This window comes from Pezoporus occidentalis, unplaced genomic scaffold, assembly GCF_034315485.1.
Source record: "Pezoporus occidentalis ecotype Australia unplaced genomic scaffold, CSIRO_AGI_Poc_V1 ctg65, whole genome shotgun sequence".
Taxonomy (NCBI): Eukaryota; Metazoa; Chordata; class Aves; order Psittaciformes; family Psittacidae; genus Pezoporus; species Pezoporus occidentalis.
Genome location: NW_026915998.1, coordinates 1,010,746 through 1,073,770, shown reverse-complemented (window position 1 = coordinate 1,073,770; position 63,025 = coordinate 1,010,746). Strand labels below are relative to the sequence as shown.

Sequence of the window (63,025 nt, the reverse complement as noted above, 5' to 3'; positions counted from 1 at the left end):
TCACAGTGAAGTTCTGAAGAGAGGTCAGAAACCATCAGAAACAAGAACTACATGAATAAGATCAGCAAGAGGAGGAGGACTCTTCTGACCACCTACTAACCTGATCTAACACACAAGGCAGGACTAGACCTCTTCACTGAATGAAATCACTCCGCTTTTCCACTCTGCCCACTCTCTCGAACTCCGATCAAAACAAATTAAAATTCATATTAAAAAAAGAGAATCTGTGTCACTGTTTTGTCCCAAACCATTCGAAGCCGAATGATGCTGACATACAAAGGGATGGGGGAGCCTGTGGAGCCGGTCCCTCTGGGCTTCAGGCTACCTGAACAGCTGGGGGGATTGTCCCAGTGATGAGCAGACAGGCTACCCATGAAGAAATAGATATTTCAGGGGGAAATAGAAGAGCTTGAGCTCTCATTGTGTCATGTTTAAAATGTTTTCCCTTCCAATGGCAGGGGAGTGGAGGGCACTACATATGTCCAAGGCAGATGGGTAGATAGGGAGTTTGGGAACCAACTCAAAGATGGGATGGTGGTGTTGTGATGGGTGAGCAAGAAGGAGACACTGAGGTGCGTTCTTTCTCTGCAGTGTGTGGCCCATGGTTAGGCTTTGCTTTTCCTGTAGAGGTCTTTGGCAATTCTTTATGTACAACACGAATCAAGCTTTCTGCTGCTCTATGGGGCAATCAGAAGAGGCCATGGCCAAGAAGCTGGTTTATCTAAGCCACCACATACCCTTCTCCAGCTGAATCATGCCTTAAAGAGACCCTGGTGGTGCGAAGGACATGGAGGCCCTTAGCCCAAATGTCTTTGGACGTGGTAAATTGAATGTGTGCCAAGGTAAGGTTGTGGGCAGTTCAACCCACCCTGCTGGGCTGTTCAGCTGTTACAATGAACTCCACTGTCACTTTGGTCCACTCAAACAGGTTCCAGGCATGACTTGGGATTTACCATGGTCCGGAGACCTTTGCTGAAAGCAGTTTTGGTTGTGGCTATCCCAGTTTTGGAGATCTAATAGCAGGTAGCTGGCCATGGCATGTCACAGTATGATGGACACGTGTGATGTCTGGGTGACTCTGTGTTCTGCTGGCAAGGAAGTGCAAGGTGTAGGAGCTTCTTTTGGACACTTCCTTGGATGCACAAAAAGTCATATTTAGCAACTAATAGAAAGATTTTTTTCAGTGGGTAGAAAGATCTGAAATGAAGTAAACCTCTTCAAATGCAAAAGTAGAAGAAAAATCACCTGCAACAAAGGCTGAAGTTTTTTGAAACAGCCTATGTTCCCCTGGGACTTTTTCCTGCGTTTTTGACTATTTTTTACTTAAAGTTATTGATAATTTAGCCAAATCCCCCATATTCAATGTGGACTTTCACCCCCTCAATTACCATGGGAAATAGCAAGAAAAGCAAATAACTCCAGTGACATCACTGGTTATTTTCCATGCCTGAAGAAGGAATGAAATGCCCTCCCTCCTTTTCCCGGATTCCCAGAGCACCATCTGGATGCTGCACCAGGGATTTGCTGTCGGGACAATATCTCCAAACATATTGCAACCTTGAATAAAAAAGTTACTCATTTGAATTTGCTGCATTCAGCTGAATCCTCCTCTCTCGGAGATTCAGATGGCAGAAGAGGCTTGGGAGTGCCGGGGCTCACAGCTGCTGTGGCAGATGGAGAGTTACCATAGGTCTTAGCAGTGTAGGCTGCAGACTTATGCTTTCCCAAGGAAGAAGCATAGCTTGCGACCCCAGCAAGAGCAGGCAAAGAAGGAGCCCACCACTTGTTCAAACCATAAAAGCTGGAACCTGAAGTTTTCACCCCTTTCGCCACTCGAGTCCTTCCTCAATCAAAACTGCACAGGGTTGGTCCCAGCCTGAAAAGATCTTCCTGACTCAGAAGACAAAAATAAACAGCAATGTGAAAAGCTTCCCTGCATTATCACTTCTCTATTTGAACCTGGAACAAGGGCTCTGAAGAGGAACAGAGTGTAATTGCAGTGTCCACAGAAAAAGAAATACTAATGAAAACAGGCAGAGCCAGGAGAATTGGCAGAGAAGAGGCAGAGCTGAGCAAGTATTTATTGCTCCAGCACTTAGTGCTCAGGCTGACAGGTGTCTTAGGAGCGCAATAGCCGGGTTTTATTATTAGGTGCTTGTTCTACAGCAGTGCTCAGAGCAGGCAGGGGATGGGGTTGGAATGGCAAGGGGGCACTGCTGATGTGTGGCTCCCGAGGTGCCAGAAGATGGGGAACAGGTAAATGTGTCCCCTGTGCCAGGCTGTAACGTGGGGACAGCTCAGCCCCATGAAGGGAAGGATCGACTGGGGCACAGTGGTCATCTGCCTTCAGAGTGGTTGTTCCAGAAACCTCTTATGCAAAACCACCTCCTCATGAGGTGCCCCAAAACCAGCCCTAAGGTAGCCTTCATGCATTTGGGTGGTAGGATCAGAAACCCCAGCATCGAGGCATGGTTCCCTCTGAGGGAGTAACTCTCTTATGTGGTTCCTTCACCCTCTAAGATGAGTAGGTCCAGTGCTCCCATTGGCAGGGCTCTTCCCAGGACCATCCATGCTGTCTGCTTTGTAAGCAAACAGTGCTTTCTTCTGCAAAGCGCAGCTCCTCCTGACTGAACTCATCCATCAGCAGCTTGTCAGCAGGAACATGGTTTGAGACTTTGCTGTTGCCCTACTCCATGGAGAACACCCTCGCTTGGCAGATTTGTGGCTTGCTGGGATTCATTCTCCCTTACACTTCACACGTTGGCAGGCTGCAGGGCCCTCACAGGGGATCCCAGGCTTCGCTGCCACAAGCATGCATTCACTGCAATCGGAGGTCAGAGAAAGTGGCTGTGATTTTCCTCCTGCCCCCTCCACCTTTCCTTTTCACAATGGGTGATGTGATAACAACAGCCAGAGCAGCAAGGGGGGCTGCTTGCCAGCATGGATGTGCTCAGCACCTTCTGCACATCCTCATGTTCTTCATGGGGATGAAGGTGTCCTCTTCCACCCCTAAGGAGGTCACAAGCAATCGGGACCAGGCAATGACACCCTGGAGCAGCGAGTGTCAACCGCATCAAAGCTCCTTCACCCCACAGCATCAGGGAAAGCCTCCCTGAGCCCTTGGTCAGGGGAAGCAGGAGAAGCCTGCTCCAGCCCTGCTCCGACTCCAGAACAAGGGAGACATCTCCAGTGTTGGAACCACAAGGCTCCTTGGGTCTCATTCCTGGCCAGCCCTGCAGTGTTAGAAGCAGAGCAAGTGTCTACCCCATGTATTGCTGTGGTTCCTGCTCCAGGGGGTGGGTACCACAGCTAGGATTCAGGTCACCCTACGACTGATATAAGACATAAGTGAGGCAATGCTGGTAGGAAAAAACAGTATTTTTAATTACCCAGATTTTTAATTTTTAATTACAGCTGAGGAAAAGAATCCAAGTTTTCACACCTGCAAACTCCCCTTCATGGTGCCATCAACCTCAGGTCTGGAAAGAACTGGTCTGGGCCAGCTTTGTTAATGAGGCAATCGGAAAGCAAAGGCTCCTGGCAAGATGCTTGTAAGGGGAAATGTGCTTCTTGGGCTTTTGTGAAGAATGAAAGAGAGCAGGAGACAAAATGGTACTTCTGAGTTTATCCAGAGACAGAAAGAAAAGCATGCAGAGATCTGGGTTAAAAATATAAACATGCATATAATGTAGACAGAAACCTTCTCTAAAGTCAGTGAACGTGTTTTTTCAGCACATGCAGGTGTTACTCTTGCTCAAGAAACCCAGGAGCAGCAAATCTCCAGTCTGACCTCAACTCAGCTATACATTAGCCTAGGAAATGACCATAACTCATGAGCCCATCTCTTGCCATTCAAGGGAAGCTGTTTAGGCTCCTCTTACAATTTCTTTCTGCTATTGTGAATCTTTAAATATCTGTGTCAGGCTGTAATCCTCACTTTGGCTGTAAAGCTAGCCTTTACCTTCATACTGCCTTATTACACCCAGCTTAAGTTATGAGGGGTAACAAGACAGGGCTGATAAGGAGGATTTATTACACTTGACTGACCATCTGTAGCAATTCATTGCTGAGTGGCTCCCCCTCATTCTGCTGGAGAGCAGCTGCTGCCTGAATACACTCATTTTCAAGTGTGAACCCTCAATTGAATAGGATCAGAGGACCTCATTCACATCCTCATTGGGAAGAGAAGATTGGATCCACTGCCCATGATTATAAAGAGAAGTATCCCAAAGCAACTGGGTAGGGAAGTTTATATTGGTGTGGTGGTTGTCTGGGTAAGGAGCTGAGATGCAGAGAGATCCTTTATGTGGGGTAAAGATGCCTCAGGTGCTGAGGAAAAGGAGCCCTGAGTGCATCATGTAGAGGGCATGGGGAGCTCAAGGTGGTGAGAAACTGCATTTCACCCAAAACAGCAACACCTCTTCCTCTTTGGGTTTCCATGCAGACAGTTTGATGTAAACCAGCTTCCTGGGAGCATTCTGGGAGTCAGCATCCCTACCGGGACCATCAGTGGCTGTCTGCTGGGATGTGCTGGCAACTATGCCACCTCCCAGGGTGGAAATCAAGCCCAGCTTGTGATAGGGCAGAGCTGGCCTGCCCCTGTAGCCCTGCGGGGGTAACGGGGGGAGGTCATCCTTTTGCTCTGTTGTTTTAAAGGGGAGTTGGATGAAATTTCCCTTCCTTTGGTAAGTTTAGAGTGTAATTGTTGTGCTGCTTCTTGGGGTTCTCTGCAGCCCTGCTGTCTGGGGATCTCATTTATGTGATTTTGCTGGGTCCTGGCTAATGGTGATGTCAGGTACAAACAATTCATTCTGCTGGACCGAGAGTGGGCTTTGTTGTCATGGGAACCTTTGATTTGGAGACTTGCAGGAAGGAGACAGGTAAGTGCTTGAAATTGCCATGTTTCAGCATGGTTTCAAGTGCCTTGGAAGGCTGAGGCCCATTTTCCATAAATGAAATTTCAAGTCTTGTTGAAGTACTTTGTAAACAAAATTCATTTATTGTCTGAAGAAAATGGAGGCGAATTTAGTTGAAGAAAACACTTTTAGAGGAACTGAGGTTTCATGAGGCACTCTACAAAAATAATGGAAGTTAAACACAATGAGAAGGTGTTAATGCTGCCTTTTCCCCAAAACTTAGCTCTGGAGAGAAGAGATCTTTTCCCTGCAAGAGGAGATAGAACAATGGCCCTCAGGGGTAAGCGCAGTAAGGAGACCTAGGTGCTGGGGTGGTATGAAGAAGGACAAAAGCAGGTCTGATGGGAGCAACCCTGAACAGGCTTCAAATGCATCCCAAGTGTGTTGTGTTTTATCCAGTCTGAATGAATAAGCATCTTGGTTTCCAAAATTTGGGTCAATGAGTGCTGCATTAGTCAAAATACTCTGGAAGCCAAGATTCTCACTCAGACCTAGATATCTACATGCTTAGTCAGAAATGTGATTATGAATGCTTGTGGTTTCCCTCCAAATCAAACCAGGATGATGTTAGCCCCTCTGGGTATGAGTTAGTATGAACTGGGGTTGTAGGGAGACATTTCCTGCTGGAAACCCTGGGCTTCTGAAGGGAGGTTCCCAGGTTGGAGACACTGTTAAAAACTGCAGAAGCTGTATAGTGCCGAGTCCCTTTCAAAGTGAAAATCAACCCAAACCCAAAGGCATGCCAAAAAGGCACCATTTGGCATCTGAATCCTGCCAACACCTTGGTTAGGGGTCTTTGATTGTGTAGCCTTGTAAATGGTCTCCAAGGGGATGTCCAAGGTTGGGTCAGTGTAGCTCTTTGGTTAGATCATAGTGTTAAAGGAGAACCTGGTGCGTTGCTGTTACCAGGATCTTTAGTGTTTATTCAAAGCCTCTTCAGCATCCTTTATACCCTCTGAAGTGCTGTGTCTCTTCCTTTGCCTGGATTAGGGTGGCCATTTGGGGCAACTTTCTGCCAAAGTTAAAAGAATCCCTTGACACTTCAGCTCCTGCATAGAAAACATAGTTTTCTTCAAGACATGTGGGAAATGAAGGTGTTTCAGCTCAGGTGCAGCTGGTGATTTGGGGTGGAAGGAGGATGAGATGAAACTCATCTGGAATGGGAATTCTTGTGCCAGTTCAAGGTCCTGATCCAGCACCTGTGACTTGCACCAGCTCTCCAGGGTGCCAGCAGATCACCACGGCACGATGGAGTGTGGTGGTGAGGAGGGAGCTCTTAGGGGGATGTAATCCCAGGGAAGAGAAGCAAATTGGGTCTGTGCTTCTCGGGCTCACAAGGAACCCATCCCTAGTGTACATGGGAAGTGCTTGAAATAGAAGCATTTAGGAGATAGTGAAAAAGGAGTGTTTCTGAAGGACTTCAAACCTTTTCCGTGTGATTTCCTCAACCTTTCAGAGTGTCTGTTGTTTTTTGTGGTGGCAGAAGCTATTCAGGGAATTTGACCTGAATTTTTGCATCACTTTGTATGCCTCGAAATTGCATTTATTTAAAGCAAAGTTGTTTACTTAAAAAATATTGCCCAGCTACATGCAGGAGACGAGGCAGGTATTCCTAAAATTAACCCAATGTTAGTGCAGGTGTTTGCTGGGCTCACAATCTGCAGGCACAGAAGAGCTGCTGTACCGGGAGAACCCAAAGCCTTGTCTAAACACTGTCCGATTTCTGATAGCAGTCGAGCAGCAGACTCTTCCTATAATCTTAGGCTCTCTTTCACCCTCATGCATCTTGCAGAGCTTCACCAGGGTGCTCTCCCAGCCTCCAGCAATCTGTGGCTCAGGGACTTGCCTGGAAAAGCCACATGCGTATGCTCAACTGTTATCCTTATGTTAAGGAGGCTGAGGAGTGACCTCATTGCTCTCTGTAGCTTCCTGAGTAAAAGAAGTAGAGAGGGAGGTGCTGATCTTTTCTCCCTGGTACCCAGTGATATGATGTGTGGGAATGGTTCAGAGCTGTGCCAGGGGAGGTTTAGAATGGGCATTAGGAAGCCTGCCTTTACCAAGAGGGTGGTCAAACACTGAAACAGGGTTCCTAGAGAGGTGGTTGGTGCCCCAAGCCTGTCATTGGTAAAGAGTCATTTGAATAATGCCTTTAATTTGCTTTAGTTTTCAGCCAGCAATGAAGTTGAACAGTTGGACTAGTTGGTTATTGTAGGTCCAACTACTTCTAATGGAAAATATTCTGTTCTAATAATTCTGGTGGTGGTGGTTGTTCTATGAGTTGGTCCAGCTGCTCCTTAAATTTGTATCAGCTGTGTCCACAATGCCCTGCAGAAAGGAGTTTCCTGGTTCAATTGTGGTATAAAGAACCACTTCATTTAGGTTTGGGGCTATGATTTTCCTCCTCTAATCGATGTCTCCTTGTGTGCTTGCATTAGAAGAGAAGGTGAACCCTTGATCCTTGTCCATCTTCTACCTGTTTCACAATTATACACTTGAACTTTATGCATTACATCCCATCTTAAGTAACTCAGTGCCTGCTGCTTGGTGCCTGACACAGGACATCTTTGGAATGCCTTTGGTGAGGTTTCCTCCAAGCAAAGCCCATATGCCAGGATCTCTCTGTGGCCACTGGGATGTGCAGCAGTACACCAAAGGGTGGTTTCTAGGGCAGCACTTAACTGGGTTCACATCAGCCTGGGAAACCCAGAACATGCTAGGACTCATGTGACATACAGGCTTGCTCCCCTTTCTCCATTGCTTTCCTACTGCCTGTAAGGGCTGCAGCTCTCCAATAATCTTGTCCAGGCTGTAGTTTTCACACCAGCTGTGTAAAGTGGCTTCCCAGCCAAAATTTCAGTAGCAGGAGCTGACTGTCACCCTCCCTCTGAGCAGTGATCACCTCTGCCCTTGGTCTTACAGGCTTCAGAGTCACGATTTGTTGCACTTGAGGGGTCCTCATCTCTTTGTAGGAGCTGGAGAAGAGCAGAGCCTGTTTAGCAGGAGCTGAGTGAGTATTGCACAGTGCAGCTCTCCCCTCTGCAGCATTTGAAATAAATGAGGTTCACATAAATGGGGGCAGGAGCCCCCACTTATGTCTCTGTCAGGGACAGCATGGGGATGCTGGCTCTGAGCCTCCCTCTGCCCTGACCCCAGCTTCCCTGCTGTCGTGGCTCTGAGGAGGCACCTCTGTCCTAGTCAGCATCCCTTAGCTATTCCAACCCTCTCTTTGCCCTTGCTCTGCACAGCAGGGGTGCTTCAAGCTCAAAATGAAGGGCTGCTTAGGCTTTGCTCCTGGCTGCTAACTGCCAGTCATTAAAGCTCTCTGCTACTGCTGGGCATGATGTAAATAAATATTTCTTGAGAGCACAGAATTCACTTTAGTAGTGATCAGGACAGATTTTTCAGGTACAAAACATGGATTTAGAGCTTAATCCCTGGCTCCTGCTGTGTTGCAACCACTCTCTAAAACCACTGTGGACACCAAGGCTGTTTTGGAGTTTCAAAGTTAAACAATCCTTCTCTCCCTATCCTTGTAAACAGCAGAAGGACTGGAGAATCAAAGCCTCATTTGTGACTATATTCTGTTTCTTATGTCTCCCTGCCTTGAACCTGCTTGTGTGGTGTGACTCCAGGTCTTTCCAGCTTATTTCTTGTACCTGAGGATAGAGCTGGTCAGAGAAATGTGAAACAGGCACAATCCTCCTGATGCTCAGATATGCTGTAAACAAAAAGGACAATGAATTCTAGCATAAATAAATATGAATTTGGTGGAGTTTTGAAACTTTTCATTTATTTTCTGTCTGTGATTCAGATTAAAAAATCCTCCCATCATCCAGTCAACGACAGGAAAGGACAAGCTGGTGCTTCACTGGCTGATCCATGGCACAGACACCACTTTGTAGACAGGCAAACCCAATGGTCAGGCTGTGCCTGACGAGCTGGAAATGGCTCATTAAAAATAACGAGTGCAAACAAAAGGCCGAAAACTTGAGTTCTACTGCTGCAGTCAGACACCAGGGCAGAGTTAATGCCTCCTTTAGAAGCCGGGGTTTGGATTAGTGAAGTCCTTGCTTTGAATTGCACCATCCTGTTCACACCTAAACTCAAATATCCTCCAAATTGAGTAAAACGATGCTTGTGAAGAGAGAAGGGGGAACACAAAAGGTAACCAATGAAGTAATCTGCAAGGAAAAAATAATCAGTGGGCAAAAGTCACTGCTTTGCCAGCAGTCGAACCATTCAGCCAGGCACAATAGGGCGCTCCCTTCCCATTCTTTGCAGCCCAGCCCTGTGCATTTGTGGTTATTATCTTGCCTGGAGCAGATTGGTGTTGACAAACAAAAACCCAGGTAGCTTTGATATTCCTTGTGTGCTCGGTCAAAGGGAAGCAGTCATCTGCCCCTCAGTGTCTAATTTCCCATTGTCCTCACGCTGCTTTATTCCCTCTGCACCCCAGCAGGGAACAAAGGCTTGAATTATGGCAGAAGATGAATGAAGCCTTTGCAAAACTATTAGAACAATTAGGCACTGAGGCATTGTGCAGGGGGAGAGCAAAGGGGAGAGCACTTGGAGGAGCTGAGTGCTCTGAGGCTTGGGAATGCTTGTGGAGCTGGCCCTCTGGAGGGGAAGCAGGAGAGAAAAGCCAGGAGCGGTGGCATTGCTGCCATCCTGTGACTGGCTGTCTAGATAAGGAAGCCTGACAAAGGCAGCCAAAGTCATTCTTTGGTTCCACTTCCATCCTGATCTGGTATGGGAAGCAGCTCCTCTCCCTGCTAAGGGAGAGGGGGGAGCGGGAGCCTGGAAAGGCAAGGAGACAACAAGACAATGGCAACTCATGCAAAATGACTTGCTGAAACATGGAGGGTCCTCCTGGAAAGGCAGGAAGGGTCTGTATGTCTGCTCCTTTCCTTAGCATCTCCTCTGGGCAGCCGCTGGGAGATGGGACATGAGGCACACTGAGGACTTGGCATTACCTACTGTGGCCTCTTCTTAAATGTGCTATTACTGTGCAGGTCTCCTGCTATGTATACTTGGAAAGAAAATTTCTAATGAGGACAGTGGTCGATGATAGCAGCACAGTGTCCCTCAGTGCTAAGGCCATGTGCTAAAGATAAGGATTATTTCTTCCATTACACCGCTGTGGAGCTCAGCACCAAGAAATCCCTGAGGCTCAAATCACAACAGCTTTAGAGCTGCAAACAGCCCCAAGCCATATTTTCCAATGGACAACGTTGTTTCACACGATGGGAGGCAGGTCTCTAGGGCACTCGGATGATGAGAAATAGCAGTGTGGATGTGGGAGCAGAAACAAAAACCCACAAAGCCTCATCGCTGCTGGGAAAACAGCACTGAGGGTGCAAAGGTAGAGAAGGGAATAACCTGAGTATAGCCCTGCTGTTAATGTGATGTTCATCAGGTGTGATGGGAGCTTGGGTGTAGAGGTTTCCCTTCTGCGCTACTGTCCCTAGAGCGCTCCCTTCTGCCCCTAGTCCAGGCTTGAGGGAAAGCTTTTACTCTCCTAAAACCAGACTTTGTGTCAATGAAAATGAGATCACGACTCCCTTGCTGGAGGAGCGGTGTGAAACAATGGTGATACAAAAGAAATAGTAATCTCTTTAGAGAAGAAAGGCCTGGTCTCGCTTGGCAGGTGTTATTTTCTTCTCCTAGCAGAGGGAGCAAGGAGCTGTGCCTGGACTCTCTGCTTGGCTTCCCAAGGTACTACTGTGACATTTTAATGATCTAATCCCCCTCAAAGGTGGCATTTTCACTTGTTCCCCTGACCTATCGCTGTATATCTGCTGTGAAACAAACTATCTGCTATCGGTCCTGACACCTCAGGCTCGGAGGAAAGGAAAGGCTGAGATACTAATGCGATGACTCGTCACACTGTTAGTCCTTGCGAGGGTGTAGCTGTCTGCTTTCTGCATGGGCTCTGGGGCCATGGGCTCTTTTGGAGTATGTCAGCATCACACCATTTACCTTTGCAGTTCTTGCCAGCACCGGCTGTGGCTCAGGGTTCATCCATGTGATGTTTCCTGGTCTGTTTACGCTCTGCCTGCGCAGCTAGAGGTGATGCTTATGCTGGTGTGACCCTTTTCTCTCTCTGTAGCATGTCTCTGCCCTGTTTGGAGGAATCACACCAGGCTGGAGTGTTGTTTGGGATAGGCATGGCTTGGACAAGGTGACCTGCAGAGGATGTGGCTTGCAGGATGCCCTGCCCCATAGCCTGGCTCTGGTCTCTGTTCTCTGGAGATAAACTAGTTCATGCTGGTGTAAAATGTGTGCAATGAATAACACAACTACAGAAAAATAGTTTATGTAAAGCACTGATGTGGGAGAAGTTTCATAAGAGGTTTTCATACCTCAAAAAGGCCTTTTGTCAAAAATAGAAGCATTTTCTCTAAGAGAAAAAAAAATCAAGTTCTTGAACAGAGAAAATCAAGTCTTACTTACTGTCATGCTAGCACTGCTTCTAGCTGCCATGGAGACCTTTTCTTCAAGAGGAAGAGATGCTGTTGTGGTCCTTTTCCAAGCAGGACACAAATCGGGGGCAGCCCTTTCTGGAGTGAGTGGGTTGGGGACACTTTCTTCCAACCACTGGAGCAACTGGCCCTACAGGAAAGCCCACTGGGGTCCGAGCTCTTTGGCAGGTTGGTTAGGGCACATGAAGACGGTCCACTGTGTGAGCCAGTCTGGTAGGAAATAGAGAGCCCATGGACAGGCAAGCTGCTGATGAGACCTGCAATGGAACAGAGATGTGAAACAGTGTATGGGGAAGCATCCACCTCTGCCTTGAGACTGGGTCAAGTAAAAGCAGCTCTGGGGGTGTGTGTGCTGCTAAACTGCAGGTGAACACTGGCATCCGGTATCGGTGTTCTGGTTTCTTCCTCTGCGAAGGAAACAGATACAGCAACCCCCCAAACTAGGTGAGGCACTGGTGCTCCCACTCCAAAGAGGCAGGGGAGCTACAGGGATGGGGAGAATCCAGGCAGAGAAACCAGGCCATGGGAGTCAATGCAGATGACTTTGATTGCAGAGTTTCAAGCCCATTTGCACTGTAGGAAGCAAGGATGTCAGCAGGGATCTCACCCCAGTGAGAGGGGTGGGATCTCACAGCTTGCGAGATGAAATGAAGAATGTGGCAGATGCCTTTTATTTTCTTTCTAGCTTCAGAGAGCCCTTTGCAAGAAGCCCTTAACATTGCTTCAGTGAGCCAAAAGGGGATGATTTCTATCTCCAGCCCCATACTCTTACCTTTTTCTCTTGTTGTAAGTGGCAGCACAATGGGCAGCATTAGTACCATGGTGATGGGGCCAGGGAGTGATGGGCACCAGATGGGACTGGTGACAGGGAGGCAGTGGGGCCCTGATAAAACACCTCTCCCTAGGGCACAGGGAGCCTTGGTGCCCTGGTGACCTGCAGAGCCCCTCCATGAGCAACAACCAGCAGTGTGGGAAGGGAGGCTGCTACCTCCAAGCAGGCTCCGTGCCCTGCAAACCGCCCCTGGGGAGAGCTCGCATGGGGAGAAGCTCCAGTTGTGTCAGTCATCATTTCTAGGAGCTTTTAAAAAGAAATCCCTTTGGGGCACAGGCTCTGTTTTCATTCAGAGCTGCATGTGATGGGACATGTGCCTTTGCTCTAGTTTCTCAGTGCCACTGTTGTTGCAGGTTAATTATCGTTAGTAATTAATCATCACTGCTCACAGAAAGACTTTTCCCTGCTGGTCAGGAGGTGCACAGGGCATTAACAGCTCTTTTTTTTCCCCTGCAAACACAGCTCCAGTTTGGCCCAGGGACTCATCTACCCGCAGCAGCTGCCTCAGAGCCTGGCAGACCCTTGGAAGGTGGTTGAGGGGAGTCTTGGTTGCTCTACCTGGTGGCTTTTTAGTTCTTTAAATACAATTTAAATACAGCTAGCTAAAGTCTCTCCGTGCTTGTGCAAAGCTTTGTACAGGGTCCCCTAGGCTAAGTCTTACTGACCTTTTCCTTTTAGAAGTTTTCCAGAGGCATCTGGAAAAAAAATCAGTGGTAACACAACAGTTTTCAAAGATGTAGATGGAAAAACTAGTAACTGTAGTCACTGCTTTCACTATCCTTAGAAAATAGAAGAGAAGGAAGGTGGAATTGGGATGCTTCTGTTAGGGCCACACTAGGGAAGGAGACACCCTGGGAGACCTGCTGGTCTTAGGGTTATGCAGACATGGGCAGAGCCATGAGGTCTCTTCCTTGTGGTGCCAATTCTAGCATTGGACTTGGATGCTGGAGAGGGACTCTTCATTAGGGACTGTAGTGATAGGACAAGGGGTGATGGGTTAAACTGAAGCAGGGGAAGTTTAGATTGGATATAAGGAAGAAGTTCTTTACTATAAGGGTGTTGAGGCACTGGAATGGGTTGCCCAGGGAAGTTGTGAATGCTCCATCCCTGGCGGTGTTCAAGGCCAGGTTGGACAGAGCCTTGGGCAACCTGGTCTAGTGTGAGGTGTCCCTGCCCATGGCAGGGGGTTGGAACTGATCTTAAGGTCCTTTCCAACCCAAACCATTCTACGATTGGACTCCCCACAGCACTGTGAGTTGGGCGTTTTCCTTCTTGCAGCTCCTAAAGCAGGTCAGGCATATGGGATCATGGCATGAGCAAATTCGCGCTGGCTCGAGTTCAAGCTTATAAGGAACTCGGTTGCCTTTTTAGCTCAAACCAAATCCCAAACACAAATGATGGGAACCGGGCGCTTCCTGGCGCCTGCAGCTGCTCAGCAAAATTGACTTTTCCGTCAGCGCCGCCGCTCCTAGCGCAAACCTGGCAGCTGAGCGCGGGGCCCGGCTGGAGCCCTGCTTTTGGATTCAACAAGAGTTCAGCCAACTCGGAGCGTTCCAGACTCAGCGAATTATCTTCTGACACACAAAAAAGCGCTGGTTTATTGGGAAATTTCCGGCTGGCTCTAATTGGGACAGCTGTTAAGGTGGCAGTTTTCACAAGAACTGAGAGTGGCTTTCAGATGAGCACAGCTCTTAAAACGGCTGCTGCTTTGATAGCTGCTCGTTGCCTTTCTTGTCTGATTATTGAGCTTAGTATCTCCCTGCAAGCTTAAAGAAAAATCCACTTTGCCTGTCTCCTCTTTCTTCTCTTCACCAAATATCTTCCGCTCCTCCTCCTCCTCCTGCTTCAAGAAGACTCAGTTCAGATTTGACCCCAAATTTGAGCTTTGCAAGAATTAACGTGTGTAGCATTTCAGATTAAGAGAGTTTATCTCCCTCCTCCCCCGAGCTTCCCAGGATTCGCAAACACTGTTGGAAAGTCAAAGCAAACATTTGCCTTGTTGCTTTTAACATGGGAGATCCTGCCAAGAAAATTAACAGGGCCTATCTCCACAAAGGGAAGAAGCTCATCTCGTTCTGATGGTGGTACTGAGACGTGCAGCTTGCTGTAATGACTTGGGTTTTAATTTAATTGTTTTTCCTTTCTAATCCCACGTACATTTTTTTGCCCCCAAAGCAAGGAAGCATCTGAGGGTTCCTAAATGGCTCATACAGTCCCAGAGCCTGTGAGCTGGAAATTTTATATCCTTAGGGATCTGTAAGGGCTTGACAACAGCCCTTGATAAAACAATATTATGAGTCTTAGCCTGATCTCCTGGGAATAATCATCAAACTTGCCTTGCTCACCACGTGGCAATGGGAGGACCTGGAGCTCCAGAAGTCCCTGGCTTTATAGTTCTTGCAGGAAGGATAAGAGCAGAGATGTGGCATCCCTGGTTACAGCCCAACAGTCTGGGATGGTGGCAGCTGCTCTTGCTTGGGGACAGCAAAGTGTCCCCATCTCAGGCAGGGATGTGCTAAGTTTCCCATGGGAGTGGGACTGGGATGCTCCCCCTCTGGCCTTGGCCATCTCACTGCTCAGGGATCTTAATTTGTGCTGGAGTTTTACCACCAGTGTCGTCATTTCTCTCTCGAAGCTCTCTCCATGCTGGATACTTCACCACTGCTGAATTGCTTGAGCAATGGCTTGAAGCAATGGTTTGAGCCTCTTCATGCCAGCTCTGGGCATGCATGGGGTTGGGGTTTCAGTGAGAGCAGCTCTCCAGGGAATACACATTGCAATATGGAAATTGCTGTGGAGCAGAGCGAGGAATGTATTAAACTTGGTTCAGATTAAATCAAAACATCTTTTTATTATTTATTTATTTTAATATGGCTTTCCAGTGAAACAGGAAAAATGAAACAGATTCATCTTGTCATCCCAGTGTGTTGTTCAAACCAAAGCAGTGGCTCTTTTTCTACCCTTTCTATTTAAAGGAAGTCAAGTTTTAAACGAACAATGCTGTGCTGATGTGGAAAAACTTGAAGCATTTAATTTAGAAAATGGATCGATGAAACATTTTGGCATTCTTAAGCAAAACATTTTATTTCAAAACATGTTAAAAAAAAAAGTGCTTGGGTTGCAGCTGTCCTTCCTTGGAGTGTGGCTTTGGCTTTGGTTTCCTTCTCTCTTAAACTAATTCCCAAATTCTGCCCAAATTCTGCCCAAATCTGCCAGTGGTTTAGATGCCTCAGACTGTTGCTTATTGGATTTGTGGCTCATTTAAAATGAGAATCCTTTGACTCCAAATCACACATAAACAAGGAGAACCCTGACTTTTGGGTGCTGATGTGCAGTTTCCTGCAGCTAGCACTAGGAATGACTACCTGGCAGCAGTGCATGCTGTAATTCCCCTATAGGCAATCCCCAGTGGAGTACAGCTTGCTCCTGTTTGTAAATAGGTTGCCTGAAAACCCTGCAGTGCCAGTGCTGTCCCTCTGGGCTCTGTGCTAGCCCCTGTGCTGCTGCCTGGCCCATTCTACAGGTAGAGGAGCCCAGCACCCTCTTTGGGTTCCCAATCCCTCCTGAGGCAGGGAGAATCCCTTCTGCAGGACTCTGGGACCTATGGAATGCATACGGTGTCTTGCACCCAGTTGTTGACCAAAGTCCTGCCCTTGGGTGGCAGAGGGAAGGAATTTAAACAAAGAGGAGTGAAGTTTATATTTAGAGCGTGAGGATGCTCCTTCATCAGATTACGCCAGTTTTAAGTAGGTCACACGGGAGACCCAAGATCCAAGTCTCCTTCAAAGGCATCCGTCCGGCACTTATTATTCCAGGCATTTCCCTTTCACTCTGCCTTCCTTTCACAGCCCTGGCCCTTTGTCACTGCTTCTGGGCTGCACTAGCACTTGCCATGCTTCCCAACACTTACTCCTTTCATTGCCTTTCCTGGCCTTCATCCCCCTCTGGCTCCAGTACAGCAGTGGGGACAGCAGTGGCCTCAGCCCTGTTATTAAGCTGGAGGGTGCTTAAGGCCACCCTTTTGGGGTGCAGCCCAGCAGCTGGGGGCCAGAGGGGGCTGCATGCATGGACCCTCTATGTCTAATATTTTAACCTGAACACAAGTGTTTTCAGGTGAAAGCAAGCAATGAAAACCTCCAAAAGGCAAACTTCCCCATTTAATCCTTTTATTCTGAGAAAATAATTGCCTGCCCTGATCAGCCTGTGAATGCCTTGCCTGCTCTGCCCAGCAGCATCAGCACCCAGGCATCCGTTCCAGTCAGTTTCTCCTGTAATCAATCTTAATAATAAAGGCTCTTGGGCACATACAGGACCCTTCCTGCATGTTCCAGGCTGCCTCACAAACGCACAATAAGAAGGAGAACAGCTTCTGGGGTCTTGTTGTATGGCTCAGACATGTAACCCTGTTGCCTTCATTACCCAGAAAGACTTAAATCCCCCTCTCCTTCAGCATGGGCAGGTCTGACAGCAGCGAGGGGGTGGGTACGGAGCAGCCCCCGAGGCTGATCCTCCAGCAGAGCACTTCAGTGTGCATTAAGTCGTTTCTTCCCAGCTGACTGGGGCTATTTGAGTGCTCCTGATTACGGGCTTTGTAGGGTCTCCACAGGGATGTTGCACCTGGGAGGAGCGGGGCTTTTCTGCCATGGGAAGGAGCCCGTAGCCAGGATGGGCAGCTCAGTGGTGCCTGAGTGGTTCGGAGTGGGACCAGGGATGCTCTGGACCCAGAGCATCAGCTGCACTGGCACGTTCCCATGCCAGAATCACCAGCGAGTAATCCGAGTTTGTTTTTGCAGAGCATTTTCTTTGCTCCCAGCCTATTCCATTTCCCAGCCCTCGGTGGAATTCCATTTTTTCCACATTCAAGGCCGTCTCGGGGCTGATCACAAGAGAACGCCGAGTGCTTGTTTTTTCATACTCTGACAGGTGCTATTTTGCTATTTGCTTGTGATGATTCAGGACATTTGCATCTCTTTGTCCTTAATTAAAAAGCACTTCACCCCTGCTGCAGGGGTATGGCAGATTTCTCTTGATCTATTCATTTGGGGGGACTTTTAATCAACATATCCACTCTATTGGTGCGGGTGCATTTCTGACAGTGGAGTGAAGCTTAGCACAGGGTGGAGAGCTGTGTGGGTGTAATTATGGCTCGCTCTTGGGGGGGGGGGGGGGGGGGCTGAATTTGGCTGCTGTAGAAATGCATTTTCTACCAGCCTCCTAGAAGACAGGAGTCCTCTGACCACCAAACAGATGGACAATGACAAAGGCAGAATTTGCTGCAGAGCCTAGAGCTGAGAGCCTGCAGACAGGCTGCCCCCACTGTGCAGGACCCCCATTAGATCCCACACTGCTCACATGGACACTATCTGGTTCAGTTTATCTACATCTCTGCATTGTAATCCCTTCTGCAAACAGCCTCTGCTGGGCACATCCCTCTGCAGAGTGTGGGGTGAAGGTGTGCATGCTTGGTGTGCTGTGTTGGGGTGCACTTGGAGTATCCAGGGAGGATCCTTGGTCTCTTACACACACACACACATCCTTTTACAGAGTGAAAGAGCAGCACCTTACATCACTGGGACTTCTTTAATGGCAACATGTGCTGCCTTGGGCTGTCAGAGAGGCTGAAAGTACCTGTAAACTGAGGAAGGGATTCAGCAGCAGAGACAAGTACACAGTCCAGAAGCAGCTTCCACTGCAGGAACGCCCCAGGCCTCAGGGGAGGATACAAGGAGAGGAGAGATGCCTCCATGCATGTCCCTTGTACAAGGGTAAGAGGATACTGGCATGGGGCAGGCTGCAGGGATGCTGCAAGGCAATCGAATGCAGAAGGGATGAGGCAGCCCCAGGCTGGGTGGTGGGAGCAAGGTGCTGTGTTGCCCTGGCTCCTTACCCTGACAGCCCAGGATGATGGGCAGCAAATACCCTGCCTGGATGTCGCCTGGTAGGGAAATAGGAATGGGCTTTGTCCTGGGGACCTAAGCCTGCCAAGGATGGGGTCCCAGGGGAAGGGCCCAACCCCTAGAACTGCTTTCTGATATTCCAGCTTTAACTCCTCTGTCCTCTCGCGAAATACCAGACTAAAAAACAACTCCAGCAAGACTCCCGCTGCTGTTCTCAGTGTTTATCTGTTCCTCTTTTCCAGGCCGGGGCGTGAAGGCTCGTGGGAACCTTTGAAGATTATTTCTCTTCAGTTTTCCGAAGATACTTCATCCACCTCTTTTTATTTTACCTCCTTTCAACGCACCAGCCCGACTTCTCTGAGATTTAACAGCGACAAACAAGATTAAGGTTGGAGCTTAGTGAGTATTAGGAGATTTCTCATTCCTGATGCGCTGGCAATCACCAGATCCTACTGCCAGCATCTCTCTTCCAGAGGGACGCTGTGTGTGCAGGCGTTTCTGCTCTGATGACTTTGGGAGCACAGAAGCCGGAGGGCACCGAGTGCGAACCGCAGCTCACAATGTCGGCTTCTTTGCACTTCAGCTGCCACTGATTGCTTTCGGCAACTGGAGGGGCTGGATGAGGGGGGCAAAAACGGAGGGTGATGCTGGATGTTGGGCACTGTGGCACCGGCTGCGTTCCTGGTCAGGGGCTGGTTTTCCACTCAATGAGGTGTGAGAACTGTTTGGTTGGAAAGTATAATCCCGAAGGGGGTACCTGAGTGGGGCTCACCATGCCTAGCAGCCACAGCAGCACAGCCCCAGCTTGTGTGTATGCAGCACAGGGTTGATCTAGGTCAGTGTTTCATGGGAGATCCTGGAGCTGAGAAACTGCTGGCATTTCTCCACGCATGCAAACAGAGGCATCATGGGTGCTCACAAGGATGTGGAGGTGGAAAGGGTGCAAATGGCAGTGCCAGCAGCAGAGAACAGCTGGCTGCTGCATGTAGTATGCACTGGGAGGGCAGCTCTGCTCTGCAATGGACCTGAGGGAGTCCTGGTGACATGACCATGGGGGGCTCTCAGAGCTGCCATGGGGGCCAACTGTTCTGCTGTGTCCCATATGGGACAAGAAGATATAGAAGGAGCGACAGTGCTGCTGCTTCCCCCTATCTGGGATTGGGTAATAGCAGCACAGAGAATAATCTCTCTCCTGAATGAATGATGCTTTGGGCCAGAGGTGAAAGAGGAGCTGATGAGCTGCTCCAGGCACATAAAGATGTGCCAAGCCTGTTCACCTCCCCAGTGAGCTTTTGCTAATGTAACCCTGTTGGGGTGGCACCAGGGACAGCAGAGCTGCAGTCCCAAGCACTGCCTCCATAAAGCACAGCAAAACCCAGCCCCTCGAAAATGTGTCCCTTGAGTTCAGGCACTTGAGCGAGAAGGGCATTTTCCCTCTTGCTGGGGGAACACCAGAGCTTCAAATGGGAGGAAAGCAGAGATCCTGGAAATGCCTTATAGCTTCCAAGAAGGAAGGAGTTGTGAGAATATGGGCTTGCTGCAGGTATCTGTCCTGGGGCTTCAGAGTCAGTCCCGTAACAGAAAAACAACACAGTTTGTGTAATCCCAGATCATCTGGTACCTGCCACAGGAGGGATGCTGTGGGAGGAAAGCTTCTTTCATAGGTTTCTCCACTTGCCAACTGCTCTATGTTATCCTCAGGCAGACAAACACCAAACCACCAGGCAGAGGTGGGACAGGAAGGGTGCAGATCCGCTGCTGGAAACAGTTTAATTGCAACAGCTAAACGTGGCCACAGATGGGCAGTTGCCATTATTTACTGGTGTATAAACATTCCCCAGCCAGTGTAGAGAGCAACGCCACATCTCTGGACAAAAATGCCTATGGGTATAACAGTACAAAGCAACTGTGCCTCCCTCTCTCGGTCTCTTACATCCTGCTAGGGATGCCAGTGGGTGGTGATGTGCCCTCATCTGTGCATTCAGAGCTGCAGTATGGAAAGGGTCAGGCAGGTCCATCCATGGGGTTTTTGGCTGTGAGCACCATCTTCTGCAGGTGTAGGCTCTGCTCTGAATCCTGCAGGTCCTCTGGAGAGCCCTGAGACCATTTTTCCAAGCTATTGGTCACCTCTGGAAGGAATCACTGTTTGAAGTATAGTTTGCATCCCAATGACAGCTTTTGTTGCCTCCATGACCTTCCTGTCTCCTTTTCCTCTCCCATGAACCACCGTGGCGTGGGTTGATGAGGAGCTAGTGCGTCTCCATCCAGAAGCAGCCACATTTCTACAGTGAAGAGAAGCAGCTGCTCCTGTTCCCGCAGCTGCATGTCCCCAAAGTTTGTGTCAGCAGTTAACTGGTATTTAAAATATGGATGTACTGCCTGGGAGTTATTCTGGGGATGACACACCAAACTGCCAGCTCGTGGTCCTGTACTGGATGGATGACATCAGATGGCATAGCTGTGAATCCCATTTGAAATAGTATTGAAACACCTGGTGTTCAATTTGCTGAGATTTTCCCATTTTTTTGTCAAATGCTGCTAATTCTCTTCCCCTCCCCAACCTTTTCATAGAATCATAGAATCATTGAGCAGTTTGGGTTGGAAAGGACCTTAAGATCACCCAGTTCCAACCCCCTGCCATGGGCAGGGACACCTCACACTAAACCAGGGCACCCAAGGCTCTGTCCAACCTGGCCTTGAACACCGCCAGGGATGGAGAATTCACAGCTTCCCTGGGCAACCCATTCCAGTGCCTCACCACCTTCACAATAAAGAACTTCTTCCTTATATCCAATCTAAACTTCCCCTGTTTAAGATTAACCTGTTACCCCCGTCCTATCATTACAGTCCCTACGTATGTTTTCTTTTTTCATGTATTGATCTCTAGGAGGAATATTACATGTTAAACCCCAACCTGGGGAAAGTGCCAGAAGATCAGAACCATAAAATCATGGGAAATGGCATCTTTTCCGTAGCCAGGATGACAGCAAGAACCACTCTGACATACAGGATCAGCTCACCTATCAGCCTGGTGATCCTTTCCCACCAAGCAACCACTTCTGAAGAGGGACTATCCACAGTGGAAGGGATGTGGAGACTCCTTCAGGCCTGGCCTGATGTAGCAGCAGAGGATGAAAGTAAAGCTCTTGCTCCTGTCAGCGTTCTTGTCACCCTCTGGGACAGTTTGCACCAGCTCTTGCTGCGGCCCATGCTGTCCTCCCACACCCTTCATTCTCCTTGGGAAATGTTCACATCATGTTTGTTCAGGCTTCAAACACACTTTTTTTGTCTGTCAGCACCACAAGTTCACTCCAGCACCTAAAAACTAAACTGTGTCCTGTCTGCTTCATATATCATCGCTGTCCTGAAAGGTGGGAAGCCAGAGTCCAGCTGGAGCAGTTATTCATGCAGCATCTGCTGCTGTGCTCAGCCTGCCCAGTGAGCCTGGAAAAGACAAAACCTTGGCTATGCTGAAAAAGTGCCCTGGTACAGAAAACAAATGTTTCTCGCATGCAGGACGTGCCCCGGTTCAGAGAAAAGGATTGAGGCTTACACAGGGTTTTTCATTCTCCAAGTTTTCCAAAGGGGCCCTGTATCCAGCTGCTCCTTGGATGTCCTTTACCACTTGTATCCCAGGCATGTCAGCATACTCAGTCCAAGGATGCTGCTGTAGGAGACTCGCAGCCTGACCTTCTGCCAGAGCCCTCAGCTCTTCTGGGCAGGGGGAGGAGATCCATGGGAATCCTCAGCCTGTGAACCCGTGCTGCTCCCGGAGGATGCTCTGGCTGTGTAACAGCACGAGCCCCGCTTCGTTGCCAGGAGGAGAGTGAGCATCAAGGACAGTGGCTCTAACGGTGCTCTGTCCTCAGACAGATGACGTAGAGCGGTGATGGGAGGAGGGGAAGGTGAATTCACCTCCATGCAGCCCTTCAGAGCTGCCTGCTGCATGGCCCTGGCTGGGGCTGCCTGCAGATACCCTGGCAGCTCCTTGTCCTGGCGTCCCCAGCTCTGCCAGCAGTGCGCTCAAGCCTGATCTGCTTCTGCAGAGCCCTGTGGGATCTATCTCTGCCCAGGGTCCTCCGGTCCTTGCTCCTCCACCCTTGAAAGACGTGTCTAAGGAGGAGTTTGTGAATGCCAAGAGCCTGAGTTTTACTGGGTTAATACTTTTCTCCACTTGTATCTATTTACCCTCCTATTTACCTATCTATATTACAGCACTCCCAAATTGCCCAGAAAATCAGTCTCCTTAGAGAGGGACATTCCTTGTCTTTGGCATCGCCTGAGGCAAGAAGCCAGCAGCTCCTTGCACAAGGAAGAGGAAGGCAGAGCTTTGCCTCCTGCCTTCATTTCACCAGCCACCAACACAGGAGCCGGCAGCGCAGGTTTCATGACTGAGAGTGCAAAGGAGCTTTGGAGAGAGCACAGAGAAGCCTCACAGGGAGAGAGAGAACCCTTTCAGAAAGGGTTGCAGATGTGCCCAGGCTCATACAGGACTTTCCGGCTATAGGGGGGCTCCCTCTGAAAGCACTGCCATCCTTGCAAGGTTTGGGATCATGTCCCAGGGCTGAATTCTGCGGTGAGGACTTCACGATCAGACCCTCATTTACTGTGGCAGTGTGGCCCCCTCAGGCTCTGAGCTCATGAGGACTCTGTAAATAACAAGTTTTATTAGTTTGCTGGTTAAACTGAAATACCAGAAGGGACAAAAAGCACCTCGAATAAAATATTTCATCCCCTGTTTAAGTTAGAAGCATCCTGTGACAGCAGATCTCAAAAGAGATGTCTCTTCAAAGTGGAAAACAGGGGCTGTTTCCTCCCCAAACGCTGGTGCAGGACATCTTCTCCTCCTTGGCATCTGGACTGAGAGTGTTTTTTCCTGGTCAGAATCATTCAACATGGATTTGAAATGGGTTTCTCCCAGACTGAGGCTATGATGCTGATTAATATGGGTTTTGCTTGAAAAGCAGTGTGTAGATGAAGGAGAAGACCAGGGAGGACAGCTGCTTGGCTATTCCTAGTGCATAAGACTGCCTGGAAGGTGCCTCCCAGAACAGCATCATGAATGGGTGTTGTGATTCCCTAATGCTGCTCAGACCATCTCCAGCTCTCCAAGCAGCAGCCCTCCCCATATCTCTCAGTTCTCAGGTAGCAGAGGGGGTGATCAAAAGAAATCAGTCCCCACATACCACTTCACATTCTGTGTCTTGAGGGGGAGCTGAGAGCACATGCACAAACCCCTGGATGTTCTGTGATCTGCTCATGACCGGAGTCCTTGACAGCTATGCCCTCCCTATGGCTCCTCTTGCACCTTTCCCAACTTCAGCTTCACCTGGATCCCTGAAGAACTTCTGGGATAATTGGGTGGCTTGCTTTGAAGCTTAAAGGGCTCTTTTCACCTTCATTGCTGCTTTGATACTCATTATTTACTCTTTTGACATGTGCTTCCTGTGAACTCAGCCATCCCAGAGCTGCCTTCTTTGCGGGCAGTAAAGAAACCTAATCTGCAGCTGCTTCTTACAGGGAAATGCTGTCTCCAACTCCTGCAGCTGGTTCACACGGCTTTGAGGCTGCTCAGATCTCATGCCTGAGGGCTTAAGGTGATCATTGCAAGAATCAGCAAGGGAGAGCCTGCGGAGGAAGAGCCTTGAAAAATCACCAAGGTGTGCTGCGATATTTGCTGCCTGGACTCCGCAGCGCTCTTAGTCCGCACCGAGGCTGGCCCTGGCTATTAGGCACTGAATGTGCGGAGGGAACAGGTATCTCCCTACCCTGCTGAGCTGAGCAAATGGGACAGTGGTTACCAGCGTGCTGCAGATGGAGAGCAGGAAAGTGATTTGTCCATGTTCACATGAGGAAGGCTGTGACAGGGCCATGGGGAAGAAAGTCTGTTGCTCCCAGTCCCACTCCAGTCCAGAGGGATGGCACCAAAGCCTCATTTGTCACCAGCACTCCAAAACCCTCTGGAGGCATAGGACCAGGCCCCGTGAACAGGGGCTCCTCCAGCTCACGTTGTGTAACCACATGAGGAAGGACATGTACCTGTCACAAAGTTTATTCCAAGCCACTGTCACCCCACACTCGCCAGAACGGACTCTTACTGCTGTTGACAAGCCAGATGCCAGCAGTGCAAAGAAACGCTTGGCACAAACCGTAAGAGCAGAGCGCTCCAGACTGACCCCAGAGCCCACCCGCGCCCCCGGCTGTCCCGCAGCTCCTACCCATGCTCTGTCCCGGCTGTTTTCTTGCGGGACAGCATCCCCAACAGGTGGGAAAGGACCCGCTCCCTGCTGCGTCTCCCTGTGCAGCTCAGCCCAGCGGGAGCTGACGCTTTGCATATTTTAACAATAATTACTCACTCTTTCCTTTCCTTTTTTTTTTTTTTTTTTTTTAGGGAAAAACACCCACTGATGTGCATTAAAAAAAGCCACTATTAAGAGAAACCAAGCGCCTCGTTGCGCAGAGGGGGAGCGGGCGATGCTCGCTGACGGTGCCGGCTCCCCGGCAGCGGCGGATGCGCGGGTCTGACTCCGCCGTGCGGCCCCCGCCGCTGGCGCTCGGCCGTCGGGGGGGCGCGGGGGGAGCCGGCCCCTGCGCGGGGCGGTAGGACGGTGCGCCGGCCCCTCCCCGCCGGTGAAGAGATGCCCAACTTTCCCCTTCCTCCCCGCCGGCGCGGAGCGGGGCTCGGAGCGCGGAGCCGGGCGGGCGGCGGCGGGGCTGGAGCTCGGCGCAGCGGGCAGCGGGGGGGTCCCGCCGCCGCCCCCCGCCCGGCCCCGCGCTGAGCCCCGCCGGGGCTGGAGAAGCGCGGCCGCCGCCGTCGCCCCCCCCCCCCCCCGCCGGGGCCGGTCCTCGCCTCGCCGAGATGCCCGGGAAGGTGCTGCTGCTCTGCCTGGCCCTCGGGCCGGTCCTGCGAGCCAGGTGAGACCCCCCCCGCCAACCGGGATGCCCCTTCCAGCCTCAGTTTACCCGTCGGGGCAATGGGAGGGGAGGGGATTGGAGACATAGCATCGGGCCTCACGCCCCCTTTATGCCACCCCCCCCACCCCCCCCACCCCCGTTTCAGCGGGGGTTTGGGCACCCCTGTGCCCTCAGCCGCTCATTCCAGCCAGCCCCAAGGCAGGATCAGGTCTATTCGCGGCAGCACCTACTGCCTGCGTGTCCTTTGTACCCCAGGTCCCCTTCTCCGCATGCCGGGAATCAAGAGGACATCCCGTTTTCCACCCCGCCATCACCTCGCTGGCTAAATCCTGCCGGGGGGCTGAGCCCCTTCTGGCGGTGCCCAGAGCAGGACCAGGGGGTGCTAAGCACCTCCTGAGGGCTCCATCCATCACCGGGTTATTTCCATGCAGAGTCGGGATGGGTGGAAAGGAGCTTGCATCCCTTTCCCTGCACTCCATCCCCTGGCACCCCTGAAGACCCTGCAGGGTTCTCAACCTGGCAGGAGGAGGGCAGCGCGGGCTCCTGCCTCACTCTACAGGTTGGCCCCAGGTCCCAGCTCCGGGTGCTGGCAGGATCCCGATGCCAGCCCAATGCCACCAGCGGAGCGTGGGGCAGGCAGGTGACAGCTCTCTCCCAGGGCCCGTGGTTCCTAGTGCTTCCCTGTAAACAGCAATGAAAGGCGCCACGCACAAGGGGGTTTTCAAGTTTCTTTTCCCCTGTTTTATTTTTACATTTCCTATCCCCACTGGTGAGTTTAAATGGCTAGATGGGGAAAGAACATGTTGTCAGCAGATTGTTCCCCCCAGGGCTTGGGGGGGAGAGGGATTTTACTGGTTGAAGCTAATTGGCAGAATAAGCTGCCTTAAAGCCGATCAAATCCCATTACAAATCCAGTCAGGGACAGGGAGCATGAATCCTGCTACTAACAGTCTGCTCTGCCAAGGCTACCCGACCTCAGATGCAGGTAGAATGTCCATCCTTGCATGTCCATCTGGGGCTTGGCCTTCCTGGGGTTGAGGCAGCAAGAGCTGCCCCATGGCTTGTGCCCTGACACTCAATGTGCTGGTGCTGGGGGGCATTGAGGACCTAGAGGGAGGGTCTGTGGTGGTCCCCGTTCCTGTGTCCTACCATCCCTGCAACACACTGAGCACTGCGTTATGAGAGGGTGAGTGGTAAGCTGCAAGATCACACGGAGGAGCTGTTAAGTCATGTATTCACATGCCCTTGAGCAGGAAGATTTACCCCATGGCTGGCCTGGCTTCCCTTCTGTCCAGTCCCTCATGTGTAGCTCTTCCCTGAGCCCCACTTTGCCAGAGTCTGTGCATGTTGGGGGGGTGATGGAGCAGGAGAACAAGCCTGTGGGAGAAGAAGGAGAAAAGGAGCAAGTTATGTCAGGGTCTCACTCTGCATTCACTGCATTCTTCCTGGCTATAGCTTCAGGGGCTGAATCTCACCTGCTCTGTACTTAATGGTGGGTGCTGGGGTGAGGAGCCTGGTTCAGATGCTGCATGTGTGTATGAGCTCTTCTCCCACCCAGCTGCAAGACCCCCACATCCCCTGGTGCTGGAGTGGGCTGGATGCTTTGTGCCGGGTGACTCAGCATCCCTGGACAGTCCCCCTACCACAGAACCAGATTACCAGCATTTCCAGGGCACTGCCTTTGCTGGGATCAAGGCACCTAACTGAGCCCTGAAGGCAGGATCCCTGCACAGCATCACACCACCAGAAAGTTGGGCTTGGTAGATGGTTCAAAACGTGCAGGCTTGACCACTGGGGCTTCATAGAGCATGCTGTGAAAGGAGAGGTACAAGAACATGTGAAATGGGTAGGGTACAGATTAGTGAGCCCCCATCCTTAAATCCTCTGCCTGCTTCTAGTTTAGAGTTATTTGCCTGAACATCCCTGTGCCTACAACCCTTGGAGCCATTGGGATGGCTGGCTGGAAGTACACGTTAGCATGTGGTAACTGGGACTGACCAGTGCTTTTCAACCATGGAAAAGCTGCTCTTGCATTTTGTTGCTGTCTGTTCCTCTGGAGCAGGGCAGGCTTTGAGCTGTGTTTGCAGAGGGGCTGGACAATCACGGCCCAGTGTCTGCATCCATGATATTTACCATTAATTTACTGGTCTTAGACTTCATTAATGCACCAGGTTGCAGGTAGTAATGGGTATGCATCTTGGTCAGGTATGTCTGAGTGGGCTCATGTCAAATGTTGTTCTTCCCCTCTTCCTGCCAAGTGAAACCAGTCAGACAGCCTGTGCGCTGAGGGGATGGAGCCAGCCACCGGCTCTTCAAGGGGCTTTAACTTTGACCATCAGTGTGCTTGGAAACCTCAGCAAGACCGGTGTTTGCTGGAGCAAAGCAGAATGGGGGAGGCGAGGCAGGCACTGTCCTGCTGTAATGCCAAGGGTTGCCCAAGGAGGGTTGTCCAACCTCATCCGTACATGTGAGCACATCTGAAAGGACACCTCCCTGCCGTGCAGGTCTCCTGCTCTGGGCACCAGCAGGAGCTGCCACAGCCCTGACTGTGTGTGTCAGAGCAAGGGATTCCTCACCATGTCCCATCTCTGTCCTGCCCACCCCATGCCCATAGCTTCATCCCAGCCCCGTGGCTGAGCAGGAGGGGATGTTGAAGGTGTGAGGTGGATGTTCTGACGTTTCAGCAGTGGAGGTGAGGAGATGTGGGTCTGCCTTTCCTCCTGGCTGCATGGAGGCATATGAGAACTCGCTGTTCCCTGTCACAGAGCCAGTCACTTTGTGACAGGAGACAATGCTGCCGGACCAGCAAGTGTTCAGAGCACGCTGGGATCACTGCAGGTTTGCACTGTGACATTTCCATTAGCAGCTGTGGGGGGACACGCACATGTCACCTTAATTCCTCTCCTCTGTAATAGCTCTTGGACTCTTCCTTTCTTGAAGTGGGACCACTGGGAAGAGAGACTGGGGAGGAGGCAGAATCTCGCATAGAGTGGCCTAAAAGTCACACTCCTGACCAGCAAGAGCTGGTGTGCGGCTGTGTGAGCACTGACACCCAGCAAAAGCATGTTTTCTCCAGGAAAAGCTGGCTTGCTTATGCTAAGATGGCTTAGTATGGTTTAGTAGCTCAGGATTAGCTGCATTAGCAAAAAGCATATTTTTGGTAGTGTTACAGCATCTGTAACAGGGATGTGACTCCCTGGAAATGCTACCCCAAACCTTAGGGTGTTAATCAGTGACACTGAACCGGGGGAAGACAGAAGCCCAAGGTCAGAGTAAGCAGCCTGGGTTTGTTCATCCCCACAGTGGGGTTTCAGACTCTTCTGTGGTCTTAGAGCTTGGAGGACCTGGGTTTTGTTTGTGCAGGGAGACATGAGGAGTTCAGTGCCAGCAAGTGACCTGTCTTGGTCTGGCTTCAGTAGGGTCAAGGGAACACTGAGACAAGGTTTCCATGTAGCCATTCCTACTCTGATAGAGGCATCTGCATCATCCCAAGCACCGGCAGCAAAGGGAAGCAGTTAGGATTGCTTCCTCTGGCCCGAGCTGGACTGTGGGCACAGACACAGGTTTGCACTCCACAGGAGTGGGGCCAGCCCCAGACTGCATCTCTGGGAGGGTGCAGCAATGGTCCCCTGTGCCTCCTGCTGCTGCTGCTGCTGCTGGATGCCACGGAGCCATCAGCTCGGCTGCATGCCGAAGACACGAACACAGCACACAGCGCACAGCACACAGCACACAGCCAGGCGAGCCCGCGCTGCCACTGCTCACATAGGGAAGCGCATCCTGACAGTGTTGCTAAGACTCCTTAAGCATCGTTAGAAAGTGCAGCGCAATCAGACAGGAAACAACAAGCTGATGTACCAGTACCTAATGTGCGGCGGCAGGCAGGCAGCTGCACGCAGCACAGACCTTGTCGGGGGACACAGCCCGGCACCTCAAAGCTGGGGAGATGCAAAGAGTTTTAAAGCGGTTGTGAAAGCAAGTTTGAGCAGAGGTTTTCAAACAGAAGCACCTGATAAATAGGCTGCAATGTGTCAATTTAATGCTCTTTTTCCCCCTTCAAGTGCCTTTGCCAGGCTCTGCATCCTCCAGGCGCTGAAGGGGGTTGTGTATCCATGGTGCCTCATTGCACCTTGGAGCTGCGAGGCTCCAGCTGGGAAGTGTCAACACAATGGCAGCTCCTGCTGTGAGACCCTTTGATGTTGGAGCGGGGGGGACACGCTGACATGGCAGACATAGAGGGGGTGTCCCGGGCGTGGGAATGCTCAGCATTCTCTCCCATGTACGGCTGTGTCATTGTGGGGACAAGCTCATGAATGAGCTGCCCAGAGCAGCAGCAGGTGGTTAGAATTCCCCCTCGTGACCATGTGGACCTAATTTAATTAGAGAGTTTCTTCATCAGGCACTGTAGTGATAGGACAAGGGGTGATGGGTATAAACTGAAACAGAGGAGGTTCAGTTTAGATATAAGGAAGAAGCTCTTTACTATGAGGGTGATGAGGTGCTGGTACTGGTTGCTTAAAGAGGTGATAAATGCTCCATCCCTGACAGTGTTCAAGGCCAGGCTGGATGGAGTCTTGGGTGACATGGCTTAGTGTGAGGTGTCCCTGCCCATGGCAGGGGTTTGGAACTGAATGGTCGTAAGATCCTTTCCAACCCAAACCATTCTGTGATTCTAAAAACTCCTTTAGGAAAAGGGAAGGGTGCAAAAGCTTTAGAGAGGGCAGATGTGAAAGGCAGTGGGAGAAGCTGTTGCTAAGTGGTTCAAAGGAGGATGCAAGCTTTCCTTGCTGGGTTGGAACTAGAAGATCAGGAAGGTGGAGCATCTTTAAATGGGAGCTCGTGCTAAATTAAAGGCTGGGGAGGAAGGGTTGGTGGGTACAGGGAATGGGTTGTGGCAGGTCTTGGCCTGAGGGCAGAGGAGTTTGCATAAGGCTTTAATTTCCAAGGATATGTGCTGGGCAGATGGCTGGTTTCCTGGCAAACCAGAGGGCATGCTGCATGCTTAGTGGTTTTAGGACCTCTTTTCTCTAAAGTGCTTTTGTTGTGAATGCATTGCACCCCCAAAATGCTGTTTGGTCACCATTGTGTTCATCAGAGGTGCAGGCAGAGCAGCTGAGGTATATGGTGTTAACAGGCAGCTTGGAGCAGGAGCTGCTGGCAGCAGAGGGCCAGGCTGGGACAGACAGAAATACCACAGGGGAGGGCAGGGACTGGCAGTGTGTCTCCAAACAGAGCTGGAGAGTCTGTGGGTCACCCCATGCCTGCTAGTCCTGACCCTGCATGTCTGGGGACCCTGAAGTGAGCAAAGGTGCCAGGTGAGTTGTGTCTTCTTATCAGAATGGCTGAGAGGAGCCTCTGAGGTCCTTACATTAAGCATTCTATCAGTGGTGCATCCTCCTCCTTAATGTTTCTCAAACCCAGCTGTGCCCCTGCTTCCACAGAGCACCAAAGAGCTGCAACAGTGATGTTCTCTCTCCTTTGTCTCTCTGCTTCAGGTGTGAGAGCACAGAGGAATATGATTATGATTACCTCAGCATCAATAAAACCTGGGTCCTCACCCCCAAGGCACAGGAGACTGATGCCACACAGATCCTCAACTCGCTGCTGAAGAACTATGACAACAAGCTGAGGCCTGACATTGGCAGTAAGTGTCCCCTGACAAAGTGTCCCCAGTGACCTGGCCCAGCTGTGTCTTGTGTTTTCCATGCTTTTGTGGATGCTGCAGTTGGGATTTTTGGTGGGATGGAGCCACGCTGATCCCAAATGCTCCCTTGGTCCTCAGCCCTTCACAAATAATCTCAGTCGCAGCTCACCATTACCTGTTTCATTTTGTTCACAGTCAAGCCCACCTTTATCGATGTGGATATCTACGTGAACAGCATCGGGCCGGTGTCTGTCATCCAGATGGTGAGTGGGGCCGTTGCTGCAGGGTCGTGGTATCACAACAGCTGGGAGAGCGGGACGTAGCTGGCACTGTGCTGTTGGCAGGGTGTGTTGTACTGGCTGGACATGGTGTGAAGGTGATGTTGTAATGAGAAGAGGTGGATTCGTTTCCCTTCCCTTGGGAAGAGGTGCTCTGACCTGCTGATAGATGGAGCTACAAAGGTTTGATAGCCATCCCTGGTTAGGAGCAAAGGTCTTGAAGTGCCCTTGGAGAGTTCAGCAACATTACCATACTCATGAGCTCAGGGAGAAGGATAATGATGCTCTGTGGTCCCCACTGGCAAAGTGTGGACAGAACCTCTCCTGTTTGGGAAGTGCGTGGGCACCAGGATGCCTGAGGCAAATTGCACTACCCTGGGTGAGCCAGTGTGGTGGTGGCAGGGAAGGGGAGCAGCACTTCCTAGGAGGACTGAAATAGGTACCTGGAGATGGTTTCCATGGCAATGGTCTGATGGTGTGAAACTTGGATGCCCAGGCCTGGCCTTCAGTGCTGGGGAGGGGCACAGAAGGTGCCCCAGGTCCCACGGCTCTTCTCCAGCACACAGCACCTTAGATTGATGGCACCATGACTCTGACAGTTTCTACTTATGGCTTGGACCCTATGGGATTGGGAGCTGCAGAAACACTTGGTCTGAAGAGCCCCCAGGCCATGCACTGAAAAGCAACTGTTGATTATTTTATTCACACAATATTTACAATGTTATTCACAGGAAACTTGCATTATTATTTCCTTGTGAAGTCCTTTTTTAGAAAGAAACAAACATGACTGCTTTTAGCAGACTTCTTTGGCCCACTGGGCAGTGGGGTGGAGAGGACAGGAGAGGTACAGCCAGGACAATTTAGCTTTTCTTGTCTGTCAGTGCAAAGCAGAGCAGGAACAAAACCAGCCCCCTGGAGAAGGCAGTTCTCAGGATGGGCACGTTATTTTTAGTTTCCCAAGTAGAAAATTTCCACTGAGCAAAGCCCTCTGGGTATGGAGGTGCTGTAGGTGCAGTACCTCTTCCGCTCCAGGGAGCCTTTTGAAGCAGCCCTTCTGGCCAGCCACGACTGAGCATGTGCCTCTGAGCAGTATGTGCTCGTAAGCCACCAGATGGGTACCTGGCTGGGTACGCGATGAGGAACCATCAGGAGGCCCAGCAGGGATGGCCTCAACCACAGCCCAAGCCATGTGAATGTCATCCCTGGCTGCCAGCAGATACCACGAGCTCCTTCCATCCCATGTGGGTGTGTGAACACAAAGCCACAGAAACATAAGAGGAGCAGTGCAGGGGGAAGTGTGCAGGATGTACCCACGTCCCTGGCTATTGCTGTTCCTGAAGGTAGAGCATTAGAGTTTTGTTGTAGGTGGCTGTCATGTCTGCTCTGCACTGACCAAGCAAACCATGCAAAACCACAGTGTACATCTTTGTTCCTTCTTTTTCCCTCTCATCCACTTACTTTACCCCTTCCTACCCCTGCTGAAAGTTCTGCTCTTCTCCCTGTTGCAGGATCACGTGTACTAGCAATAGAGTGGCTTATAAAATCCATTCTTGCATCCAGAGCTCATCTCCTCCTAAAAGGAGATACCAGGCACTGCTGCTAGTCTGGTTTCCTAAGAAACATAGCTTACGCCGTGGTGATGGATACATCCATCCCAATCTCCCAGGTTTTTAGATTCGCCAAGCTAATACCAACTATATATGGCTGCAGGTATAGGAGCTTCAGGCATACTCAGCTTCTCAGTGTTTTTGTGGAAACAGGATGCAGGGCAATAACAACAGCCATCCCCACCAAGAAGAAGAGCTGCTGGGTACTCAACCCTTACAACACACCAGAGAATCCTGGGAGAGTGCTGCTTAAGGCAGCCCTGACTGTTCCTAGAGCAGCTCAGCCCATGTGATTGGCTCTTTCTAGGCATCAGCAGAAGTTTTACACTTCATGAAGTGGGGCTCCACAACTGCACAGGATCCCAAGGGCTCCCTGTGCTATTAAAGCAAGCCAGGAGTGTAAAGGCAGGACTGGCAATTGGAATTGCCTGTATCTGCTGGAGAAGCTGCTGCCACAGGGCTAATCTGCACATCTGCAGCCTCCCCACATGAGGAAGGGATTGTCATTTGTTGGGAATGGCATGGCAAGGAGCTGCTCAGATAGGGAGGGAAACCACTTGATACAGAGACAGTTAAGGGACTTCATGGCATCATTCATAACTGGCTGAACTGTCTCTCTGAAGTGCCCAGATGCTACTGGCTGCATCCCAATAGTCACCAGTGATCTGAAGACACCTCCATATGACTCTCCAAGTAGATTCGCTATGGGCACTTCTTCTCTTCCTCCCTTCCCTACCTTACCACTCCTTGGGCAACTTCCTAAACTTGAATCTGTGATGCCCTTAAGCTTTAAAACCTTTCTCCCTGAGATGCTGGGCTGATATTAAAAGTACTGAGGACAACTACACCCAAGTCTCGTAGACTTGAATGGCAGCTTTCTGCCATCTGTCCTCTGAATACCTCCCCTGCTCATGAAAGAGGCTGAATCTTGCTATAGCGTCTCCTGAAGCAAGAGAAAGGGGCTGTGGCAACACTGTGATGGTGTCACCTCTATATCTGGCTGCTTCACTCACTTGTTTTGTGTTTATTTGCTTTTCCATGCTGATACAATGAATTAAGTCATTCTGTGGGTTGTGCCAGCTGCTGGCAGACTGGCATCAAACCTAAAGTACAGGTTGTCTGCTGGGGATGTCATTCCCATTTTGCCTCTTTTTATGTAGCTTCTTCCAATCTGAGAAGCTCTGCCTTCTCCCAGCTATCAGGCCCAACCCACGTGCCTGATCATTCTTTATTCCCATATGCATCCTGAGGAAATGGACGTATCTGAAGGAAGGAACCAGCTAGATCTCTCCTGAGCCCATGGTGAAATTTCTCTCTGCCACAGATAGAGAGGCTCATGTAGGCTGGAAGCTTGCTGGAGGGGAAATGTCCCACTGATCTCTTTTAGGTGCATTATGATGACAGCATCTTATGTAAATATTCCTCTTTCACATAGCCAGGCTATGTAGAAGATAAAAACCTAGTTCTGCTTTTAAATACAGCAGCATTACTGTGGCTATCAGCTTGGACCAGCATGGTCTGAGTAATCTGAAGCGGAGGGCTATAGCATGGCCTGACATGCTGGTGGCTCTAACTTAAGCAGTGTAGTTTGAATACTGGTGTCCTGTGATCCTCTGCTCACTTCTCAAATGGTTAACTACTCACCACATCACTCCTTTAGCCTGCTGATGCTCTGTCAGGGATTGGAAGTTGGCCCTGCGTAGCCACTGCTCAACCTCCAAATGACGAATCACACCAGGATACAAAACTGATTCCAGTCCTTAAAAATGAATAGGTGATTTGAAAATGTCCTGTGCTGGGTGTGAATTCAGCATCCCCTCATCAATCATTTGTCATAAATAACATGAACATTCAGGAACTGGCAGAAGGCAGGCAAGTTTGGAGGGGGGAGAAATGTAAAGTGATTTCCTCTACCATTTGTAGACCAGAATGGCAGTCTTGTTCTCCATTAAGGTAGCTGAGCAAATTTACATTCTCTTCTCCCTGGGGAAAGGACCCTCTGTGCTCTGCCAGTCAAAATGTGGCAGTAACTAGAAATGAAGCTAGGAGGTGGTTAAATGATAGGAAGTGGGATGGGGCTTGGTTGAAAGAGGATGGGCTGAGAGGGAAACGCTGCAGAGAAGTGGGACCATTAGGTCTGACAGCTGTTTGCTCCAGATGCTGCATGGACTGGGACTTCCTCCCTATCCCCATGAACCTGTTGTCTTTGGGTGGGATTGGGACACTTGGTGCTTCTCAGGGTGGTGGGAAGATCTGTTTACACCATCAGGGAAAGGATGTGCTTGGCCATGAGCCCTTCCAGAGCCGCTTGCTGTCTCTGGGTGCCAGCCAGCCGCACCTCAAGCCAAAAGAGTTATCACCCACAGCACCGCAGCTTTCCAAGCTGTGTCATGGATCTGGATGCCCAATTAGATTCCCATTAACATAGTGTTTAGGTGCCCTTGGTTTATCACTAAGCTGAGCCTGCTGCAATGAACCACTTTGGTTCTCTTGTCGTGTCTGTGGGGAGGGCTGTGGCAGCAGGGACCTGCAGAGGAGACTTTGGGTTCACATTTTTTTGCTGACTGGTTCTGTGCTGGAGGAATTTGCTCCTAGTTTTGTGTTGTAATGGCTTTATTGCTACAGATTATAGTGTTAGCGGGTGTCAAGGACACCTAGAGTTCTGGGTCACCTTCCTTTAGGGATGCTTAACTCTCAGAAAATGATGAACTAAAGTGGTTGCCAGCTACTGGGGCTGAGTGTCTTTCAGTCCTGTGGATGTCCGTGAAGTGACCACCAGAGCCAGCATGGGTGGGAGTGGAAAAAGTGCTTCTGTTCTGAGCTCAGGGATGGAGCCAGCCCTGCCCAGAGATTCCTCCTTGAGGTCAGAGCTGAATGTCCTTTTCTTCCTTTCTTGCACCAAGCCAAGCATGAGGCTTGAGGGGTTAAACACTGAGAATGTAGCCCGAACACTATGGTAGCCTCCTGACCAAAGTGAATGGAGACACGCCATTCATCCAGGGACCTGCTCCTTACCTGCTTCAGCTGTCTGGGGTCAGAGGCGGTGTAGTCAGGATTAGTTTAGGTGCTGGAGACGCCTCTCCTTGGTGTATGTGAGGTTAAGCCCTTGTGTGCCAAATCCTGTAGCATAACTCGATGACAGCTCTTTTGCTGGGATTGTGCATCACCTCAACCTGATTCCTTACAGGTAATGAAGATAGAAAGAGCAAAATTGGCCTCCATCATTCACCAGGGGCTCGATTCTGCTACCTCTGAAGTGCCTGTTATTTCCAGCAAGCAGGGCTAAGCTCCTACCTCCCTCACTGCAGCAAATTATTTCCTTATCTCTGTCTGAGAGCAGGGGACTGCAACCCCACGAGGGTGATAGTCCAAATACATGTTGAATATTCCTCCCTTCCCTCTTTAGGAAGGAGGTGCTGCACACAATTAAATTCATAATGCTGCGCCTGGCTGCATTAGTTACCATGCAACACGCTAACAAAATTGAGGATGAAGAACATATTTTGCCACATCTGTAGTACTGCAGAATAGATGGAATAGATTTACATGTGAGGTGCATTTGTGAAAACACCGTGAAAAAGGGGGAGGGAGGGAAAGGGGAAATGTTTATTCGTTACCAGCTGATGAATAATTAATTTACAAACGTTGTCTTGTTAAGTATAAATTAAATCCTCATTTGACACACTTTATAATTTAGAAGTATAAGCCCAGCATGAATGAAAAGAACTCCCCACTGACTGCTTTCATGTAAATCCCGAGGAGCCGGGGAGGGAGGTTTGCCTTTCAGAGTTAAAGCTGACAAGGGTTAGTGGAGAAGAAGGGAGCTGCTGTGGCAAAGCCAGCCTGGGGACCTGGGGCACTTCATCGTTTTTGTGCAGGGATGGCTTAGTGGGGCAGTGAGACAGTGGCTTTGGGCACAACCCTCTTCCAAGGATTGCTTCCTCCCCACTCGGAGCTGCTGAACTGCAGCTCTTTAGGTAAAATCCCCGTCAATGTCCCATTATCAGTGGGCATCAAGCCGGCAGCTGCCTGTGAATGGCTGAGCTACCCCAGCAGCAGGGGCCAAGATCCCCAGGAGAGGAGCCAGGTTCCACTGAAGCCATGCAGGGCTGAGCCACCTTTGTGGAGAGCACAATTTGAGGCATCTCCACATGGAAGTGAAGTTGCACCTCGAGCACTGGCAACTGTGCTTTGTTGGAAGGCATTAGTGTGGGAGTCGCAGCGGGAAGCCTTGGGTTAGAGCCATGGTGTCCTGCTGCAAGGCTTGGCTTAATATCTTCGTTTCTTCTTAATAGATGGGGAAACCGAGACCGGTAATAATTGTCTGGCTCTGAGGAGTACTTAAGTCCTGATTATACTTAGCTTTGGCTGCTTTGGAATAAGTAGGAAGGAAATGAAAATGGCACACTTTTAAAAATGCTTGAATTTGTTTCTCTGGAGCACAAGATAAGCCTATAGGTAAAGGAAATTTGTTACCTTCCCCCCTTCCCTTCTTCCCTGATAATAGACTCCAGCAGTTGTACAGCACTTCTCAACTGAAAGGACTTCAAAATGCTTCACAAATCATCTGTCTAGGAGGCAATAGCCCAGATGCACCCACTTCTAGGCTGCACTGCAATGCCTGAAGCATGCCACAAGTCTGTCAAGGACTGTGAGCTCTTCTTGGCCTGCCTGGTGTGCAGCAAGAGTTGGTCATCAGCATGAATCTAGTGAGGCTGCACAAGACATGTGCTCTTGTAATGAGCTAGGTCGGGGTTTGGTCCCTGATAAAGATGTGTATTGCTCAAATGTAAAGTGTTGGGAAATGGGCATTGCTCACTGAGGGCATTGGCTTTTCTGGCCATTAGTTTCCATGCCTGAGCGATGGCTTAGCACTGCTGGAGCTGATGGTGCATTTATAATGTCTTCACAAATACTCATTTGCTTGGATAGTGCTTCTGTCTCCTGATTCCTTGGTGTTCAGGGATCATTCCTGTGTGCCCAAGTGCTAGGATAGAGCCTGTCCTTCACGTAGCTGCTCGTGTTGGCGTGACCGTGAGGTCGGGCACACGGTGAAGGGCAGTGCCTGTCCTGTAGCCATCGTTTGTCATTGCCTTCAGAAACAAAATAAATCAGGAGGCTGCTGAGGAATAGCACCAGTCATCTGTGACCTGTGGGACAAAGCACGAACCGCAGCAGAAGGCCTAATGAGATAAATGAGTTGCTCTCATCCTGACTGTATCCCAGGAGCTTCCGCAAGTTTTGGGGTCTGTTCCCAAACTGGGAAAGGGCTCATTTATTCACCATGAATAATTCAACCAGCTCCTTTTATTATCCAGAACTCACACTAATCCCCTCCAGATATTTTCTGTGTGACATCCATGTTGGTATTTTATTTATAGGCTGTTTATTGGGCAGGAAACACGAGGAGCCTGTTATCAGTGCAGATGAACAAAACGCTGGGGTTTTGCCTGTAAAATTGGGAGCTAAATAATATATGAAAATCTGGACAGTAGCGTCCTGGGGAGAAAAGTGCTTTTCTTCAGAGGCATTTCTGGAGAGCAACGTCCTAAAGTTAATGAACATCCGTGCTCGCAGCCCGACACTAAATGGGGAATGTGGCTGTATTCAGTCAGGTTTCTTATGCTGCAGCATCAGTCCTGACACGTAGGTGCTCCATGCAGCTTGGGCAGCCTCTGGCCCTCCAGCAATAGGGGACAAATCAACATTCATAATGAAGGAAGCAGCTCTTGTAGTTCCTTCACGGATCTGATTTCCGGCCTTCTGCTGGTGGGAATGGCTCAATCCTGCATTCATTTTGTGCCAGCCTTTGGAGAAAACTCCCATTTCTTCAGCCAGGCTGAATGCAGAGGGGTTGTTTTTTTGCCCTGAACCCTTGCAGGCATGCTTAATGTCAGTGCTTCCCGAGGAGCTGATGTGCTCACCATGCCCAACTTGAGAACATTGTGACTCGTATTCCTCACCCTTGCCCCCATGAAGCCTTTTCTAATGCAGATCGTGGCCACAGCAGCTACGCTTGGTCTCCCTTTCCAGAGGTGTGTGCCAGCAATTAGGTTTCTGGCTGTTAATGGCCTATGATGACAGTTTTCCAGCGACCAGGAGTCTCTCCTTACTGGACCAGGCTGCAGGGGCATTCCCTGCCTGGGCAACCGAGGCAGCGAGCAACTCTCTCTTGGTTTGGTAGGAGCTTTTCCCTCTGGCAGGGCATTAAAAGAGGTTTTGCTGTGATGCACATTAATGGGTGGTGGGAATGCAACCTTGCCCCCACACACTGGTAGGGATGTGCCTGGGAGCTGCAGGCTGAGGCTTGGAGCTGCAGTGTTCAGCTGCATCTTGTGGGGAAAAGCATGGATGCAGCCATCTTCATCACAAGCATGTTAGCTTATGGAGTTGCTTTGTGGTCTTCAATTGTCCCGCTGCTCCATACAGAGGCATGTGTGCATGGACAGGCAAAGAAGCATGTGTTTGATTCAGATACTGATCTGTGGTCTGAACCTCATTAAATTGATTCTTCCAAGTCAAAAGGAAAGCACTATTGTGTCAAATTTGAAAGATATAGGCTCCGAGCTGTGCCAATAGTTTTCACCTGACGGGCTGAATTATTCTTAAGGCAGGGTTGATTTATTTGAACCGAAGGCTTTAGATCTCTCCGCAGGAGAGGTCTGGATATTTCAGGTGTGTGAGAGCCAAGTCAAAGAGCTGGTCAGAGGCCAGGGTTTCTGGTCTAGGGTGAACAGACAGCATAGTAGAGGAGGGAGCCTCACTGTTCCCTCCCAGCTGAGACAAACAGCCAAAATTCTTCCACATTTCTGCAGGAAAACGGGTCTAGAGACAATCAAAATATTTATGTTTAGCATCATCAGATTGTTTTGATTTGCTTTTCATGCGGTGATAAATCCTATCCTATAAGTAAAGCATGAAAATGAGCATTTGAAAATAAAAGTCAAAATGAAGCGAATCAAAGAGATAAGAGTAAAGCAAAATGCTTTGTGAGCTTATAGAAGAAGAAATGTGTCTGAATGAAATGATGAGCTTGAGGAAATTCATTTTAGGTTCGGAGAATTTTAATATATTTTCAACAAAACTTCCTTTTTTCTTTCCAGTAGAAATCAGTTCTCTTTATTTCCTGCAACCAGCATCTCCCGTAAAAGGCTGATGTGAAATCTGCTAGAAATGTGTTGTGAAATGGAGACCATATCTCAGAATTCAGTGGCACTGGGTAACCAGAGGCAATATGCTTCAAGGACCTCTTCATGCCTTGATGTTAAAGGCTGAATATTCAGACTATTACATCCCATCTCCGTGCACAGGAAGGGTTTAATTGCCCATGATACAAATTGCAAGCGAGCAGCAGTGGAGCAGTAATACTGCCAGCCAGAGCCTCCCCATGCACCAGGGCTGGCCAGGCTGAGGCAGCGTTTGTCCTCTCCTCCTTGCAACCCCTCGCATCTCCCCTGTGCCTCCAGGCACTTCCTTTGTGCCTCTGCACCTTCAGCTTGGTGTCTGTTGCGCTGGTAGGAGGTACGTGTTAGGCACAACAAGTGGGTAGGTAGGTAGATCTTCACATCATCTGCCTCACAGTGGTCAGCAGCAACCAATCCTTCCCCGCTGTGGGTTTGCTGATGCTGCAGCGTTTCATACCAGCACTGCTGAGACTGACCCCACCAATTCCCAATGCAACAGCTCCTCAAGGCCCCAAGGAAATCAGTGCATGGGGCACTGGGTCTGGTCAGGGCTTTGGGTTTGCTGCGTGCAGGTAACATGGAGGTGATGGTAGCTGGGGACCTTGGTATGCAACTTGCTTGTCCGTCTTCATGTTCAGAAGGCTTTGCTGTGAGGATTCCTGTGGTTGTGCTGTGACCTGCAGTTAGCTCTAACCGTCTGATGAGCTTTGCTCAACAGGAGAACTGCAGGCAGTGATAGTGGCTCACCCACAGGCAGATGCACATGGGATGTGTGAACCACAACACTTGTGTGGGTGGGGAAACACCTTGTCTCCATGTGGTGGGGAACAGGGGAGGTCAGAGTGGGGACTTTGCAAATGCTGTAAGCCTTGTTTCCGATACTTCCCCCCAGTCTGCTTCTGTTTCCCTCCAGCTTTGCCAGTGTACCTGTTACACCTCCCACACCAGACCTGTGCCCCTTGGCCTGCCATTCTCCTCCACAGAAACCCAAAGCCACCCTAGTAGTGTAGTGAGGACACGTGGGCTAGAGAAGTGGGAAAAGCCTGTGGGAGTTAAGTTGGTTATTCTTACAGCCACAAGGAGAGGTAGGAGGATTATGTTGAGGTGATAACTAACTGATCTTCTCTTCATTTGCTCCTTGAAAAGCTGAAAGCAAAGAGAACTGTAATATTCAAGACAAATATTTCATTTCATGATCTGGCACTGATAGGCTGACAGACCTGTCCAGAGCTTGCAGCCTTAGTTTGTCACATGAATCTGTGCCTTGTGAGAAGGCACAATGGACCCTGGTTGTCCCTGCCACAACAAAGAGCCACGGTGGTGACGTGGCTTGGAGCAGTGTGCCAGAGGCATTTGCAGAGTAAATCTCACCAGGAGGCTTGGGGAGAAAGGGTCCCTGCAGAGAAGGCAGGGGATGGAAGCAGTGGGAATGTGATGTCGGGCACCCAGTTTGCACTACAAGGGAGGAGTAAGCCATTGTGTGAAGCCAGGCTGCTCGTGACTGGATGTTAGCTCTGCATGCAGCTTCCTGTGAGCTTCACTCCAGTTCTGCAGCAGCAAGGTTGGGGCTGTTTAGACACCGCTCCTCTCCCACTGCAGCATCAGGAGGGGAGGTGAGAATACCTCAGCATTGCTGTTATCACAGAAAGCCAAAGGCAGGTCTAAGTGCTGGGGTTTGGCGAGGAGCAGCAGAGAATGGGCTGTCCAGCTCATGGAGACTTTGGACTAAGCCCAGGAGCCAAAACTGGTTTCTTTCTATGTATGATTTTGGGTTATACAAGCTCTGCCAGTGCATTCCTTATGTCTTATATCCAAACATGTCCTAAAGCCATCTATGACACCTGGGGAAGGTAGAGTGTTTGAGTTTTAAAGGAGGCATCTGCAGTAGGCTGGGTCTCTACAAAACAGTTGGGAGCTGGAAGCAAAGACTGGGAATACCGGCCCCCAGTTTCTGAGGAGGTTCTTCTTCTGCAGCCACTGTGAGCTACGGAAAGCGGGCAGCACAGAGCAGCAGAGCCCTGCAGGTCCTGCTTGCCTGGCGGCTGGTGTCCTGGCTTCCAAACAACCATCACACTTGGGATGTGTGGATGTATACCTTAGAAAGGAGAATCAGCTGGCCTGGTGTCCCTTCTGTAACTGCAGTCCAGCTCGCTTTGCCCTTCGACTACGTGGCAGGGGAGACAGAAAGAAATTGTTCTTTCTCTGTAACCCGATTCATTCCTCCCAGCTGCTTTCCTCAGCCTGGTACTCCCTTGAAATCTCATTAGGGCTCAGCTGTGATTCTGTGGTGGCTTGAGAAGAACTGCGAAAGGAAAAACAAAATGAAGCAGGGAGAAGGAGCTAAATCAAGTAACTGGCAGGGCAGGAAGGGAAAGCTGGCAAGCACAGCAAGGGGGCATGAGAGACAACATGAAATAAGTTTCCTTGAAAGAGTCAGTGAAGCAGAGTACCCTGTCCCCATCTCCTCCTCATGCAGGAAGGCATGCATTTAGGAGAAGGCTGTAGTGATTTTCCTGCTCCTTATACTCTGTGACTGGCCACTGTAGGAGCCTGTTGGAACAGAGGGACACTGCCTGACATTGTTTGCCCATCCTTAACCCCTCTGGTTCTGCATGCTGCTTTGCCATGCCATGAAATTCCTGCACTGGAAGGAAGCTCCTGACTCTGATCCATACAGAAATCATAGCTCCTATAGTTCCCTGTCTTGGCCACCCTTTCCTTCCTGTCTTGACCTCAAAGTACAACTTCTATAGCAATTTCTCCATCACTAAGACTCAAGTGGAAGGGCTTTTGTCTTTGTAAGAGAGTTGGCATCTATCTGAGATCACTTGACACCTTTCAGTCCATAGAGAGAGGCAGTCGCTGCCCTGGATAGATGTCCTTACTAGGCAAAGCAAAGTCCCATAGGAAGGTGCGATGGTGATGCGAAATTGCATGGGAACAAGCTGCCCATCCCAGACACCTCTTCCTTGGAATGTTTAGGGCTGGAAACTGGGACTCATGGGATCTCCTGCCTTCCTCTGACTGGTAGAGGGGAGCTCCAGCAGCTGCTCTCGCAGTCCTGGGCAGTATTAGATTGTCCGTGCCGGTTCATTTTAATCACGGTGGGTGCCATGGGAATGGAAAATGCAATTACAGAAATTTCAGCTTCTCATGTGAATCTGGCCGAGCTGTCCTGGAGCAGCAATCCTGGGGGTTAGTGCATGCGGTGATAAGGTTTGTCTTTTTCTTTCCGTCCTGTCAAACACCCCCTGAGCTTAAAGGACAAATTAACAAGAGCACCTGCCTGAAGCGCTATGTATTCACTTCTAGTTATCCCATGTGCTTCTCTCCTCACCTTTTCTCTTCCCCTGCCTGCTCTCTTCTTCCGGCACAAGGGTGCTTCAAGCCCAACATCATGGGGAGCATTTAAGCATTTAGCAGTAAGGTTTGATGTGAAAACAAGACTTTGGACAAGGGTGGCTTTGCTCTGCAAGCAGAACAAACATCTTATAGAGATCATGGTAACTGGGCTGCATCCTTGTTTGCATCAGACTTTCCATCGAGGGCATGTCTTGTCCTGAGAGTGGTGAAAAACTAAGCTAAAAGGAGGCAACTCCTTCCCTGTGGTGCTTTGCATAATACTTCATTGAAGTGTTCAGTACCTTCCCTTTTAATTAATTCTGCCCCATCTGTATACATCCTGTACCTACATCTCTGCCTTCTTAGTAATAACCTTGCTGGGGACAGTGCAGATAGACTGTGCTTCCATAAACAAGAGCCTGGCTGATGCCATGTCTCCATTCAAGGTCTTTCCTTGATCCTTTGGGTAATGACTGTTAATCAGCTGCTGAAACACACATCCAGGTCAGGTGCTCCTGGGGCTCACAGTAAGAGGCTGCATGTGGCAGGGAACCATAGCAATCAGCCTCCACCTCAGGATGGGATCAGGCATGAGCAGATGTGTGTGGGAATGGGCAGGTAGGGATTTCAGGAGCCAGCACTTGGCTTTGAAAGTCCTGTCCAGTTCCTGTCTGCAGACCCCAAAGGTGAGCAAGCCGTGACTGGAGACTTTGCAGTCGACAGAGCAGTTATGTACAGCAAGTCTTGTTTGAAGGCTCCTGGCACAAGCACAGGACGTGGTGATGGGTTTTAACAGCGAGTTTGTACTGTAAAAAGAACATTGTTTCAGCTGAGATTCCCTGGGCAGAGGTGAAAAACACTGAGACAAGGACAGCACTGCTGATGTTGCTGCAGAAGTGAAACAGATGGGAAGTTCAGTGTGTCACCTTGAAAACACAGATCATCAGAGCTCTGCTCCTCTTGTCCTTGGGAGCTCCCCTAGCCACTCTGGCATCATGTCCAGAAAGCTGCCTGGGGTCTGATTTAGGTAGAGGAGAGCCTTCAAAACATAACAAAACTTAGATCCTCATTCTTTCACTCTTTGTGTTGGGGGGACAGCCCAGAGCAGGGACACGGAGGCATTCACAAGCAAGGTGTCTCACTCATAGGAGAAGCTTGACGCTGCCCAACTGGTCTCTGAAGTGGTGAGTGTCAGGCGTTAGCATATGCTGTTAGTACACGTCCTCTCTGCTTGCTGCCTTTGAAGAGTGCTTGCACATGTCATGCTAGAAGCACGTTCCTGCCCTCAAGCTGTAGGGACAAGAAGTGGAACATCAGATTTGAAGAGTATTGTAAAACAAGGCTATTTTCTTTACTTTATTTATTTAGTCTGGAGAGTGTCTCCCGACTTTTTGCTATTACTGAGTGTGTTCCCTGGGACATGGAGCTCCAGGGGTTTGTCAGAGATGTTTGCATGCTGGGAGGGATGTGTGGGAGGCCGTGGAGAGGAAACTGCTCACCTGTGCAGGGGTATAGAGTTGTTGAATGCAGTTCTGTCTGAAGCGGGGATGCTTGGGCTGACCCCTGTATCGTAGAGGAGGGAAACTGGAGGAGAAGCTTCCTGGCTTTCCTTGGGCTGCATGGAGCCTCCTATCACAGCCCTTGAAATACACCCCATTCCTGGGTCTCTTCCAGTAACTCCTGAGGTCTCACTGACCTGCAGCATCCCAAAGAGCTTGCCTGTAATGCTCCTTTTGCTTAGCTCTGTGATTGACAGCATAGATCCATAAGATTCACATCAGCCCACACGGAATGCTGGCCATGCTTCTGAGAAAAGCAACCTGCTTTACTGTACTGCAGCGAGGGATTTGCTTGGAAGTGCAGAGGAAAGGGGCTATATGAATAAAACCAAAATCAGAACAATAAAAGCCAGAATGAGACTGGCTAGGACATAACCTCTCACTGTTATTTAGGATTTTTTCAAACTCTTTCTCCAACAGAGAAAAATAGAGGAACCTGTTTCCAGGTTCTGTGTTCCCTATTTGGAGGTTTTCTTGTTGCTGTTGAATACAAGTGAAGCTGTAAAAAAACACCTTGAAATCCTTAATTTTTTCCTATTTTAGGAAAAAATTTAAGACATCTTCATCTCACGGCTTTGCTTCTCTCTTGGGCGTTTGTCAGAAAGCTGAGCTCTTACAGAACACAGGGGAAGAAGCTCCTAGATAGAAAGGAGCCATGGGGTACCAATTCCTCTGCATCCCACTAGACGCACGCTTGAGAGGGGTCAGCTGAATTGCACATGCATTGAGCCATTTGAAAAGGTTCTTGTGGTAGTGCACAGCTCCAGGCTTGGTGTACAAGGTAACCTGAAAATACAAACAGCTAATTTCAAGCTGTGTCATGCTAATGCTGTGAGTTTAAGCTGTTAGTCTGAAACCAGGTAGCCCTTACTCATCTGAACCCAGGGTAGAAATTAGTCTAGAGTTCCTGGGACCAAATTCAACTGGAAATAACTGGTTGATTCCCAATATGTGTGCACATACACACAGAGGTGAGAGAAGAGGAAGAGGGAGGAGTGAACTGGGGCTAGGCTGGATGTTCTGGCTGTATTTGGATGTCAGGAATGGAATGGGTGCTTTGGGGCTGTGAAGGTTAGGGCAGAGTGGCTGAGGTGACACAGAGCAGGGCTTAGGGCAGCACACTGAGAGCACTGGTCAGCTCCAAACTCTCTTGTGCTGGTGACAGGCTGATTTCTGAACCTGTTCATTTTCCTTTGGATGGAAAATTTGGGGTTTTTCTTTGAAATTACTTTTCACATGGAAATTGCATGGCTTTTTACTTAAACTATGGCTTTAAAAATGAAAGGGTTTGTGAGTGCAGTAAAATCTTTTTGTTGTTGCTTTATTTTTTTGCTTCCAAGATGAAATATTCTTGTCAACTCCACATCCCTTTATTTCCCACAAATGCTCTTTTGCAGGACAGGTTTTTTCCATTAAGTGTTTTCAGATTTTGCCTTTTTTTTTGGAATTGGGTTTCCACCACCATCCATGCTGCCCACATGAGGAAAACAAGGGCTGAGCAGTGATGTGTAGCAGTGCTGTGTGATGACAGTGACCAAGGGGCCTAGCAGGGACATGCTGAAAGGCTGAGCTGGGCACGAACCCGCACAGCTAGCACCAGAACTGGATGAACTCACATAGAATCATAGAATAGTTAGAGTTGGAAAGGACCTTAAGATCATGATAGTATTTAGGATAGGCAGTGATTGCCGTATGGGTAGCTTGATTCATTATTCTGTGACTGAAATTTGATGTAAAACTGCATGCATGCCAACATGCGTGTGCTACCCCACGTGTGATCTAAATGGCGCGACCTAACTGAAGAGTGATTCCTCTTATTTCGTTAGCTCCTTCTGGTTGAAAACACTAAAAAAGCCCGTGCTTTGACAGAGAAGTTAACAACCTCCATGTGCTGCGCAGCAGATGGTACAGTAGGGTTGGAGGCGTATTTTACAATAACCTTTTTCTACACGGGGAAATTGAGGTATTGAGAAGTCTCTTTCTGATGCTTGAGAATGAATCAGGGGCAGACAGAAACTACAGGGGTGCAGGAAGTAAGTTTTAGGGGCTGAGCTCATCCTGCCAAATTTCAGCTATTCAGCCTTGATCAGCCTGGACTCTTGTAAGGTCAGTAAGAGTGGGAGGCACTTCCAGAAGACAGCTTGGGCTGCATTGTATTGGGATCTCCCTCCAGAAGTATGACCATAGGGAACCCATGGTCAAACACCTCCTATTTTAATCGGATATAAACAGCTAAGTGGAATCTGATTAATACTCAGAGAAAGGTCTGAGCACTTTGCTCCCCCTGCAGAGCCACAGTTGTGCAAGGTTCCCCAGCACCAATACAGACCTCACCTTGTGGGAGCAGTGCTAAAGTCTTCAGAAACTGGTTTAACCCCAGCCAGCAACCAAGGACCACACACAAACAGGGATGGGGGAGAGAACTGGAAGGGTAGAAATGCTCCCAAAGGCTGGAGTGTTCTTATATAAATCTTGCCTCAGATAATTCTGAATGAAAATACATTTCCAAATGCCAACGTTTCCCAATGGGTTCCTCACATACAGGCAAGGGAGCCAGCTCAGCTACTAAGTTCTTCCTCATGAATAGCTGTGCTAATAATAGCCTCTGAAATTAGATCAAACACCAGGACAGTGACAATAACAGCTCAGGTTTTTCAGAAGAGGTGAATGACTTGTGCACTACACCTTTTGCAAAGGCTGGCTATGAATGGCACAAGAGGAGCTCTTTAATGCTCATCCCTTCTGAAAATCTCCGCTTGACAACAAATACTAAACCCCTGGGATAGCTGACCCTCCACTCTCCCAAAACATTAGCACTGGTTATCCCAGTGCTGAATGCTGAACTTCCCAGCAGGACATCTAACCTGAGCAGCCACCCCAGAAGCAAGAGCTCACAAATTACTCCAGTCAGGAGTTAGAAATTGATAGTGGCATCTAACATGGATTTATAATTGCATTTTTGGTTGCTTTCCTCTACACCACAGATACTGCTTAGGAGGAGCGATATAAGCTGGTACTGGCTCAAACAGGGTTTTAGCCCCAACAGCTGGAAGCTGGCAAGGAAAAGAAAACAGCCCCAAACAGAATACAGTCAGGCCTCCCCATATATGTCATTTTCTTGGGCTGCCGTTACCCCATCTTGTCCCTGCTGTGTCAATGCTGATTTGCCCATCTGTGGGCTCTATTTCAGTGTTCACAGCCCCATGCATGCCTTCATCACTACATACCCTACATCCAAGCAATATCTAGTGTGATCCAGAGCACTAGAATGGGCTCTTCCCACCTCCTGCCCTGGGGTAGCGGCTATGCTTGTGCACTTGGCTTTGGGGGCTGCTGCTATCCTTGCTCAGTCTCCTCATGTCTGTTTTGAATGAACTGCAGGGGCAATGCCATCACTTTGAGCATGCTGCAACTGTCCCCATTTAGAGATATGTGAGGACCTCATCACTGTCACCTTTGCTCATGCCTGTGTCTAACCCGGGTGAAGGATCAGTCCAGAGAGAGACTTGGCTGCCTGATGGCAAATGTTCTTTTCTCATGATCTCATTCCTATGCAAGGGACGTTTTTGGTACCAATCACTCCTCGCCGGTTGGCTGACAATGGAGCGAGGGGGAGGAAAGTGAAGTGGGGAGTCGTGCGCTGCCCTGCTCTGCCTGCCCCAGCAGGACAAGCTGTCCAAGGGAGCGCGCTAAGAGCACAGCATCTATTTTAGCAGCATGGTTTGAGGAGTCGGCTCTGAACCAGCAGCAAGGGCAGCGGAGGGAGGGTGTGCTGCAGTCATAAAAATTCCACTGAGATAAATCAATAGATGGAGGAGGAGAATGAGAGGGAGAGATGGCAAAGTCAGACATTGTTCATCTCTGTCTGCAGGAGAGAGGGAGATAATGCCTCTGTGGTCATAGGGGTTTAACAGGAGTGAAAGGGAGCAAAGCCCAGGTTGGAGAAGAGCTGTCAGGAGCAGGTGACAGTGTTTATGATGAGCTGGTGGAAGTGGACCTGGGGGTCTGGTTCAGCCAGGCACTGAGTGCCACACAGGCTCTTGCATGGCACTAATTAGCACCTTCACAGGCAGATGAGAAAGAGGGTAAGGAGCAAATTGGCTTGCAGCAGAAAGGTGGGTTAATGAGGTGGACTGCTGCCAGCCCAATCCGGGCAGGAGCTGCCTCCCAGCCATGCTAGTTAGGGGTGAGCTTGGACACCCTCTCCCTCTAAAACCAAAGGTTCTCATTTTGTGGAAACTCCGTGTTCTGTCTGTAAAAGAACACGGCGCAACCTTGTTCAAGCTTTTGAACCGGTTGCACCAAGAGCTGGGTCCATAGCAGCCCCTGCCCCAGCTTCCTTTTCTAATCTTCAGCAAGGGGTATCTGCCCAGGAGCCCACAGTGCCCTGGTTTTCTGTATAAACTATTTACAGTCTAAGTCCTGCAGTAAGGGGTGGATTCTCATTAGCTTTATGCACAACACTACTATTGCTGTATGTACAAATTAGGTGTACAGAGCACTCCTGGGCTGGATCCTAATAACTAACAGAAAGAGCTGCCTGCTTGCCTACTCTGGTAAGCTGGTGAGCAGCTTTCCTTGCCTGTGTTTGAAAGGTGTAGCTGAACTTAGGGTTGTATTCAGCCAATGTCTACACAGTTCCTTCATGCCTGTGCTTAAAAAGAGTGTTTGGCTTGAGTTGTCCATCAAGAGGAAGCCCAGGCCCTCATTATATGGTCCTGGTTTTCCAGCCATGGGTCAGGCGAAACGTGCTATGGCTCAGCACACCAGTCAGCGCACAGTCTTTGGCTCTTCCCAAGTGTGCCATGGATGTCCTGACCCTCAGCTAAAGATGAGCCTGGAAATGTGTCAGTGGTCACTGACACCTTCTCTTAGGCTTAAAAAGCAGATGTTCTGACTGTAACTCCAGAATGGTGCCTGCAGAGCAGAGGACAGGGCTATGTTTTGCATGAATCCTCTCAGAAGGACACATTCTTCCTTCCCTTTCACAGGAATACACCATTGACATCTTCTTTGCTCAGACATGGTATGACCGACGTCTTCGCTTCAACAGCACCCTGAAGGCCCTCACTCTCAACACCAACATGGTGAGCCGCATCTGGATCCCAGACACCTTTTTTAGGAACTCCAAGCGGGCTGATTCCCACTGGATAACCACTCCTAATCAGCTCCTTCGCATCTGGAATGACGGAAAAGTGCTCTACACGCTCAGGTACAAGCAGCAGGCGCTGTAGCTGGCTGCTGAGGTGAGGGAACAAGGAGCTGGTCAAAGCAGAGCAGGTTTCCAAGTGGCCTGAGACACAGTAGTGGGAATGTCTCACAGTGCTGATGGGAGTAGATGTGCAGTACTGGTTGCAGAATGGGCTTCCTCTTCCCAGGATGAAGGCTTCCAAAAAATCAAACTGTTTTTCCATATAATGCCTAAAAAAGAGTTAAAGCTACAAATGGTTTCCTAAACCAAAGTCCTTTAAAAGTTAATGTTGGTCAGTCCATCTATTTCCTTCTCATAATAAACATTTATTTTTTTTTTCCTACAGATTCTCACTCCCATAAATGAATCTCAAAAACTTATCAAATAAAAAAGGCTTTTTGAATGTGAAAATTAGATGTTTTTTCTCACTTTAGAAATACCCAAACATATGTTTTGTTTTGGTGCTGTGTTGAAATGTTCCTGCAAACAGACTGATCTTCAACAAATTAGTGTTTCTCTCTCAAGGAAGCGAGAATTCCTCTGTCATATTGTGGTGCTGGAATCAAACCACCTTCAACACAAAATCTCAGTCTCCTCTCTCGCTTCCTCTCTCAGGTTGACAATCGAGGCTGAATGTCTGCTCCAGCTGCAGAATTTCCCAATGGACACTCACTCCTGCCCTTTGGTTTTTTCCAGTTGTGAGTATACATGTATACACATCCTGTGTAACATTATCTAGGTGTTCCTGCTCTGGCAGGGGGATTGGACTAGATGATCTTTTGAGGTCCCTTCCAATCTCTAGCATACTGTGATACTGTGTGATACTGTGATACATGTATTGTTTAAATAGCTTTAGAAGGCAAGTAGAAAAACCTCACTGGTGTAAAACTCTTTTGGGAAGACCATCCTCTCTTTTCCACCTGATCTTTATGACTCTCTTCTTGGACTGTTACCCACCATGCCCTGAAGCCTCCTCCCCCTCCTGGGCTAGCAGAGCCTATCTGCAGCGATAGATTCACAGCACCTCTGAGTGTCCCTTAATTTGGGTGGAAAGTTAAGGGTGATTATTCCACTGATCTTCTGGTCACTCCAGACAAATGGCATCCATCCTGCCTTGCATCTTCTCCCTTTCTCCCACCCTCTGAGGCAACAGCTTGGCTTTCCAGACCTCAGCTCAGAGCCTCAGACCTCTGCACCTAATCCCCACTTGTCTATTCGCATTAGCAGAAAGGGCTGTTGATGTTGGCACATCCCCACTGACAATTTTGCAGGGAGCCTTTCTGCACCAAGAGTTTCCTGTCCTCGCTCGTTGCTTGGAAAACTGGTTTAGTCATTTTAGCTCGGGTTCGCCTCTCCCGCTTCCCCTTGCCACTGAAGAGATGCAGCTCACATGGCTCTGAAGTGCCTCAGAGAGAGGCAGCATGCTGAGGAGATATCATCCCCTCATCTCCCACCATCCCTCGTTCTTTGCTAATTAACAGTACATGCCCCACATGCTTGATAATTAGAAACACACTTTTATTTGGCTGCCAAACTCTCGCTCCTTCCCTACTCTGAGGAGCTCTTCCGTAGGTGTCAAGGTCCCTGCTTCACAGTAGGTTTGTTTCTTTGCCAAGAAAACCAGAGCAAGGAGAAGCCATGAAGCAGCCTGCAGGAGCCAGGTCCCCTTCTCCATGGAGAATGCACCCTTCCTTTTCCATACATAGATCAATTTCTAGGGTGAGAGATACAGAGATAGTCAGAGCAGCCACAGCCGTGCTACCTCCCTTGTTGGCAGCTTTGTATTCTTGGTGTACTCATGCTTGAGAAAGGAAGGTAGTCATGAGGAGCAGTGAAGGTCCAATGAGCACCAGAAATACCTGCCTCAGTAAGCTGGAGGAACATGATGAAGTCTTTCACTGATGTCCTCCCGCTTTTCCCAGATGGATACCCACGTGAGGAGATCGTCTATCGCTGGAGGCGCTACTCCATTGAGGTCTCTGACCAGCGCACTTGGAGGCTCTACCAGTTTGACTTCACTGGCCTGAGGAACACCTCAGAAGTTCTCAGGACTGGGGCAGGTGAGGCAAAGGGAGCCAGCCCACAGAAACACCAGTGTGGTGGAGACCTCATGGCAGGGAAAGGAGTCATCAGACAGCTCCACAGTGGTGGGGAAGGAAGGTCACAATGTAGATGAAGGGATGGACCTTTGCTTGAGGGAGCAGAAGTGCTGGAGGTGAAGGGTGAGGTGAAGACTAAGCAGGGGTAGGACAAAACTACTGACTTATGAACTGTGACAATGCTGATGTGAATGAAGCTATCTCTAACTGAAGGGTCAGGAGAGAGAGGAGGCGGAGCTCTCTTGCTGCAGTATGTGCATACTGCATGATCCTGCGTGATGCTTATAATCAGAACAAAGGTGGAGAAATCAGAACTTCCCCCCTGTAAAATTGTGTGGGGTGAAGAAACCCGAGTTACGCTTGAAGAGACAGGAAATAGGCTGCATGTGTGAAGAAACCAGTGAATGGAGGCCCTCCGGTTCCACCTCCTCATAATAGCTCACATCCCCACTCCTTTCCACAGATAACAGAGGAAAGCTTCTTTGGATTCCTGCAGATGGGGTCAGCTCATATGTTTCAAGCCCTCTGAAGCAGCAAGTTGAGGTAGTGCTGCAGAAAGCTGCTGTTGCCAGCACCAGCAGCCAGCCTCTAACCAGGGTAGAAAAGGCAGCATAAACCAGGACAAGAAGTGGTGCAGTCAAAGTGTCTTGAATGCACCAGTGTCTGTCTGATGTTTGTAGTTCTCTTTTCCGGTAATTGCTTGCAAGCTCCATCTTAACCCTGGAGTTTCAGGTGGCTTTTTTCCAGTACTCACTAGGAGCCTCTGAAAAAGAGGGAGAACCTCAGCTGCAAGTTGCCAAATGAGCAATTAGGATGTACAGCACCACATGCCTTTTCCAGGGACAGAACTAGAGTCTCAATGGAAGTGATTGAAGGACACCTCCTTTGTCACAGCTCAGGTAGATAGTTAGTGAGCCAAACCGTGTAGCCTGTTACAGCTAAATAGCTTCTATAGAAAAGAAACCTTCACAGCAATCAGCTGAAGATGAATACTCACTGTAGTTTCTTCCCTGAAACTTGTCCAGTCTGTTTTTCAGTGTGCTTGGACACGCAGCCAGGACTGTACAGCCTGGTGGCCACATAGCCAGGCAGCCAGTTGGGCAACCACAAAGTCAGCTCTTCCGTTAGTCACAAAGACGTTAAGTCAGACAGCTACAGAGCCAGCCATGTAGCCACAGGTCCATTAGCCGTAAAACCAGCCAGCCACAGTGCTGGAGAGTCACTAAACCTACTGAGCAGGCCACACAGCTGGCCATGGAGCTTACAACCTGGGCAGCCACAAAGCCAGCCACAAAACCAGCTGGCCAGGCAGTTAAAACTACAAGAAAACCTCATCAGAAACACTCCAAATTCTGAAACTTTGCTGATTTTTGTGTTTTAGGAAGGCACGTTGTGATTCCAATGTCTCTGTTACTTTTTCCTAGGGGAGTATATGGTGATGACAGTTTCTTTTGACCTGAGTAGACGTATGGGTTACTTTGCCATTCAGACCTACATTCCCTGCATCCTGACTGTTGTTCTTTCCTGGGTTTCCTTCTGGATCAAGAGAGACTCTACACCAGCCAGGACATCTCTGGGTAAGAGACAGGTTGTTGCATGTCTGATGCTTGTTGAACTCTGCAAGGCTTGCAGACAGTGTTGAGGTCAAAAAACTCCTTAAGCGCTTTTCTGTGCCATTTTCTGGCATCATTCAGCATCCTGGAGGATAGTCCATTCTTCCGTCTTTGTATGTGTAACACTGTCGTCAGGCTCAACCAAATCTCCAGCTGTGCTAGCTTGGGCTACTGGATTATTTCAGGGTAGCACAGCACTCTCATATCTCAATCTGAGACCTGAACACAGCCTTTTCCAAGTTGACAATGAGGTATTTTCATGTACCAAAAGGAGAGGGAAGGGGTGAGCTGTGGCATTCCGATGCTGGCCAAAGGGCTCGTGTCACATGCGTGTGTTCTGCATTTCCTCAACCCTTTTCAAGGGGTCAGTGTAGGACCAGTGACATAAAGGCTGTACGGTAATGAACAAAGTTGCTCAGCTGTACCCACCGAGTCCCAGGATGTGGCAGCCCTGTAGGTACAGCCTTTCTCTGTCAGTCACACCACAGTGGGAGTCCAGGATGTGGCAACAGCTCTGCCTGTTGTTTAGATTTTCTCAGCAACCTGCGGTGGCTCTTTGAGACAGGAAAATGCTTATGTTGATTGAATCCTGCTCTGATAGGCACTAGAGAGGTCTTTACGAATATTTAATGCACTTCGGCTGTCAAGCTCTGCTTCCCAATGCTATCCTTCCCATCAGCCCTGCTGACTTTCCCTTCAGTAGCATTCCCAGCCCTGCCTGCAAGCCTCTGAGGGGAGGGAGGGAAGGAAGAGGAGAGGCGAGGGGCCTTCAGCATCAGGCAGGGCTGTTCAGAATCCATCCATTCTGACCATCTCTCCCCGCCTCCCTATCAAAATCAATTTCTTTGGTGGCCATGGATAGAGCAGGAAGAGGAATGGAGTGTCATTTCCAATGCAGATGAAGGAACGCTCTAGTCTGTGGCTGGGAAAGGAATGGACAGCAAGAGGCAAAATGTTCTGTGCAGCTGACACCCCTATGGTGGCTGACTCAAAAAACAAAGGCAAGTTTTCCCGGGGGGGCCATCTCTATGAGAAGGGACCTCAGCACATCAAGAGCGATGTATTCTCTACAGCATCCCTGCTATCCTTAATACAAATGATCCCCAGTACATTTCAAACCTGCCAGTCTATATTAAGGAGACGTAAACTGGACCAGTTCCATTGGCATTTCAAATATATGGGAAGTCACATCACATCTGCTAATGCAAATACAGAAGGAAAATATGTAAATCTCTTGCTATGCTGCCACCCTGAGCCATTCGGCTCACCCAGGAAAAGGTGGCAGGTTGGTTTACACGAATGCTAGAGAAGGAGGAACAGGTGGAGTTGCTGCTTCTTCTCCACATCCTAAAAAGCAGTGGATGATGGATCATGGTACCAGCACCGGATATTTTGTTCTGTGAGCGTTACTGCTGCTGCAAGAAACAATTCCAAGCCTCATTCAAGTCAAAAAAGATTCCTTATCATCTCCTCCCCACTTGCCCTCTACATTGAGAAATTAATAGATTGTGAAGAGCCGTCTCTGAAGAATAGTGACAAGTAGGTGGAAGGCTTATGGGTAAGAATTAGAGACCAAGGCGAGAAAGGGATCCTTGTGACTGGTGCTTACTACATTACCCTCCCATTACCAAAGCTTCTTTTCCTGTGTACAGTCTTAAGCAGAGTCCGAGTTCTTCGCTCCTTTACCAGTCCACATTGGTGGCCTGTGTGACGCCTGGGTTTTGAACAGCTCTTCTTCCGTAAGAGCATTGTTAGAGGGAACCTCACAGCCAGAGTCTTGCTGAGCAGAGCAAAAACGGGACCAAACAACCAGCAGAATTTCTCTCACACAGAAGAGTGTAAATGGGGATGTTTGGGGGGTTGGATGCATGTAGAAGACAGAAGTGCTCTACTTTATTACTAAAACCATCTCTTTTCTCTCTTAGGTATCACAACTGTGTTGACAATGACCACCCTGAGTACCATTTCCCGCAAGCACCTTCCCCGTGTTTCCTACATCACAGCCATGGACCTCTTTGTCTCTGTGTGCTTCATCTTCGTCTTTGCAGCTCTCATGGAGTATGCTACACTCAACTACCTGGTGGGAAACAAGAAACCAGTTGAGCACAACAACAGGAAAGCCAGGCTGGTAAGTCAAAGGGGCCAGCAGAGGTGGGTGCTGTTAGAACCTCAAGCTATTTAGAAATATCCCTCCTCAGCCTGCATGGAAATTGCTGATCTGGTTTAGTGCCTGACCCACACTGTTCATTAGGTCCTTGGACCACTCTGTGTGCTAGGTCTGAGTACCTGAAAGATGAGACACAACTAGAAAAAGCAGCTGATGATGCTCCCTTAGACAAGAAGGTCCCTGTCAGAGCCAGGCACCTCTTTGAAATTGCTGTAGAGCTTATCAGTATAGTTTATGATAATTCACATGACCAAATGTAAATGTCCACTTTAAGACAGGGTGATCCACGTTCTTGTTTTTATGCTGATACACAGAGAAGCAGAAACCTACTTTCTTTTATAGTCTGTACCTTGGAAGACCTCCTGAGTATGGGAATAGTGAACACCATGTTCATCATCCTCTTGAGATCTGCCCAAACTCATTGCAGGACTTCTGACACATCAGCTGAAACAGGCCTCTGAATTGAGACAGAACTGACACCAAAGACGGCCTCATTGCCCAGCATGGGTGGAGAGAACTCTTCTCTGAGGCTGATTATACATCTCTTTTCCTGGGCCAAGAGGTTATGAGTACATACAGACTTTCCCCAGCAATTTACAGCAACCAGAAGACACATCTGGCCTGTGTGCTGTGTCCTCAGAGACAACTGAGCTCAGGGGAATGAGGGAAGAGGCTAGCACTCCTGAAATCAAAGAGGTCCTGTTTCTGCACTGACTGTTAGTAGCAGATATGGGGAACCAGAGCAATTAGATCTGCGCTGACTAAGGCTATGTCCTAGGGTGCCAGGGAGGAAAATGACAGTCATGCAGGTAGCTACTAGTCTCCACAGTAGACCAAGGTAGTGATTTACAACCAGGTACATTGAACAGCACCTATGCTATGAACTGACCTATTGCCAAGTAGAGGGCTTTGGATGTCTAGAACATGTTTTCTTGCCTTTTCCTTCCCTTTAATTCACCTACTCCCCCCCATTACAGCCACCTACCTGTGCACAGGTGATGCCATCCTTTACCACCATCAACATCAACAACATCATGCACTGGCCTGCAGAGATCGAAGATGATGAGGATGAAGACCCTGGTTCCCCATGCTTGGAGGGAAAGGAATGTGAGAGGTTCTTCTGCTGCATTGAGGACTGTCAGACAGGAATGTGGCGGGAGGGGAGGGTTCGTATTCACATCTCCCGCCTGGACTCCTACTCTCGTGTATTTTTCCCCACCGCCTTCCTGCTCTTCAACATTGTCTACTGGATTGCCTATCTCTATCTCTAGCTGTTCTTTGTCGTCAGCTGGAATGGACTGGAGACCAGCAAGATGGGCTTCTCAAGGAGCATAGAGAACATCTCTTCCATTGTAGTAGATTGTCAGTCTGAACAATCCAACCTGGTGATTCCCTCTTCCTGCTCTCATCTCTTCTGAGAAGAACAGACAGCATTTTTTTAGCCTTCTAACATATGTTTTTAGAGAATCTACCCTTCCCCAAGAACCCTTTCTCCAGCACCACCAGCATTTTACTCCTTGTAAAATTGCCCCCCAAACATCCTGTTCCCATGTCAAAAAATAGGGATTTTGTCAAAAGCAAAACCCTTAATTTGTTTAATTTTCCCATCCAACCCATGGGAAGTGATGGTAAATGGAGTTTTCTGTATTGTTATTAAGACTGCAAAGGAAATAAAATAGATCTTACAGCTTCTGCACCACTTCCTCCAGAGCAGACTTTGTGAAGCTTGGGAAGGTCAGAAGGAAAGAAGTGTCTAAGAAGGCAGCAGTACAGCTTTTCCACAGTGGCTGAGCTTGGCTAAAATGTTTTGAACCTGCCCAGAAAGCTGACGGTGACACTTACGTGGATGGAGCGGCTGCAAGCCTCCCCGTAGAGTGTCGCATTCCTTATGGATCACTCCACTTGTTGTACCAAGTGGCACCCAAGGCATCCACCCACGGAGGAGCTGCTGATTCTCATCAGATGGTGGTAAAAAGCGCTTCACAAGTTTGAAGGGCCCATCTGCCTTACTGGTGGAGCAGACTCTTCGTGGCACAGAGTGACATTCTGCTTTGTGATCAGGACTCTGAGCACGCTATGCAGCTTACCTTGGGCAGAGCCAGAAGAGGGAGAAAGTCCTTATGCTAAAAAGACCAGAACTAGTCTTGTGAGTCTGTTGTGAGGTAGCTTTCTTTGGCCTGTTTCATGTGAACTAGGCCTTATTGCACCATGTGTCATAGAAGGGCAGTGCTCTCCTTCACAACAACACTGGTTGAAACCATCAGATCCCTGCTTGGTAGTAGCTGCTAACCTGAGAAAGGGGTAATAGAAAAGAGAATCTGATCTGCTACCAGTACTGCACCTACCAGTGGTGGGGAGAGAGCGTTCCTGCAGCTCCAATGTGTTTTCTTATGTCTGTTTTGGTTTTTCCATAATTACATAAAAAAAGAGACCACTAAACTGAATGGCTCTTCCCAGACACATCAATACTTGGCCATTTTCTTTCTAAAATCAGGAACTGGAGCAAGTCACCCTGGTAGATTTCAGGAAGGTCATAGTGAGATGGTTCCTTATGGTCCATCATGAAGGGATAGAGAAATGTGTAACACTATCTCAACTGGGAAGAAACTGCATAATGTAAAAGAGGAAACTCAGGCCCAAGGTCCATAATGTGTAAATCGGCTCCCCCCCCATTTATAGCAACTGCTGATGTGGGCCACAGCATGACCGAGAAGCAATGTGCCATTAATAGTTAGTGTGTAAATTACAAACAAAACACCCTTTTTAAAACCATCAGGCTTTAGAAACGACTAGTACTTCAAAGGCTTGCCACAGGAAGAAAGCCAGCATGGCTGCAGAGACAAAGTTAGGAAGGGCTGGCTCACTGCACAGCTAACAGAGGCAGCAGGTTTTACATGTTCTTAGAGAGCAATTTGATCTGGTTTAAAGATGCATTTTGACACTGTTAAATGCGAGCTGGATAATGAAGTGTCATGTTTAATTCATTCATAAATACAGCCTTACCTTAGTTCCAGAAGAACAGGTAGAGCACCTAATTAAGTATACAGTAGTACAGCACTCTGCTAAGTATAACCTAATGGGGTCAGACCAGCATAGCTCTGGAAGGGGAAACTGTGCCTGTCTAACCTGTTACAGTTCTTCTTTTAAAATACCAAGAAAGAGACAAAGGTTATCCAGAAGGATAATTTACTTAGCTGCTCCGACAGCTTTTGAAAGGATGAGAAGGAATTATGGCGGGTGGTTCTAACTAAGGAAATTGATTTAGCAAAAGAATTATTAAGGAGGTTCTAATTAGAGGAAATTAACTGAGGAGAGGGGGAAAAAGAATTGTTAAGGCGGCTCTAATTAGAGGAAATTAATGTTTTAGAGAGAAAGACACAGAGAGGGAGAAGTCTAAGAAAAGAATCAAAACCACTTCCAGACAAGAAGAGCTGCTGGGTGACAGCGCCGACTCCCAGCCAAGCGGGTTGATGTTCTGCTCCTGATAGCAAAGCTCTATTAGATGTAGCAACAGAAAAGCCTCCTATGACTCAACCAGACACCAACAGAGAGCTGGATTAAACAGGGTCCTGTGATCTCTGCAGGGAGCCAAAAGGAAAGAGCATCCTAGATTAAAACTGGCTCACGTGACAGATGCTGAGTGAAGCGAGTCTTCACATGTCAGAAGGCAGCTGGTAGCATGTGTGTGGGACTTGGCACCCTGGTGGCAAACCAGGGCCTGTGCCAAATACAGTCATTAACAGAATGGTGGCATAAAAGGTGTGCAGGCAATGCAGGCTGCAGAGCACAGGCAGCAAAAGGTGGAACGGGAGCAGCTGAGAAAGGGATGAAGGAAGGGAAAATTTAACATCCATGTGCAAAGGAGTCCAAACATCTGCAATTCACTGTAGCTCTGAAGCACTTGAGAAGCTTGAAGGACACAGATGATCATCATGGGGACCAGAGGACAGACTTCAGCAGCTTGTTGAAATTAGGTCTTTTAGAGAATCAGCCAGGAGAGAAGCAGGTTGTACAAGAGCCCTAAAAGGATGATGGGGACTTGGGCAAAGTAGACTTGAAAAATCATAAGATTTCACCAAAAAAAAAGATAAAGCCAACACACACCAAGGTAATTTAACCAATGGTGGAGGATTTGACAGAGGAAAATAGTGTAGTGTGGGTGGGAGCACAAGGAAGCTGATTACTAAGCCTGGGGAAGGAGGAGGGAGGGGGCTTTATGGCTTAGGGAAATCTGTGCCCATCATAAATAGCTCAATAAATAAAGGCATGCACAAATCCATCATGGTTTTAAGTTTCTACAGTATCTCAAAAAAAGGAAAGTTAAGAAAAGCCAGAAAGAAAAATCCACCATTTTGGGGGGAATTACTTTGCGAAGTCCAGGCTCCTCAGAAAAAGGTTTCCCTGCTTATAGCAGGGAATCCAGGGTACAGAGACATCCAGTAGCGGTGTGTGGCCCTGCACAGCAGGGCAGTGGGAGCTGAGCCCATTGATCCCCTCCTAGACCAGCACAGACCACTTGCCTTTCCCAACATGTTGTCTTTTCTGCCATCACACTGGAGTGGGTTGTGGACCTATTTCAGATATGACAAGTTCCCTTGCTGGTGGCCAGAGAGTGCCTGATGCTGGCTATCGTGGCTGATCCTGTAGCAGAAGAACACACATCCCAAGTAAGTTAGTGAACTTTGCTGTGTGGTCAGTTCCACTTCTTGCTGGACAATCATCTCTACAGCTTCCAGGATGAAGTGGATAATGAACTCATCTGCCACATCTGCCTTTAGGCTCTGCTATGGACACCCCCTTGGACATACGCACTGTTTCAAATGCCTTGAAAACTTCATGCAGGAGTATAATTTTTTTCCTGCAGATTGGAAAAATCTCTTTCCAGCTTTCTAGTATGAATCCTGTTGGATAAGCTGATTGTCTTCTGTCCTTTCGAGGCAGAGTGTCAGTCAATGAAGAGGTGTGAACTAGAAGCTCAAGTGCAGAAGAATTAGTTGTCCTGGTTTCAAGAAATACAAATCTGAATGACAGTGGAAAAAGAATCCCATTTCCAAAGGGAATAAACACCCCTTACCAAGATGGAGACAAACGCACCCAAAGATCCAGAGGTACCAAGTGAAGGATCATCACTTGTGGCAGAAAATTGCAGAGCCTGGACTGGTTAATCTAGCTTTTAAGGAGACTGAAGAAGACCTTCCCCAGAGAGGATGGATCTGGACAGGCTGGATCAATAGGGGAGGCCAATTGCATGAGATTCAACAAGGCAAAGCGCTGGGTCCTGCTCTTGGATCGCAACAACCCCATGCAAGGCTACAGGCTTGGGGCAGCATGCCTGGAAAGGTGCTCAGTGCAAAAGGACCTGGGGGTGTTTGTCAGCCACCAGCTGAACATGAGCCAGCCTGTGCCCAGGTGGCCAAGAAGCCACCAGCATCCTGGCCTGTATCAGCACCAGTGTGGCAGCAGGGCCAGGGCAGTGACTGTGCCCCTGCACTGGGCACTGGTGAGGCTGCACCTCGAATCCTGTGTTCAGTTCTGGGCCCCTCACTGCAAGAGAGACACTGAGGTGCTGGAGTGGGGCCAGGGGAGATCAAAGAAGCTGATGAAGTGTCTGGAGCACAAGCCTTATGAGGAGCAGCTGAGGGACCTGGGGGTGTATAGTCTGGAGAAAAGGAGGCTGAGGGAAGACCTTATTGCTCTCTACAATTGCCTGAAAGGAGGATGTTGCAACAGGACAAGAGGAAATGGCCTCAAGTTGTGCCAGGGGAGGTTTAAATTAGATATTTGGAAAAATTTCTTCACTAAAGGGTTATGAAGCCCTGGAACAGCCAGCCCAGGGCAGTGGCTGAATTACCATTCCTGGAGGTATCTAAAAGACGTGTAGATGGGGCACTTGGGGTGGTGGTTTAGTGGTGAATTTGACAGTGTTTGGTTTACAGTTGGACTGGATGATCTTAAGGGTCTTTTCTAACCTAAATGATTCAATGATTACATCTAGGTAATGATGGGGACTGGAAATTATGACTTCAGCATTTATGTTTTATAGGGTTTTTTTGGAAGATGCAAGAAAGTCAGGAAAAAGGTTGATTTCTCATTTCTTTGTCTCCAATTCCTATCTTCCCCCCCCAGATTATGCTGTGTAAGGGACCATTTTTAGACTGTATGCTCTTCAGGGCAGGGTCTCTCTTATTGTGCGTTTGTACAGGGACTAGTACACTAGGGGTTGATCCTTAACTGCGATTTCTGGATGCTACTTATAGATAATAAACAACAGTATGGACTACCTGTCTTAACCCCATGTCTATCCCCATGTAAGAAGGCTAAAAATTGTCCCCCCTCATGCCTGCCCCGATGGGGTTACTGTGGCTGGTTAATATTTTTATTTCCTCTGAAAAAATATCTTGTCAGAAAGTGGGGAAAAATGGTATTTTTGGGGTGCGTGGGGGAAGTTTTTTAGGGAAGGCAGAAGTGGCTTCAAATCAACACTGCTCCAAAGGAGTCCCTACCATTTAAAATCATTGTTTCTAAGGCAAGAGGAGCCCTTGCTTGGCCCTCAGTGTGTTGCCATCGTAAAGAAAACACCCATGTGCTCTGGGGTGGTGATATTAATATTTGGAGACTTCATTCTGGCCTTTCTTCTCCCCATAGTAATGCTGGCGACTTTTGGTGTGATCATAACCAAAAGGACAACCCCAGCTCTGAAGAAGGTCTCCCTCAATTTCAGCCTCATGCCCTCAAACTGCATGGAAAAGTGAAGGGCAGCAGTGCCTGCACAGCTGCTGAATCCAGCCCTAAGCCCACATGGCCACCGTGTATGTGACACTTTGAGAAGCGTTCATTAGTCATGCCTGATGTGATATAGAAATTAACTCAGGAGAGAGACAAAACATCTCTCCTTCAGCTGCCGCTCCCTCAAGCCTTGAAACTCCATTAAAATCTCCCCGAAACATCCCATTTACCAAAGGAAGAAGGAAAGAGAGCATTGATGCTAATGAAGGAGCCTCCTCCCAAGCACTAAAACCCCCACAAGATCACCCTAATGCACACAGCATCGCACCAGTCCCCCCTGAGGAGGCCTCACTGACAACATAGAGCAGGGCTGAGCCACCTCCAAGAGTTATTTCCTCTCATTAATCTTTCTTTCGGGGCTAGTTCTATGTGTTTCAGTCACCCCTGGTTCTCCGGACACATGAGGGCCCATGTCACTGACAGTGCCCATCCTGGGTCAGCTTCAACCATACAGGGTAGCAACAGACACCACCCCCCCGGTCACCATGGAAACCATTATGCCGGCGTTCAAAC

At 49.1% G+C, this 63,025-nt stretch overlaps 1 protein-coding gene across 1 annotated transcript; it reads left to right on the top strand.

Moving 5' to 3' along the window:
* The first annotated feature begins 24,594 nt into the window (after positions 1-24,594).
* On the top strand, positions 24,595-62,006 carry GABRE (gamma-aminobutyric acid type A receptor subunit epsilon). Its single transcript, XM_062640525.1, has 9 exons — positions 24,595-25,042; positions 30,538-30,686; positions 30,882-30,949; positions 49,648-49,868; positions 50,463-50,545; positions 51,770-51,907; positions 53,371-53,523; positions 55,485-55,687; positions 56,704-62,006. Exons 1-9 carry the CDS (start codon positions 24,987-24,989, stop codon positions 56,995-56,997), a joined length of 1,365 nt encoding a protein of 454 aa, XP_062496509.1. The 5' UTR covers positions 24,595-24,986; the 3' UTR covers positions 56,998-62,006.
* Positions 62,007-63,025: the final 1,019 nt, after the last annotated feature.

Coding starts and splice junctions, on each gene's coding strand:
- GABRE (XM_062640525.1), top strand. CDS start 24,987: ATGCCCGGGAAGGTGCTGCTGCTCTGCCTGGCCCTCGGGCCGGTCCTG. Junction 30,950..49,647: donor CGGTGTCTGTCATCCAGATG/GTGAGTGGGGCC, acceptor TCCCTTTCACAG/GAATACACCATTGACATCTT. Junction 50,546..51,769: donor CCCTTTGGTTTTTTCCAGTT/GTGAGTATACAT, acceptor CGCTTTTCCCAG/ATGGATACCCACGTGAGGAG.